Raw genomic sequence first — 72089 nt, 5'->3', positions numbered from 1 at the left:
ACGGATCAAGTATTTAATGGCATTAAATACTCCATCTATGAATATTCGGAACCAACGGATCTTGGTTTCAGTGGGAGCTAAGATCGTCACAGGCAAGAAATGAATACTCCGGAAACGATGATATTGCCGGAAACGGAAATATGGATCGTATCGGAAATATAAATATTATCCAAGTCGTAGATGTTGCCGGAAACGGAAACATGGTACGTATCGGAAAATATTATCGGAAATGGAAATATTGCCAGAATCGGAAATATTGCCGGAAACGGAAATATTGTCAGAATCGGAAATATTACCGGAATCGGAAAATAATTCCGGAAACGGAAATATTAAATATTTGTTCGAAACGGAAATTAATTCCGGAATCGGAAATATTAAATATTGTTCGTATCGGAAATGAATTCCGGAATCGGAAAATTTAATCGGAAGCGCATCGTATGAATAAGCATCGGACGAGGCCTGCCGGACGAGGCCCAGCACGAAGCCAGGCCATCGCCCAGCAAGCCAAGCGCGCCGCACAAACAGCCACGCCAGGCCCAGCGCAAGGCCAGGCCCAGCAGGCTGCGCAGCGCGCACAGCGCGCACAGCACGCGCAGCGCGCAGCGCGCGCGGGCGCTGCGTGGGCTGCTGCTCGCGCGCACGCATGGGGGCCCATCGTGGCTGCCGTGCGTGTGTGTGCAAGTGTTTGTGTTCGTGCACGTTTCCTAAAACATGCAGAGTTCGGTTAATGATTAAATTCCTAATTCTATTTGATAAATTAATTAAATTAGAGTTCTTGTAGGATTCTAGGTTTAATTAATTTGTATCTGAATAGGATTTCGATTCCCTTTCCATACCCCTATAAATATGAGGCTAGGGCTCACAATTTATAACAAGTTTCAAAGTATTCAAAGTGAGTTTTTGAGAGAAAAATTCAGTCACACATTTGCCTATAAAGTGCCGAAAATAATAGTACCTTAAGGGCGATTCTAGTTGGTCAATCTTAAGGCGGATCCGGACGTGCTGTGGACTATCTACGGAGGGACGACACTTGGAGTCCTAAAGACTTGTTCTTGTTCGGTTCGGGCGCAGCTAGGGAAGGCACGCAACAAAGAGTATGCATCTAAACTATGCTAAATGATTATGTGTAAATAATATGTTTTCCTGGCTTTATGGTTTTTCCGCATGATTTATGAATTGTCATATGTATCATAACCTAACAATTTTGTGTAAAACCTAGTTAATGTCCCCACAGACGGCGCCAAACTGTTTATGCCAAATTTCGTCTAGGGGCGACTCTTGGCTAGGGTCGACACTAACTAAGCAATGAATTAATAAAGCAAGTAAAAGAGACACGACACAGAGAGGTGTTGACGCGGAAAACCCAGGAATAAGGTAAAAAAACCGCTGATAGCTATGAGGCTATCAATCCACTAAGTATCCTATGAAATTCGTATGAGTGTTTATGCTTAATCAAAATAACTAATACAAGGAATTCCTTAAAGTACGAGAGTAATTATTGCTTGAGTGTTGAGAGCTTGAGTTAACCTGTCCTCTGATGTGCTGCCGCTAGGCTTTTATACGTAGAAAACAACAGCTTTGTTGGTTGGAAGAATCCCTAGAAGGTAGGGATCTTCTACTGACCATTGCCCATGATCTTATCCCATCTCCAACAACTCCCGTTAGTCTTTGGTCAATCCTTGGACTCATTCCACTCGTATGACGGTGCAGTCTATCTTGGGCTTTGGGCTTGGATCTTGACCTATCTCCGCTTACTTGCCTATCGATCGTCGTTACTCCCTTGTCGCTAGTACTTCGTTGCTGGTCCTGTGTCGCCTGAACCTCGTCGTCTGTCGTCTCACTCGACACGTTCGCCTGGCACGATGTTACCTGCGACATGACAATACCTGGATGACACGACATGATCAAACGTCAAAACAGTTATGTCGTTAGTCCAATAAAGTGGGATAACAACCACCAGGCCCACTTTTAAGCAAGTAGGGAAAGGCTGATCTTTACCTAGGTAACTTGTATTTCTAATTGATAGGAAGTAGAAAGCCAATGTATACCTCCCTAACCAAGGCTTCATCTAAAAAGTTAACTGAAACCATAAATGAAAGCTTAAGCATATTTCATTGTACATTTACAAGTATAGCTAACCATTCTAAAGCAAAAATTAGTTTCATTCAGGGTTTTGTCATCTCAGATTTACCCACAATCGCAATTTTGGGTGGTTTACAGCTGTTGCATCCCAATATCACAGTTTCACTAAGATTAAAATCTCTATATATTTGTTAGGATAGCTCACACCCTCAGCCAGCCATTCTAAAGACATAACTAGTTTCATACAGGGTTTGTCATCTCCGGTCTAGCCTCAATCACAATACCTAACTTTGCAGCTATTGTAGCCTAATATCACATTCATAGTCAGATCAAAACCTTTGCAATTGCAGTCACGATGCGGTAAATCCAATCATGGTGTCAAAATTTACTACACTGGTGAACGGTCACGTACTCTCATTACAGAAAAGTCCAACAAAGAGATCAAGAACAAACTATTGTAAGTATTTTCCAAAGGGAATAAAAAGGTAGCCACAACAAGCAAAGCTACCAGCACTACTACAAAAATAGCCTAAGAGACCAGGCGAAATAAGCCAAGGAGACCGGAGATTGTACGGTGCCTAGGTAGTAGGTCTCTTAGCCTAAGAGACTGGAATTTTGGTACGGTTTCTTAGATATTATGAAGAGACCAGTTTTACAAAATATTCGGTTTCTTTGATGAGTTCTAAACCAATAATATACAGAGGCTAGGAAACCAGATACTTTCGAAGTCCAATTTCTTTGGCATCATGTATGGAACCTCATTTCATAATAACAGGTTTCTTTGCTGGTTTTTATATTAAAACAATTATATCACGGGTTTTTTTTTATTATTAAAACAATTATATCACAATTATATATTGTTTTTCTTTGGCATCACGACATTGTTGTACAATTGTACCCACCATTAGAGCTCAATAATAACTGCTGAAGAAAATGAAATTTAAAAGCAATCAATAAAATGGAAAAATATAATTCATTCATCTGAAAATGATACAAGTATTCCAGTATTATTAAATGAAATTAATTTGAATGATAGAAAAACAAAGAAGCAAATACAAGATGGATCTTTGAACATAATCACGAACAAAACATGATTCTTTCTTTTGAGTTGTGACCTGCAATCATCAATTACAGTGCCAAATTAGTAGAATTCCAATATATGATAAAAATTTATAATAAAAAAAAACTCATAATGATGTTCTGTGATTCGTAAGGGAAAAGATTTGATTAAATACTCAAAACATCTAAAGCAATGTTTAAAACTTGTAGTCATAATCTATATTTATCAATCAATTCCGCAAATTCCAAATTGCAGGATGTTAATATATCAGATATGAAACCATCATTAAATCTAATAAAATCAATCAGAAACTCAATAAAAGAGAGAAATCAACAATTATGAATTACACATATATACTACTCCGTAATTAAATAACTAGCTGCAACAAATCAAAAATAATAATAAAACTTACATTAAGATGAAGCTGATGATGGTACCAAATATAATTTCCCAAAAATGTGAAGCCGACGTCGTCTTTATTTTGATGATACCTCCCTGATTGTTATGGTTGTATTATGTTAGCTTTTTAATTTAATGGTTTTGCATGAAAAAAGAAGAAGTGGATTGTTTAATTATTCTCTGCCGCAGCAAATGAAGCTGATGCAATATAGAGGATTTGGACTTTGGAGATGAACCGAAACCCGATCCAGATCTAAGAGCCGACGACGTGTTGTTCCAGATTCGGATCAAAAGCGGAGCCTCCAACACCCGCATCTGCAGCATCAGGCATCGATGTTTTCTCTATCCTCCTTCCACCACCTTGTCGCCACCAATCACTCAAAATCCAAGCGAGCCTGCTTCTCTTTTCCCATCGCAAGAAATCGAAAAATTTGCAAATTCCTCAACAATTCGCAAAAAAATACATTAAATTGGAGAGATTTAGAAAATAACAATTGAGATAAAAAAAAATAAAGGAGAGAAGATCTTGTGGTTATAGATCGGAATTCACTAATTTTAAATTCCAGATCTAATTAGAACGCATGGGAGGGAGAAAGGAGAAAATTAGAAGTTATCTGTGCATATAGCTTGAAAAATGACTAGAATATGTTGTTGCTTAAGAATTTAGATGTGGACGATAAATTGGCATGGGTTGGTGTTTTTCCGTTAATGGTGTTGTGAATGAACTGATAAACTGTCAAGGTCCGAGAATATATGAATCATAAAGCTTTTTTTTTTTTGAAGGAAATAATATATGAATAATAATAATTAATATCTAGTACTCCCTCCGTCCCGGAATACTTGACATGTTTTCCTTATCGGGCCGTCCCTTAATACTTGACCTGTTTCTAAAAATGGAAATATTCTAACAATATTATATTATTTCTCACTCCACCCCTATTAACCCACCTACCCCCTACTCCATACAAAAAATAATTAAAAATTCAACCCCTACTCTCCCCCAACCCCACCCCTTCACACATTTCCCACTAACTATATTAAAATAATACCCCACTATCAACTACTACCTATTAAATTAAATAAGTCAATTCAAGTCCCTTAAGATAGGAAACCGGGTTTTACCTAAGAAACCAGACATCACTTAGACACGATTTCTTTATCTAAGAAACCGTTGGAATAACTTAATCGGTGCCCTATGAATGGTTCCTTAGGCTATTTTTGTAGTAGTGCAGTAAGACATTGCCCAAGAAAATCAGAAAGGAAAATCAATTCCACAAAAATGCATCTATTGATCAAACTAATATAACAACAGTTTACCTAGGGGAGAAGCCTTTTTAGCCTGTGGAGGTGGAGAACGACCTCTCTTTGCTGGTTTCGTGGAACTGCAGAAACATTTAATACATATTTATTAAGAGAAATATATAGTATAAACCCTTTGTGTACCATGTTCATACGAAAGAAGCTAATTTTTCATACTGATTACTCATCATATAATGCAAGTAAATCAGGCAGTTTTATTAGTGTTAAGTGCTAACAAATCCGTATTTATGGCTGCTATGCTCTCTGCATTAAGAAACTGAATGATTTTAGCTTGAAGAATCAGTTACATCGACGATGAAGAGAAGATGACGCATATTGTGAAAGACTGAAAGTCACTGGTAAGTAATGGCTACTAGTTACTGGTAAGTAATGGCTACTGAAGAGAATATAGGCAATAATAACACAGTTAACAGGGCAAATAAAAATGATTCAGCTTGAAGAATTAGTACATCGACCCAGATTTCTACACCAATTTTAACAAGTAAAACTCAAAATTCAATTCCAAAACAATCAACAGAAAAATCTAAATCGGAAATTATAGCACATTTGATCCTAATTGTTGCAATTTATCGGGAAGTAGAGACCTAATTCATGTAATTTCTCATAAATCTATTCCATAAACAACAAAAATAAAACATAAATCTTTCAAATTAAAATTGGAATATGGAAGGATGTAATTCTTCCTCATCTTAATATTTCATGATGAATCACGAAGGAGACTAACGAGTTCAAGCTAATGTTTCTAGCTATAACTAATTCGTCATTTCCATTAAAAATTCGTCATTACAGTAACAATCTTATAGGAAGTAATTAAATTTAAATTACAAACCTACAAGAGATAAGGAGGAGCGACGCTGCGGTGGGGGAACAACAGCGGCAACTAGGCGATGGGAGACATCAGCGGCGACTCGGCGGTGGGGAACATCTGTGCACCTATGCACTGAGTGTTGTGTGTCTGAATTTCGCGCCCGGAGAAGAACCAAAGAGGGGAAGAGAGATTAGCGGGAAATTGGAATTAGGTTACAATAATCAAAGAAGAGGAAGGAGAAAGAAGCAGGAAATGAATATTTTTGGAAAATATTTTGTGCGGCTCACTTTACAAATGAGCCCGCACTTGAACCCAAGTGCTGCCAATTTTCTAAAATAATCCCGCACTTGTGAAAATGTATTTTTTATTCTGTGTCCTCAAGTGCTGCCAATTTAGTAAATGAGCCGCACTTGAAGGGAAGCACATGACGATTTTTCCTCTAGTGCTCGTGCTTCATGAGCCCCTTTGAATTCGTTCTCCACAATGCTTGTGCCCCTACTACCCAATAGGTAGGAGCGCGCTACACGATCTGGTGCCCGAAAATTTTGGACCGTGACACATAGCATGCTAAACAGTTGGAATTAAATCTTCCCACAAACTACAATTTCTGCTCCTCTAAATGAAATGGACAGCTACAGCCGAACCTGCATACCGGACATGCTTCCTGAACTTTGACCTTCTACTGTGCCGAATACCTCAAATAATTTTCTGCAATGTACGGAGAAGAAGCGAACTTAATCCCTAACCTCTCCTCGAGCTCTTTAAGAAACCTGCTACTGTAAGGACAACAAAAGAATAGATGTTCATGATCTTCCTCATGCTGTCCACACAATAAACAATCTGCTGAACTACAAATTCCCATTCTAGCCATTTTTGTTGTTGTTGGCAGTGTAGATTGAACAACCAACCAACATATGAATATTTGTCTTAGAGTGTTAAGCCTGTTCCACACCATCTTAATTATCCCAATGAATCGGTGATTTAGGACCTGCAAGTTTATCATAAACCATTTTTACATAATAGTGAGGCATAGTAGTAAACTCAACTTGAGTAAACACTTGTTTCAGCTGTTCCTTTGTTGCACAAATTTTTCTCCAATACCAACTAGCGGAAGCTCTAGGCTGATGTAGGTGATTTTGATTCTTAATTGGTTCAAAATTTCAGATACACGTACAATTAACACAAATACTCAGTAGGCCTATGCGTAAATTAATATACAATTAAATATCATAGATAAAACGATATTGACTTAAAATCATAACATAAAATTGTGAAAATAAGTAATTAACAGAAAATATTTGGAACATAAAATGATGCACTTTCTTTTAGCTAATTAAATGTGTGTGTTTTTCCAATAAAATGTACATTAAGTTTTTAACTTAATTTATAAAGTTTCACTGAAGAAATTAATTTCTTAATTACTCCGTACTTCCCCCGTTTCATAATGATGTTCTAGTTTCTTTTTTCATCTTTGCCAATGAACATTTTATATTATTTTTATATCTAATTACACAATATGAAAAATTATAAAATTTGGATATTTTCAAAGTAAGCATTGATACGAATCAAACAACACTGCACATGAATATGTTTTTTTTCTTATCCGTAATATATTGAAAAGAATTTAGAAGATTGCCTTCCATTGTGAATATTGTCGAAATTCTTAATTGAATATCATTATGAAACGGGGGGTTCTAATTAGTTATAACTGAAGTATTACAAAAAATAAACTATGTTTTTATACAAACCGAACGAGCTACTAAAAAAATGTATTTTATTATTGGTTAATATATTTATTTCTCCGTAGCAAACTACATACGCTCTAGGACATCGCCCGGGTCAATAACTAGTTGTTATACCAAAACTTATAACTATTATCCTAAAAACCACAACTTCTTTATGTATTGACCTAAAAACCTCAACAATTAATTGAAAATACATAAATGTTAAATATAACTGTTAAAAATAACTATTTCATCACAAGATGTTGGAAAAACTTGTTATCTATTCTATATTAAAAGGCCGAAAGATGGCAAAAATTTGGCGTAATTTTTGTTCCCATTTTACCCCTTCATCATTTTGTTTATTACAAACTCTTTTAGCTAATTCAATTTATTTTTATTTTCATGATTGTCAAACGTTGATCATGAATCAGGTTAAGTATTTCCCTTTGTTCCTTAAACATTGCATCAGGGTTGACTTTATGTTTTCCAGCACATGACTTTAACTCTTAGCATCTCGAATTATGTGAAATAAAAAATTTAAAAATGGATATTTAGAAAATATATATTGATATTAATCTAATAAGATCGTACATGAATACGATTTTCCATACGCGCGTATTAATCACAAAGATAACCAAAGTTATATTGTGAATAGTAATCCAAATGGTGCTATATTTAGGAAACAAAGGAAGTATGATAGATTGGTAGTAGTTTACACCGTTTAGATAAGAGTTCATCTAGGAAAGCTCATGATATTGTAACTAATTAAGTACTTCCTCTGTATTTTAGAAAGATATACACTTTCCTTAAACGACTGTAGTTTAAAAAGAGATACACTTTCCTTTTTCGATATGTTTTGGTCTCCACTTCCATTATATTAATATTTCTCTCTTTCTTGTGGTCCCCATACTTACTCACATCATCTTTTTAATATAATAAATAATTCACCCACTACCCCACTTTCATCTTATTTTAATAAACTCAACTCACTCTCCTAAAACTATTTGCCAGTCAAAGTGTGTCTCCTTTTAAAATACGGATGGAGTATCAATGTAATGTAAGAATTTCTTATGATAGACTGATAGTTTTTAGGTATTATTTCTAGCATGTTGCCTAACTAGCAAAATTAAATGAACTTACAACTAGATTATTTAGAAATATCCTATTATGCATGCAGTGACACATCCATAAACTTCATATAGAGTATGCATAGTTTGCTCAAAATAAAATTCAAATAATTAATAATACCCACACATGTGATTGAAGCGTACACTAATAAATTTAGCTTGCTATAAGCTACAACTATGTAACTGCATGTAGATTTAATGCCCTCCTATAAATACTACTCCCTCTTTTTCTTTTTAAAAGAATTACTTGTACCGTCATACTTACCATTGCATTATTATGACCATTAATTATCTTTAATTTTCTATTTTAAAAAATTTTAAAAGTTGTTATGATGAAAATAGGAATTGTGACTAATCAAAAAATATTTTTCATAATAACATTTGATTTTTATAAATTAGTAAAATATCCAAGTCAAAGTTATACATAAATACTGTGAAAGTTATAATGATACATTTAAAAAGAAACGGAGAGAATAAATATATAATAATTACTTTTGTTAATGTAAACATCTTCATGCTGCACTTTATAGAGATAGAAATATACACTTCTTAACTTGCAAATAAAAATGATAAACATTTTTTTGATGTAAACCGTTAAGAAGTTGTGTCTTTGATGTTATAGAAAATCTAAACCTTAATTAATTAATACGAGTAGTAAAAGATTATAATTGTAAGTTAAGGCAACACGTGCATGGCACGTGCCTCTTACTAGTTTTCACAAATATGTTAAACGATGTATACCCATTTTATTTTAATTTTTTGGGGAACTATATATATTTATACATCCTTCTACAACAATGGATCCTCAATTTTACAAGGATAAACAATCCAATGCAATTGTCCTTAGAAGAGCAGACAAATGATTTTGCACTATTACACGATTTCTTATACTTGAATGGTGAAAGCATAGACTGAGACTGAATGCAAATATCAATTAAAACGAAACGAATTGAAGTTCATGCAACTCTAAAATCGCATTCGGAACACCTTCCTGAATAATGTACAACAGTAACAGCTACGCTTCCTGTAAGGTTATCCAAATATATAGACTTCATCATATCCGTTCCTGTTACGAAACAGAAGAATAAGAAAATGTTGTGTGATAATTGGAAGTCAAGGTGTATATTGAGATTGGGAGCTTACCCTTGCTTGCCACAATATGTGGGACTGTAATTGTAAATGAGATTGTTCAGCACATCAGGCACAGGTGGCCTATTAGGAGATCTCCTTGCCTCACTGCAAAAAGAAGACGTTAAGACTTACTAAACAATTTCTAATGATCATGTAAGGATAACAACAGGTACTGGAAATTACTGTTGAGGGTAACAATTATTAACCAACTGATAGCAAGTGCTTCAACTATGGAGATGGATAAAAAAACAGACAAGATGGATAAAAAATAACAGACAAGACAATAAATTGACTTCAATGATTTATGTGAGAGCATGCATGTTTATTGAAATACGGTAAATAGAGTCCAAACTCCGTTGTCTCCCTCCATCCCGGAATACTCGAAACGATATGACCGGCATAAAGTTTAATGCATTATAATTGACTTATTATTTAATTAGATGATAGTCGGTAGTGGCCTAGTGGAGTATTTTTTAATATTTTTTTTTAGGGAGTAGGGATATAGGTGGGTCTTTGGGTAAGTGAGAAATTGATATAATATTACTCCGTAATAAAAAATTCCATTTTTGGAAACGTTGCAAGTAATCCGAGACGGTCTTATAAAGAAAGCGTTTCGAGTATTCCGGGACGGAGGGAGTATGTAGAACACTATATATTTCAGAGGATACCCACATCAGTCTCGTGACTGTCATCAGCAATCTCCGGCTGAACGAAAAGCAGCATTGGAGCATATCCTCCCTTTCTTCTTCTGTTTCATAACTTTTTGATAGGGAAAATCTCCTTCTGGATTCTTCCTAATTAGGCCTATTAGGTAAACTCTCCTTCTAAGAGGACAAACAGTCTCATGCTTATCTGTGTACCTAGAGTATTTTTTTTCAAGGAGCTAAATTCCGTGGCTTCTTATCCAGCATGAGATCCTGTTTACTATTACTAAGCAGCCTCATTCACTCCTATGGATGAAGTAGATGCAAACCAAATTGAAGGGTACACAGATAAGAGTCATTACGGATTTATCATTGCTTACTTGCCACACTCATGCACTACTGCAAATAAAGTACTCCGTAGATTGCAAACCAAATTGGAGGCCACATATTAACTCTTCCCTATATTGGTTGACAATAATTTGACCTTGTTAGTAAATAGTGACCACTGACCAACATAAACTGAACATAAAAAGCCTCCGGTAATAGATTCTTGGTGCAGCAAAAATGTGGGAACGTACAAAGATAAGATATTGCACGCTCCTAGTTTCTATAAATATATATGCTGTGAACGTGATTACAAAAGCTAATTAAGTCGACAAGTCGTACGTGTTACGTGTATGTTGTCATAAAATTCATTTGAGAGTAAAATGATATCAACAACTTCTCTAAATTAGAGAACTTTTTTTTATGACGTCGTTGTCTCGTGGGTTAAACGTTAATTGTTTGTTTGTAGCTTTAAGACGTGATTTTGTCCATGTCATACGTGCATGCTATGTTGATCCAATTTGACAAGAGATTAAATAGACATTTTATATTATTAGACCTTAAACATGTCTATCTTAGGAATAAAACTCAAAATTAAATATGATTTTGAATATTATAAGGAAAATTCCCAAAAATTCGATTGACATGAACGAAACAGACGAATACAAATTAAAACACCGCAATAGTTTCTTAAACTAAATTGTCTAAAACAAACTTAACCAAGTTGGAAGAACTACAATGGTCTCTTATTTGACAAAATACTTTGACACACCTCGATGTAGAGAAACACGAACTTCAATGCAAATCATATCCTAAAATAATCGAGGTTAGAGGTTTCATCAAGTCCTTTTTTCATGTTGTAAATAGAATACTCTTTCATCGTGATCTCGCGATATTTTGGAGGATTTTCATCAGATAGTAATTCCTTGATAGGTCCGTATTTTTGTGTTGTCTCTAGATAAAATGTGCTAAAAAAGGATGCAATGGATATTCTTGGTCCTGCATACTTAGCGGGTACTCGATGTTCCACACTTTTAAACTTGTCATTTGATGCAATCTGAAAGAGCAGACATAAATAAATTTAATTTTAAGATGCTTAAAATAAAACATAATTTTACATGTCAAAATATGAAATTAAATTATATGATGTAAGGTACAAATAACAAAACTGTAATCCGATTAGTCACCCTGTAATCGAACACCACTTTTTCCTAAGAGCAAGATTAACGGTAGTGTGAGCAATAGTCTTATTGAGTATTAACTTAAGACCTTCCATTTAAGTGGAAGAATATGACAAAAGTCTGAGCAAGATTCTTGGAATTCCAAGACTCTACTTAAGACGTTTAAACAATACATTCAATTTTAATTATTATTATTTATTCTTTTTTATTTTATTATTTTCATAAGTTTAAGGAGTCTTGAATGAGTACGAAGGGTGAAGTAGAAAAATTAAGTAAGTCTGAAAGGGTCTCAACAAGAATCTGATTAATTGAAAATAAATAAAAATTAATAAAAAAGATGACGTGAAAGTCTTAGCTTATACTGGCGCTAATCTTGCTCTAAGAATGTTAGCGAGCCAACGTGATTCTTGAATATTTGAGCTTGGCTTCAAATTTTCATCGGTTGAGGAGGGTGAGCACAACAAATGTCGATTAAATAGGAAAATTGTTAACATGATCCAAAATATTAATTAATATTTTTAGTGTACTCATTAAAAAATGTACCTTAAGTTTTTAGTAAAAAAATTAAACATTAGTGAGAAATTACATATGATTATTAGTGAGGGTATTTCAGAAGCACAGACCAACACTATAAAAATTTGTATCTTTTATGACAACCTAATAACGACGGGTAAAAATACCGTTGCAAAAGAGCTTTTACAACAGGGATAACAACTCAACAACGACGGGAACAACCGTCGCAAATGTCTTTTACGACGGGTTAACGACGGGATTTTCCATTAACGACGGCCCCCTTTTATGACGGATTCGCGACGGAAAATCCCGTCGTTAATAAAAAATTATTGACCTTTAGCGACGGGAATTTCCGTCGCTAATAGTACAATTTCTTGTAGTGCAAATATATAATACAAAGTATAGAAATTCAAAACAAAATATATGTAGTATTAATTAAAATTAAAAGAAATAAAGAAAAAAGTACCTGTAAAGCATTCCCGATATTAACAACTAATGCCCCAGGAGGAACATCAACCCAATGGTTCTGGTGAAGAACTTGCAGGCCACCAAGTTGGTCTTGCAACAAAATAGTTATATAAGAACCATCGGCATGTTTTGGGGTACCGATAGTCAATTCAGGTTGCGGACAAGCTGGATAATAATGACCTAAGATACTTAGCCCATCAAGACAACCCATATCAAGTAGGTGACATTGTTGCAATCCTAATGCCTCTGATAGTATCTCGAACAACATTTTTCCCAACTTCATTACTTGCTTTGAATATTCTATTAGTATCTCCCTACAATTATTAAAGTAAATCGCAATTTCCTATATATTAGAGGAATTAACGGCAAATAAAAAACATTTCAAACATAGTATAACCAATTGTTTATTGGTAGTTTGCCCTCTAGCTAGACTTGTGCATTAGTACTTTCTTAACAATATGAAAAACTAAATTTAAGAACGGATTATTCTTAGAACTAATTAGATCATAACAAATAATAAAATAAGTTCATATAAGATTATAAAATTCATTTTAGAGATTACTACTATTACAATTAGAAATTTGTTCATTTTATTATTAGTATTATTCTTATTATTAGTGTTACAATAATTATTAATTACTACTACAATTTCCGTTAATAATAATAATAATAATAATAATAATAATAATAATAATAATAATAATACCGCATTGGATCAGACTATATTAGATTGAATAATTTTTTATAGTGATTAGGAAACTAAAACTTTCACCCGGTAATATTAACAAAAAATATTTACTTTGTATGCAAAATATGAAAAGTTAAATCAGGTCATACTAGATCTCATCAGCTCATTAAGGTTGCGTTCTATTCACCTGATTTCCTCTTATTTTTCATGAACTAATTTTATTTGAACTTATCTGAACTTAACTGAACTTATTAGAACTTATCAAAACTTATTTTAGTTATAAATTGTACTTAGTCAACCCTTATTTTTCCCGAACTTATCGGAACATATCTGAACTTATTTTTCCTGAAATAAGTGGAAATGAGGTAAACGGAACAAGACCTAACTTTGACAAAACAAGATTCATTTCAAATCAATCCTTCTCGGTCTAAGTCTTACCATTTTAAAATAAAATTTACATCTTTTTAGTAAATTCACATTAAATGTAGACATTAGTTTTTTATTTCAAACATGAATAAAACCAATTAAATCAGATCGAAGCGCAATTGGATTATACGCTGTTGAACATTTATTGAAAATCTAATGAACATTGAGAATAATTTCAATGTACTCCGTGCATGTACTAGTGAAATATTTAAACTATGTTCCATGAATTTGAAATATATGTTCTTTGCATTTGAACTATGTGTTTATTTAAAAAACAGGGTGCACAGTGAGCATTGTGCACCCCGGTGCACAGGAGATCAAACATCTTGTTGGGTTCTTCAAGTATAGGTTAATTTGATCTTATTTCTCATTTTATTCGTTAATATGAATACATATTTCATGTTGATACATTTAATTTTTTAAGAAATTCATAATGAAATATATTTACCTAGAAAATTCAAGGTCTATTTAATACAAAGTATAGTACTAGTTAAACCCTAACTTTTTAATTTTTTAAATGGTACTGTTAGTATGGATCAGATTACCAAAATATAGTTTATGCATCCGGGTGCACAATGCTCACTGTGCACCCTATTTTTAAATGAACATATAATTCAAATACAAAAAACATATTGTTCATATTCAAAGAACATATAGAAAATGAACATATAGTTCAAATCCAAAGAACATAAAGTTCAAATATTCCACTTGTAAATGTACATTAAAATCATTCTTCATGTTCGTTAGATTCTCAATAAATGTTCATAAGGGTGCACAATAAACACTGTGCACCCGGATGTATAATCCAAATTGCAATGGACCAGATAGAACAAAAAAATTAAAAAATTCTTGAGCATGTAATACCTTTTTTTTTACTCCATTTAGTTGTAATTTTCATTAATTAATAATAATATTAATAATCATTTTATTTTAAATTTAATTTAACATGTCATACTAGATTAGAAAAGGTAAGTGATCAGAAGAAATAAATTCATATTTGATAATATTAGACCAACATAAAAAGGTAAATTAAAAAAGGAACCTAATTCCTAACAGATAAAAAATCAAAATATGGTTTATACACCCGGGTGTACAATGCGCACTGTGCACCCTGTTTTTGAATGAACATATAGTTCAAATACAAAGAACATATAGCCAATGAACATATAGTTTAAATCCATAGAACATACTTGGTATAGTTTAAATACTTCACTAGTACATGTACATCGAAATCATTCTCCATTTTCATTAGATTTTCGATAAATATTCAACAGGGTGCACAATGAGCACTGTGCACCCGGGTATAATCTAAATTGCGATAAACAATATAGAAGGGGATTGAATATGGGGGAAGAGATACAAACCTGCAAACTGGAGGTATTTCATCGGGAGTAGGAGGATTGGGAGCCATATAACAAAGAAAACTATCCCTCCAGTTAACTGCAACTGCACTATAAAGATCAGCATTACAATGATAAGCAAACTTATCATTGGCAAAGTCTCTTGAATAGTAACCTTTCTTCACCTCATTATCTAGCTCAAAAAACCCTTTTACTCCTTTCAATATCTCATCCAAAACGGTGTCTGGAATCCCATGGTTTATCACTTGGAAAAAACCCCATGTCTCTGAAGCTTCTCGAATCTCCTCAACAACCTTCTTCCAGTGGTCTAAACCATTTTCACTAGCGCGAAGATCAATGACTGGAAAATTAAACTGGCCATCACAACCAGTGGAGTTTGGTTTCGGAGGTGGGAGTCGTTTAGAAATTGGGTTAATGAAGATGGAGGGAATGGTTGTAACACCAGCATCAACAATTCCCTTAACTCCTAATTTTGTTTCATCAAATGCTCTTACTTCTGCTTCTCGATCGCTACTCTTTGCGGACATCATTTTGGCCGAGAATTTTGAGAAATAATCGAGAGGATCACAATTGTGAATGAATTTTGGATACCGAGAAGCTGAGGAATGAAAGATTTATGCAAACTGATAATTGTTTTGCGAGATAAACGTGTTCTTTTATAGGAGAGAAGGGTAGGTGAGAGAGAAGATAGAGAGAAAGAAATACGTGTCAAGGTTGCATAAAACCATGAAACAGAAGCGGGAAATAGGGAAACAGAACTTTTCAAAATTTTAGAAAAAGGGGAAATAAACTTTAATTTTTTTAAATTAAATAATTTTAAATTTCCTAAATTTTTACATCAATTAAATGAAAAGCTTTCACATTAAGAATATTTACCTTTTCCTTATAAAAAAGATTTCTTTCCTTTTTAAACCATTATAAAAAGTGGGAAAAAGTACCAGTTACTTGTACGTAATTTGTTTCCTTTCTCAACCAATTTCCTTCCTCTTTAAATATACTCATTCCGTATTTATTTAAGAGATACACTTGGTCGGACACGGGTATTAAGAAAAAGAATTGAATGAAATAAAGTAATAAAACAAGTGGGGTTGAATAGATATTTTAATAAGAAAAACAAGTGGGGACCATGTCATTTTAGGGAGTATGGGTTGGGATGGGGTGTAGATATATTATTTAATTAGATGGTGGGGTTGATAAGTTACTAAAAGTGGCAAGTGTATCTCTTAAATAAATACGGCCGGAAAATGCAAGTGTATCCCTTAAATAAATACAGAGGGAGTATCAAACTAGTTTTTAGCCCCGTGCGATACACAAGTTTCTTAATTTTTTTTTTATAATATATAGTCCCTTCGTTGCTAAACATGTGTCCTATTTGGATGAATGTGCAGGGCAAACGAGTATTAAGAAAAATGAGAATTGTATAAGAAAAACAATGATTAAGAGTGCTTTTTTTGGAGAAAGGATAAATTAGATAATTGTTTAATGATAAAGTACAAATAAAAGTGGATGTAGGGATTGGAAAGTGGAAAAAGTGTAGAATGTTTAAGAATGATTTATAGAAAAGTGTATGGAAAAGTGAGAAAAATGGGTGTTCAAAAATAGAAACATGACACTTATATAAGATAACGCTATTTTTAGAAACGTGACACGTATTTAGGAAAGGAGGGAGTATTTAATAGAGGAGAAGATACATTTTTTTTGTAGCAATAAAGGAAATATGCATTATGAGTATCATCATTAAATTTAATTTAGAATGTGCAACAAATAAAATAAGTATTATATAAGCCAAGAGGGGAGGGTTATTTTCGTAATCTTGCTTTTGGTGTCTCTCAAGGATTTTACTAAACTACCCTCTATGTTATTTAATCATAACTATTAATGAAAATACCCCATAAATATAACCATTAATGTAAATATGTGAGGGTTTGTAATCCTTCATTAGATAGGTGATTAGCCATTACTAAGTTATAGCCTATATATAATTATGTAGATTAGTTTGTATATATGTTGACTTATGTCACTCTCATCAATCAAGGAATATCGTCCAATTAATAATATATATGGTTAAATATGATATAGAGAATAATATACAAAATGTACATATAATCTATATGTCAAATTTAAAATGAAAAGGGTCGGAAGATTAATATTCGAAAAATTAAAGCTTCATGCATGATTTTACACAATATTATTTTAAACAACCTGAAAACTCAAGAGACACTACACAACACACATGTTAGTACTAAAATAGCTCTGAATAGCTCATTTAAGATCGAAAAATACTAAGGGACGGGGGTAAAAACAACACTATAAAATATGAATATATCAAACTCCCCCAAGATAAACTTTTGCTTGTCCCTAAGAAAAGAGCATCAATGAGACATAGACAATCAACTCACCCCAAGTTCGATAGAAAAGACTATGTAATCATAGTGCAGTGGGTTAGTGTGGAGATATTTCTTTCCCTTACCAATTACTATTTTCAAGGTATTTCTTTTCTGCTTTGCTAGCTTTTGCCTCTTTGGAGTTTATCTGATCATTTTACAATTTACCATTCTCACACTTAAATATTCATGACAATACATAATTCAACCAAATCAATCCCCCTTCCTTAATTAACCCAACAAACTTTTCAACCATAATTCACAATTCTCCTTAAATAATTCATACTTCGTACAATACATAATTCATAACAATATGTAATCATAATGCAAGAAAATTAACCCTACCCCCTCAAATAATCGTGCTTAACTAATAATATTTAACAAGAATCAAACTTTCAAAACCTGAAGTAGAGGAAATCGAGGAGCTGATGCAGGTAAAGCAACGAAGTTGGCGTCGGTTGACGGTGCGGTGCTGCAGAGGGCACAATGTTGTAGAGGGAAATTTAACAACTTCTCTTTGAGACGTAGGCTAGGAAGGAGAATAAAATTTAAACGGCGTTAATGAATTATCAGTGAAGTTGGTTAGGACTTGAGAATTGACTATAGTACACATACATTCATTTAGTAAGTTTTATAGATGCTTAACCACAGTTAGTATTAGATTGGCTAATTAGGTCAAAATTAATGAAATAATGTTATGTTAGAGAGAATTTAGATTGCTAATGTTATTTTAGAGAAAGTAGCAGAAATTTGTTACCAATGAGGATTTACAAAAGTATAATGCTACCATAGATAATTTCCAATAAAATTATGTACTAGCATTATTACAACAACACATAGCAGCAACGAGGTAACGCGAAACAACATTAACATCACGATTTAACTACCACTAGTGGCAGAAGCAGCAGCGGACCAACGACAGCAACCACCACAGAAGAAGAAGAAGAAGATCAACTAGCCAGCGGCGGCAGCTGAAAGAATATGACCGTCATTGATGAATCTGATGGCGAGCAGCACCGAGCAACGCAAGCCCGAGCACCGCAACTCCAGCATCAGGCGGCGACTTCAAGGCGAGAAGTTTCACACCTCATCCCTAACCGCCTCACCTCCCTTTCCTCGCCGCCATCTTGAACTAGCATTCCCTGACACGATTCTCCAGCCGCACTTCCATGGTCGCGGAGGATCTCGCGGTGGCCTAACGCTGCGAGATAACATCGATTGTTCCTCCTATCTACAAAAGGAGAAGATCGTCGCCTGTTTACAAAAATCAAAATCCTTCAATCTCAACTGATTATTTATACAATTTGTTCACAAAATTGAAGAGAAAATTGATTAACTTACTGCGCATAAGAATCGTCAAAACCAGAAGGAGGAGATCCTATTTTGACCAATCCTGAATCGCCGAAATAAAAGGAGGAGATCCAACTACCACCACCGCTACCGCCTGATTGATCTGCCTCGTTCGACGAACATCGACCAACCAAAATCCACCGCTCTCCTTAGCAGCCCCAGCCGCACTTCCACCACCCCCACCGATCCTTTAGCTTAGTTATGGAGGAGAGAGGAGCAGTTCTGAGTTTAGGGGGGGGGGGAGAGATGGGGCGGAGAATTTAGGAGAGAGAAAGAAATGAATTAGGTTTATGAAAATGAAAATGAAAACGCGTATGTATATATTTTTCGAAAATAGTACAAATAAATGTTGATGTCAACATCTTAGGTGGCATTTTGGGCGACAACAAGAGGATCTTTTGTAAAAGACCGTCTTATATAAAAGTTTGTATTTTTCTAAATAGTTTAATCGTTCAGGATTCTTTGGCTTTTAACATCTTAAGAAAAAAATTAATTTTGTTTTTTAAAAACCTTAGGGCTCGTTGGATATCACTGCCAGTTTTTCAGTTTTTGGTTTTTTTGTTTTGTAAGTTATAGGAGCTGATTATTTATGGTTATTGATTTATTTTCCCTTACACAAAAGTTGTTACAAGTTAGTTAGTCCTAGTCAGCAAGTTGTTAGGCTAAGCTTGTAGTATTGTTGTATTTAAGCTGCTGCTTTCTTATTTCTTCCTCTTTATGAGATTCAGTTAATGAAAACTGACAATTCTCTCCAAAATATCTTCATACTCACGCTCAGTTTCTATATGGTATCAGAGCTTAATCTCTGGTAAGAGATTGAGGTTGCTTGATCTTGAGGTTTTCTCATACTATTAACAAATTAAAGATCTGTTTTCGATCATCTTATCTGAAAATTTGTTGCGAAAATTTCTGCGATTGCGAAATTTTCTTGCGCAAAGTTATAGAATCAGATTGATTGATTACCTAAGATTGTGATGGCGTTTGAGAATTCAGAAGAAAATCAATCACACACTCAAAACAACAACATGAATCAAGGAGGTAATAGTGATAATCTTGATCCTTATTTCATTGCAAATTCTGATAATCCGACTTCTGCATTAGTTGCTGTAGTATTTTCTGGTACAAATTTTGTGCGATGGAGCAGAAATGTTAAACGAGCCTTAATTGCTAAGAACAAGGAGGGTTTCATCAATGGTGAGATAGCTAAACCTGCAATTAATCATAAGGATTACTTAAAATGGAAGCGTGCTGATTTTATGGTAATTAGCTGGATCTTAAGCTCAATGAATCATGATTTAGCTGATGATTTTGGATACATTGACACTGCTGTGGAATTATGGAGAGAATTGACTGAAAGATTTGGTCAATCCAATGGACCATTGATCTATCAGCTGAAAAAGGAGATTGAGAATTTGACTCAGCAAAACATGACTATTGTCAGTTATTATGGAAAACTGAAGAAACTTTGGGATGAAATGCAGAATTTGAGGGCGTTTCCTACCTGTTCTTGTGGTGCTTTGTTACAATGCAGTTGTAACTTCATGAAGAAGGTAGCTGAATTTGAAGAAGAAGACAAAATGATGAAATTCCTACTTGGTTTGAATGGTGGATTTGAAAACACTGTGACTAATGTTCTGTCAATGGATCCACTACCTAGCATAAACAGAGTATTTTCTATTACTCAACAGATTGAAAAACAGAAAGAAGTGTGTCATGCTGCAGTGGAAAGCAATGCTATGAATAGCAGTGCAATGGCTGCACAGGCTTACAGAAGTGTTGGATCAACACAAGGGAAGAAAGATTGGAAAGATCTGAAGAAAGATAAAATGAACAGGCAGTGTACACATTGCAAAGGAAAGGGTCATACTGTTGACCAGTGTTTCAAGATCATTGGATATCCTGATTGGTACAATACAATCAAAGCTTCCAAGGGAAACAGTTCACAAGGTGGCAGAATTGCTGCAAATGCTCATACTAACATTGACTTTGCAGACTGTCCTCTGGATGATACTGGAGCTGGATACAACAGTCAACAATGAAATGCTGAATGCTATTTGTCAAGAGGTCATGAAGGCCATGAAAGGCAAGCAGTCACAAAACAACACCAGCAATGGAATGGCTTGTTCCTATGCAAACTATGCAGGTATAATATCTCATTCCCTCAACTGTTCTGTGAATGAAATGCTTGATGATTGCTTGTGGATTGTGGATTCTGGTGCATGTAATCACATGACTTATAATGAACATATGTTAATCAACATAAGAACACTTAAAAATCCTATTAAGGTTGGATTACCTGATGGATCTCAGTTAACTGTTGAAATCATGGGTGATGTTGTTTTGAGTGATGATCTGGTTCTGCACAATGTTCTGCTGGTTAAAGGTTTCAAACACAACTTGTTATCTGTTGGTAGATTGATAGAACACACTGGCATTCAAGTTGAATTCACCACTGTTGGGTATACTTTCCAGGACCCATCTAAATCTGTCTTGATTGGCACTGGAAAGAGGACAAATGGCCTTTACTATTTTGTTGCAAATTCTGGAAATAAGCAGTCAAGTATTGGCATACAACAAGGAGAGGCTACCCAACATACAAGTTGTAATACTGTGGGAAACCTAGTTGATGTGAACCAGTTGGTTTTACCAAATAAAACTAGTACTAGTATCTCTGTAAATAAGGAACAACATAGAGTTGATCTTGATTTACTGCATGCTAGGCTAGGACATGCTTCTTTGTCCAAGATGAAATATGTTAATGCTGATTTTTGCAAAGGAATAACTGAATACAATTGTGGTGTATGTTTTAGTTCAAAACAACACAAGTTTCCTTTTGGTGTGAGTGAAAACAGATCCCTTGCATGTTTTGACTTAATACACATGGATCTATGGGGCCCTTATAAAGTCAAAAGTTTGGATGGGGCATCCTATTTTCTTACTATCCTTGATGATCACAGTAGAACTACATGGACATTCCTGTTGCATAACAAAATGCAAACTGAAAAAGTCATATCTGAATTCTTATCCATGGTTGAAACTCAATTTACCACCAAGGTTAAGAAAATCAGATCTGATAATGGGACTGAAATAGTCAATGAGTCATGTAGATCCTTGTTTGCTGCTAAGGGTATCCTACATGAGAAAAGTGTGCCATACACACCTCAGCAAAATGGCAGAGTTGAGAGAAAACATAGGAGTCTTCTTGAAATAGCTAGGGCTTTGAGATTTCATGCCAATCTTCCTAAGAAATTATGGGGAGAATGTATTCTGACAGCAACTTCTTTGATTAACAAGATTCCTTGCAAAGTGTTAAATTGGAAAACTCCTTTTGAGATCATGTTCCAAGTTCCACCAGTTTATGACAAGCTCAGGGTGTTTGGTTCTCTTTGTTTTGCTCACAATGGTCACATTCACAGAGATAAATTTGATCCTAGAACTAGAAGATGTCTTTTCATTGGATATCCTGGTGGGTATAAAGCTTTTAAGCTCTATGATTTGGACACTCATACCACATTTGTCTCAAGGGATGTTATTTTCTTTGAAAATATATTCCCATACAAACTGTCTTCTCAGTCCAAGTTATCTCCCACTCCTCAATTGGTTCATTTTGGATCTGCTGGTGATTCTGGAACTGCTAGAGCACAAGACAACAATGACTTGTTTACTGAGTCTGATACTTCTATTTCTCTTGATTCTTTTCAAAATGTCAATACTGAAAATGACATTTTATCTCCACACAATTCCCCAAACACACCTATTGAATCTCTTTCTTCTCACAATTCTCTTTCTACTTCTGATTCCACCATTTCCCCTCTTTCTGAACATGTTCCTATTCTAAACCCAAACACAGATTCTATACATGTTTTAAGGAAATCTACCAGACCAATTAAACCTCCATCCACCTTTAAAGACTTTGTGGGTGGCTATGTACCTCACAGAGATAGAACACTTCCACCAAATAGTGCTGACAGTGAATCTCTTTCATTCAATGTCAGCAATACATTTCCTAACATTGATTCTACTTCTACCATGGAACCTGATGATCTCTGGTTACTTTCTCTAGCATTGAATGACTATGACACTTGGGAATCCCTTGCTTTTTCTGTGTGTGTTTCTTCTTCTGATCCAAAGCATTACAACCAAGCCAAAAATAATGAAAATTGGGTACTAGCTATGGAAAAGGAAATTCAGGCTCTTGAAAGTAATGACACTTGGGATTTAACTGAGCTACCTGAGAACAAGAAAGCTATTGGTTCTAAATGGATTTTTAGAACAAAGCTCAATCCAGATTACACAATTGATAAGCATAAGGCAAGACTTGTTGCTATTGGTTATCAACAGATAGAAGGCAAAGATTTCAACCAAACTTTCTCTCCTGTGGCTAAACTTGCTACTGTGAGAATAGTTATTGCTCTTGCAGCCATGAAAAATTGGACACTGTATCAGCTTGATGTCAACAATGCTTTTCTGCATGGTTTTCTTGATGAGGAAGTTTACATGACTCCTCCTGCTGGTTACACTAAGGCAAAACCAGGAGAGGTTTGTAAACTCAAAAGGTCCCTATATGGTTTGAAACAGGCATCAAGACAATGGAATAAAGAGCTTAGAAAATTTCTTAAAACACTGAATTTTCAACAGTCAATACACGATTACTCTTTGTTCACTAGGAATCTTGATGGTGAATTTCTGGTGTTATTGGTCTATGTTGATGATATACTCCTCACTGGAACTTCTAAATGTCAAATTGATGAGGTCAAAACTGCTTTGGATCAAGCTTTCACCATTAAAGATCTTGGCCAACTAACCTATTTTCTTGGGATAGAGGTACACAGAAATGACAATGGCATCTTCCTTTCTCAAAGGAAGTACATCAATGATATTTTGGTTGATGCTGGCATGGAGGACTGTGATCCTACTTCTACTCCATTGTCATGTGGATTAAAGTTGTCTACTGATGTTGGTGATCTAATTGCTGAACCTGAGGTATACAGAAGATTGGTAGGAAGACTTTTGTATTTGAGCATCACCAGACCTGATCTGTCTTACTGTGTTCAACACCTCAGTCAATTTGTTCATTCACCAAGAACACCTCATTTGCGTGCTGCCCTGCATGTTCTTAAGTATTTGAAAGGCACTTTAGATGATGGCTTATGGTACTCATCAAGTTCTGATATGCAATTGTCAGCATACAGTGATGCTGATTGGAGCTCCTGTCAATACAGCAGTAGATCTCTCAGTGCTTATGTTGTGTTTCTTGGTCCTAACTTAATTTCATGGAAAACAAACAAACAGAGAAGTGTCAGCAAATCATCAGCTGAGGCTGAATACAGAAGTATGTCAGCAACAGCTAGTGAACTTGTTTGGATACAAGGCTTACTTGAAGATCTTCAGGTCAACATTCCTCTTCCCATCACCTTGTACTGTGACAATACTTCAGCTGAACACTTAGCTAAGAATCCCATGTTCCATGACAAAACCAAACATCTCAAAAGGGATATGCATTATGTTCGTGAACAGGTAGAAGCTGGCTTCATACACACTAGTCATGTATCAAGCTCTCAACAACTTGCAGATTTGCTCATAAAGCCTTTGGCTTCTTCTCAACATCACTCTTTGTCTGCCAAGCTTGGACTTTTATCTAAAGTCCAGCTTGAAGGGGGAGTATAGGAGCTGATTATTTATGGTTATTGATTTATTTTCCCTTACACAAAAGTTGTTACAAGTTAGTTAGTCCTAGTCAGCAAGTTGTTAGGCTAAGCTTGTAGTATTGTTGTATTTAAGCTGCTGCTTTCTTATTTCTTCCTCTTTATGAGATTCAGTTAATGAAAACTGACAATTCTCTCCAAAATATCTTCTTACTCACGCTCAGTTTCTATATAAGTCATATGATTTATATTGAATCATGATTTTACAAACAATCATACTTATAGTATTCTTGTGGATTTTGAAAACTGGCACAAAAAAACTGGAAACAAAAAACAATAGCAAACGAGCCCTTAGTTAAATTTTATTTTATTTTAGCACCTTCAAAATTTTGAAGTAAAATTCGATTTTGAAACCAGCTTAGGGATTCGGTCTGGAAATCTGTTAGCTAAGCCTGGATATTCTTTCACCTCCCTTTCCCACAATTTCCTTCTTTCTCTACCTCCATTCTTCATCTTCTAATACCTCCATTAATTCATCAAAGCTCTCCCAAGTTTAAAATTTTTTATGGAGCTTTTCGGAAATTATTAATTAATGGAAGTAGGATTATAGGAGAAGATGAAGAATGGGGGTAGAAGAAAAATATGAATAGTAGCTCCATAGAGTAATTTGAAAATAGACACGTAATCACACAATAATTTTCTTATGAAGGGTCTAAAACAAACATAACAAGCTGGTACCGAAATGGCCCCCTTATTTACCCAAAATATTTAACATTAATTGTAAACCTCCATTCAATAACTTAAATACAATTCAAATCTTGAAATGTTGGAGGGTAGAGGTGCCGTCAAGTCCTTTTTTAAGGGAGTAGACACCATACTCTTTCATTGTCATCTCACGATATTTTGGAGGATTCACATCGGATAGTAATTTTTTGATAGGTCCAAACTTTTTAGATGTCTCTTGATAAAATGTAGTGAAAAATGATCCAATAGATATTCTTGGTCCTTTGTAGTTAGCAAGTACTCTGTGTTCCACGCTTTTGAATTTGTCATTCGTTATCAACTGAAAAAATAGGCATCAAATTAAATATTAGTTGTTGTGCCAAATTATGAAATTCAAATTATATGAAGTTATGTAAAGTAACACAATCATGAAATGTACATAACAAAGCTACTATGCTATTTGCCACCCAAAAATCGAGTACACGAGAACCACCCTATATTAAGAATGTCAATAAACCATTATTATTTGTGTTGATTCCTGAGTTTTGATGATGACAAGCTTACACTCTACTAATTGTCGAATTAAGGATTGACAGGAGCAAGTCACTATAAGCTAGGACAAGTACGCAACAAGACAAGAAGTGAAGCAGCATGAAGATTAAGTCCAACCTCGTGGAGAATGCAAGTCTAAAGAGTATGGACGAATTAAATCATGGGCCGAAAAGAATGAAGCCCAGCAAGTCAATTAGGGTCCAGAAAGGTATAAGATCAGTAGAAGCAAATATTGCTTAGTATGGGAACAAAGTATTTTAAAGAGTCCTAATTAAATCCTGAATCTAAAGAAAATCGGTTTTTGTTTTTCAAAAGATAAACATCAAAGATTAAACCTGATTTTACTATCCTACTTAAAGATATACTCTTAAAGGTTTTTAAGTTGATTTGCAACTCTCAGATTAATAAAGATAGAATTTATCTAGGACGCGTTTTTAGAAACTGTTTGCGAAAAACTATCTTTCGAAAAGAGTCCTAACTAGTGTAGGATTAGAATCTAGGGTAAAAGCCTGGATTCTTATAAATAGACCTTAAGATCTTTACGAAACTTTTATCAGACTTATTTACATCAACCGGAAGCTTTCAGGTATTACCTTTAAAGTTTTAATCTTTAAAAAGAAGTCTGTTCCTGTTCCCATATAAGAGCAGTATTTGTTACGTGGTCTTGTATCTAGTATTTAGTGTTAAGTTTAATATTCTTTGATTTCAGTTAAGTGTTGAGTTTTTGTATGATAAGGCTGAGTCAGGCTTACTTGAGCAAGAGATAAGATCTCATAAGAGATTGGTGAGGAGAAGCAGTTGAGGGACTGCTTCTGTAAGGGAAGGAACAACGAGGGGTTGTTCCTGGTCATCTGTAGTCAGAGGCGACTAACAGATTGTGGCCCGAGTAGATTAGGCTTGTAAAGAAACTGAGTTGTTTTGCCTAATTAGTGAATGTGTTTAAGTCCCCAAAAGGGGCCGTGGTTTTTTCCTCTCTATTGGGCCTAGAGAGTTTTCCACGCTAAATCTCGCTTGCATATTTTATTGTTTCTGTTCCTAGTAGTTTAATTTTTGTAAAATCATAAAATATCAATTCACCCCCCCTCTTGAGGATCTCTGTAAAACTAACAATTGGTATCAGAGCCAGAACCCTTTAACTACAGGTAATTCTGTCGGGAAAAACGATTCTGAAGCTATGAACACAACTGAGAAACTCGAAGAGGGATACTCAACACAAAGACCTCCAATGTTTAGTGGCAAATACTATTCATACTGGAGAAACAGGATGGAGATCTTTATCAAAGCTGAGAACTATCAAGTATGGAGAGTCATTGAAGTTGGAGACTTCCAAGTCACCAAGCTAAACACCTCTGGTGAAACCGTTCCTAAACCGATTGCTGAATTTGACAAAGCCGACTATGAAAAGCTCGAACTTAATGCCATGGCTGTCAAAATTCTTCACTGTGGACTAGGACCTAATGAGCACAATAGAGTAATGGGATGCAAAAATGCGAAGCAAATATGGGATCTGCTCCAAGTCACTCATGAAGGAACAAATGAAGTCAAAAGATCAAAGATTGATCTTTTAATGCACCAATATGAACTGTTCACCATGAAACCTTCTGAAACAATTCAAGACATGATCACCCGCTTCACTAACATCATCAATGAATTGAACTCTCTGGGAAAAATCATAACCCCTGAGGAACAAGTTAGAAAAGTTCTAAGAAGTCTTCCTCAAGATCCCTGGATGGCCAAGGTAACTACCCTGCAGGAAACTAAAGACTTTACCAAGTTTAACCTGGAACAACTAGCTGGATCCCTCCTGACTCATGAACTGCAACTAAATGCACGACCTTCAGAGAACAACAAAAATAGGGCTCTTGCTCTAAAAACTGAGAATGATGAAAACTCTGAAGAAGATGAGGAAACTGCTCTATTTGCCAGAAGATTCAGAAGAATGTTCAGGAACTATAAAGATGGAGATTACCGAGGGAAACCTAACCGGAATTCTCCAAAACTGATACTGGATGCCATAAGTGTGGAAACTTGGAACATCGCATCAGGGAATGCCCTCTCTGGGATCAAGAACGAGGAAAAGGAAAGGAAACAACCAAAGACAGATTCAAAGAGAACAGAAACTCATTCTCCAAAACTGACGTAAGAAAGGCCATGATTGCCGCATGGGGAGACACTTCTTCGGATGAGGAACAGGAACAACCCAACGAAGAAACAGCTCACCTATGCCTTGTAGCTGAACATGAAGAAGATGGATCTGACTCAGAATCTGAAAAATTCCAGGCAAGTCTCACTCAAATTAAAATTAAACTTGAATCTCTTTCAAAATTAGAATTGTTTGATCTACTTTCCTGTCTCACTAGTGATTATGAGGATCTACTGAAAGAAAAGTTAGACTCTGATAAAGAACACCAGACCACCATAAAAGAACTTAGGAATGAGCTAGAATGGACAAAAAATACTAACATAGATATAGACAAACGGTTCTTTAACCTCTTTGATCAGAACCTCTACATAAAAGAAATCTGTGAAGCCTTACGATGTGAAAACATCTGGCTAAAACAAGAACTAATTGATCTAGAAGTGACCAAGACTAAAAACCTTTACAAAGATGAACTAGAAAGAACTCAACTGGAACTAGTTAAGATTCACCAAGAAAAGACCAAACTAGAAGATGAACTAGCTAGAAAGACTAGACACAAAATAGAAGGAACACCTAAATGGATAGAAGAAGCTAGAACCAAACGCACAGAAGGACTAGGTTTCAACCATAAGAAACGTCAATCTAGAAAGACTAGAGTAGATCTCTATAGTGACATAATATGCTCCTTCTGTGGCCTAATTGGTCATTACAGAAACACTTGTCCCAAAAACCAACGAAGCTTGGAAAAGAACATAGAACACACCAGGACTAAATGGGTAAAGAGAAGCGATTTGATTCCAAGCAAGGAACCCAAGCTATGCTGGGTTCCTAAAAACTCTAACTAAAAATCGAATGCAGGTCGAAGTGAGGGGGAACAACACATGGTACCTAGACAGCGGTTGTTCCAAGCACATGACAGGAGACAGAAACAGATTTCTCTCACTCACGACCTATGAAGGTGGAACTGTGACTTTTGGCGATAACAAAAAAGGTAACATCATTGGGATTGGTAAGGTCGGTAAGTCAAAGTCTCACTCCATCGATAATGTATTTTTAGTTGAAGGTCTAGGACATAGCTTATTAAGCATTTCTCAATTTTGTGACAAAGGAAATTATGCAAAATTCTTCTCGAATAAATGTCTGATTATCAACAGTAACACTGATACAGTGATCTTAGAGGGACAGAGGAAAGGGAACACCTATGTGGTTAACCTTAACTCCGTTCCTCACTCCAATCTGACCTGTCTCAGTGTTATTGAAGATGATGCATTGTTGTGGCATAAAAGACTTGGTCATGCTAGTTTCTCTCTAATGAACAAGTTAAATTCAAAAAATTTAGTCACAGGTCTTCCAAATACCAAGTTAGCAAAAATATCAGTATGTGACGCCTGTATCAAAGGAAAACAAGTGAGAACCTCTTTCAAGTCAAAGGGAATGATCAGTACAACAAGACCACTGGAGTGTAACACCCCGACAATTCTCTCTTTTCTAAAATAATCTTTTAATATAAAACGTAGAAAATTATCAAGGCATTATCGCCCGTGTGAAAACGTAACGGCTTATTCAGAGTTTTGCAGCGGAAAACATAAAACTAATTTTAGGTTTATAAATAATCGATTACAGGTTTAATCCCAAAAACCAATAAACAAAAAAATAAGGAAATATAAATAGTACGACCAGTTTAAAGTCCAATTAAACAAACCCAAGTCAACTTAGCAAATCAAAACTAAATACAAGCTCTCTATTCCCGATCCCAATGATGCAACATCTTCAAACCTGCAGATGGACAATGCTTATTGATCCTTAGAGACTGCTCACCAAAGATTGGGTCATCACAGGATCAATAAGGCATAGCCATGATCAACATGCACAAGCAAAAGCACGTAATCAGCAAAGCTGAGTACTACATACTAAATCAATAATAATCCTAACATGATTCTATTAAACGAGCAACCCTAACATGATACTAATGAACACAAACAAGGGCAGATAAAACATGATAGTTTGACGACCATACTTGACCAGACTAGACTAGGCTAGACTTTTAGCAATAATATTATTTTAGTTGAAATAGACAATGGACCGAGTTGACCATCCAGAAGTCTTCACTAAGGAAGACGAGGTACGGGCGCGACTCCGTAACCTCAGTGACCTGCGATATCGAGGAACGTTTAAATAAAAATAGGACACGGTGATCAATCCGGTCCCAGAAAAGGCCATGGGCTACCACCATGAACCCCAACTCCTGTTTGTCCGTCACTTCAGACGTGCACAGTCTAAAGCTATTGCTATTCAGTTTCACTTTACATGATTTACAAATTGAGATTCCGTTATGACTCAACCATTACATAAGACAGACAATTCACCTTTGTTCACAACTGTTTTTATCTTGGAATTAAGTAAGTGATCATAAAAGCATAAATCAAGACTCATTCCAACTTAACCAACCTTTCCTTTAACCATGAGCAACCCTGTATATGGGCATAGAGTTTCAACTTACTAAACAAGGTCCTCCGCCCTTATAAAGTAGTGAAAAGATAGAAAGGGAACAACAACCAATCGATCCAACCCAATCATATAGAATAATCTAGTGTTCCCAACCAACATGTTTGTATCAAACATCCATACTAACATGTTACAGTTCTTATAGTGCAAAATAAGTTCAATAAGTTTGTCCAACAGTATTAAACATGCACATTCCATATAACCAAGTTTGTCTATAATATCAACATCACCAAGTTCAACAATAATATCAACATGATTTCAACAATTAGCACACATTCCAAGCACGCAGGTATGTACGTACCTTGTGTAAACAAACTGCAAGACCACTTTAATAATTCAAAAGTCGCCTACGGAGAATTCTCCACCTAACAACAACCAATATAGACTCATATCAATTCATATTGAATTTTCAACAACATTAGGGAGCTTCAAACCCTTCCTAAACATAATTAGAACATTTTTCAATATCGAAACTTGAATATTTGGTTTCCTAGCATCATAATTATTATATTAATTATTGAAATTCGTTGAAAACTTTCAAAGCATCATACTTTAAATTTACAGCAATCTAAAATAATTAAAAGCTTACTCAAAATATATTCGACATCTTTAAAATCATAAAAATAATAACTTTAATAATATATAATCTTTCTATTATGATTTAAAGCCTTTAAAACCTCAAAAGTCACACTTTACTACTTAAAAGCACTAATTTAACCAATATAATATAATCTGAAAATTAGTAACTTTATTATATAATTCGTATAATCTGAAATCTATAATTTAAATCATAAAACTATAACTTTAATTCAAGAAAATATAATTCGAATTAATAAAACATGATTAAACCCTAACTTATATTTTAATCAAAAACTGAAAATTAATTCGTTTATAATCTCAACCCAAATCTGAAAATCATGTTCAAACCATAAAAATTATAAATTTAATATCAAGAACATAATTTAAATTAACAACTATATTTAATTAAAATAATTAGTTACTTAGGGTTTAAGAAATAACCAAGAATTAAAGAGGAGAGAGGAGGCTGGCCGGCGGAGCACAGGCGGCGCGGCACAGGGCGGTGGTCGCGGGGAACGGGCGACGCGGCTGGAGCCTGGTGGTGGTGACTACGGTGGTCGCACTTAGTCGTGCTTGGCTGCTGTCGTGAAAATGAAGAAACAAGAAAGAGGATGATGGAAAACGTTGGTTGGCGAGTTGGGCGGTGCAGCAACAGTGCACGGTGGCGGCGTTTGAAGCTGCGGTGAGGGACAACGGTGGTCTCCGACGACTGGTTTGGCGGCGTGGCGGAAGCAACAATGAGGTTGAGGGTTGAGGGTCCTGGTTCACGTGAAAGTGAAGGAGAAGGGAAGGGGTTTTGGGTTTTGGGTTTTCACGTGAAATAGAAAGAGGAGGGAGTAAAGAATTTGAGTTTTTGTTATTTGGGCTTTATCATTTTGGGCTAGAACTAGGATTGAGTTTAAGTGTTTGAATCCAAAACCCATTAGGATTGTTTTCCAAATTCAAACGGTTTTTGTAATTCGATTTCTTTTCAACAAAAAGTTCTAAAATAATTTTAATTTCATAAATCGTTGAAATATTTAAAACGTATAAAAATAAATATTCGTTACTTAAATATTTATTTCAAAATTCGTAAATTCTATTTTAATATAATTACTTATACGTTAAAATATATTAATAAAATGTATAAAATTACGGGGGATTACAATCTACCCCTCTTAAAAGAAGTTTCGTCCCGAAACTTGACACGAAAATTCACACATTTTTCAAAAGTTTTCAACTTATTCTTACTGTAGAAGTACTTTGTGACACTCTTGTGCACTCATTTGCCAACTCAAAGATGTTTGTGTTACTCAAGAACACCTTTTTCTTATGCGGAGAATTTATTTACTTTGCACCAACATGTTTAAGTTGCTAAAAATGAGCATAAAATGCATAAAATACCATAAAAATAGGTAAAAAGCGCGAATTTATATCGCATTCTAACCCTCTTAAAGAAAACGAGTTACGCCCTCGTAACTCATCTCAGGGAATAACTTTGGGTATTTCTTCCTCAACGAATTATGTCCTCAATACAATATTCTCACTAAACTCATTCCAACAAGTAAGACTCCTATAATTCTTTCCATACAATGCCTCAACATGTGACATCGTAATGCTTGCATGGTAACTATTGATGCACGAAAATTCAATCGAACCTGGGTGGCTTTCCCAATTACCCTTAGAGTCAATAACACAGGTTTTCAACATAAATTCCGTTAGTAATCTCAATCTGTCTATCGGTTGCAGGGTGGAAAGAAATATTCATTTTCAATGTTGTCCCCAAGATTCAACTGGACCTTATTGCCAAAATTTCAGACTTTTGTTCTCGGTAAGGATCTTATATGTTGCCCTATAAAGGTAATGTCTCCAAATATTCGTAGATAACACCATAACAGCTAACTCTAGGTCATGGGTTTGGTAATTAGCCTTATAAGGTTTAAATTGACGCGACAACAGCTAAATCTAGAAAGCTTCCTCACATTTCTCACTTCACTTGAATTTCGATTCCTTTTTCAACAAGTTGGTCATTGGTTTTGCTTTCTTCCAAAAGTCTTTCACAACCTCCTATAATGGTCATCTAGGCCTATAAAACTTCAAGTATCGGACACGTTTTTTGGAGTAGGTCACTCACTCACAGCTTGAATCTTAGCATGATCTACAGAAACTCCTTCTGTTCAACTTTTCCTTGATACCGAACCTCATTACACTTTTCATGGGTGTATAACTTTTGGGCTTAACTCTTAGCTCTTGCACCAATTCATGTATTTCTTTTCATCTTTTCCAGCCAACAATGATTTCCAACGATCCTGGACCACTCAAATCTTCTCTTAAATTTATTCCCTTACGTAACATAGTTCTCAATCAATTTAGTCCTTCACTTTTCTGTCGGTGTCACTTATACACATATGACTTCAAGATTTGTATACTTCATTTAATAAAACTAGATTCTTCCTAAGCGTCTCCAAGTAATCCTCAAGTGTTTGTCATGCTCTTTCTCATTCCTTGCATAAATAGGGATATCATTAATAACATCATAACGAACTTAATTCGGAATTCGTAGAAAATCTCATTCATCAAATCTATAATTAATGCAGGTGCATTGGTTAACCCAAAAGACGTTACTCTAAAACCCATAATGACAATGACGAATCCTAATGAGGTCTTAGACCCTTATCAGCTATTCCCAATTGGTGGTACTTCAAACGCAAATCAGTCTTCGAGAACACACTCGCCCAATTCAATTGATCCAATATGTCATCTATCCTAGGCAAGGGATACTTGTTATTGATGGTGTTTAGCTCCCTAAAATCGATGCATAGTTCCATACTCTTATCTTTCTCCTTAACAAACAACACAGGAGCTCCCCACGGTGATGCACTAGGCCTAATATATTCCTTGACCAAACAACTCTTACAACTGTGTCCTAATTAGTTCATTTCAGGAGGTGTCATGCTATAAGGTTCCTTGGATATAGGTGTCGTTTCAGGATTTAATTCTATAATGAACTCAAAGGCTTTAGCAGGTGACATACTCGCAATTTCACTCGGAAACACATCAATGAATCCATTCACAAAGGTAACATCCTCGATTTTCACTCCAACTTCTTTACTCCCATCTAGCACCCTACAGAAAAATAGTTCACGCTCCCTATTCATCAATTTCCTCACTCGCATTACAGAAATAACCAAAGGTTCTTGGACTACCCAAAACATCTATACGAGGTCAATCTTCCAATATGGTTCCTTACATTTACTTTCTGAATTTCACAGTACGTCTATCTTAGACTTGTACAAACTTAGTCAATTCCATCCTAAGGTTTATGAATTCTTGTGCCTTTTGCTTTCTCATAAAAGGTAGGGTAAAACTTTCCCTTAAGGCAGTAAAAAAAACGAATCCCAATTGAATCTCTCAACAGCGCTAAGTCTAACCCCATTTTCTCTCCACCATAAATCAGCTTCATCTTCCAAGTACAGTACAACTTGACCCACTCTCATGTTCTCAAGACAATTCAAATCCCCAAACAGTTTCTCGAACTCTCTAACCTAGTTCTCTAAAAAGTAAGATCAGTTTGCTTCTTAAAGTATGGTGGCTTAACTTTGGTTAGTCTCTCAAACATGTCCCCAGTAGAATCAGGACGCTCAGTTCTCTCTTCAGCCAGTCTTCCCGCCAAAAGGCGAATAGTAGCAACTAACTCACTATTGCTTGACATTCTAGTGTGCGACCTAAAATTAATTACTCTACGATACATAACTCATATGTCCCCTCTACGAAAGAAATTTAGATTTGATCATAGAGATCGCATCAACAAACACTTATTCAAGAATGTACACCAATAATAGAGCAATCATCGTCACTCATTCAAGAAAATATCCCTATCAAGGACATACAATTTGAAAACCAATGAATGGAAGTTCAATCACAACAAATAAGTAATAATATTCCCATTCGCGTGCCCAAAATAAACTTTTGATCATTGACCACTTGGATAATTAAATATTTAACTTTAATTCCTCAAAAGAAACTTGTATTTCCTAAAAGAAACTTTTATTCCTCAAAACAATATTAATAACAATTTCTAAACCATAATAACGCACTTGTCCTCAAATTAACATAAAGGTTCTACGACACAAACATAAACTATTGTTGTTGAATAACGAAACTCTCAAACTGGAAATGAATACTTTAACTTCTATTGCTAACTCTATAAAGGCTTATTATATCCTTGAAGAGAATAAAGAATAACTCAAACTCTTATTGCTTTAACTTTAAACCGTTGCTGATATGCCACTTATTCTTTAAAACATAAAAGAACTAACTAACTATTACAACTTCAAATGTTTAAGGCATCTTGCCTACCTATTCTTTCCTTGGAAACTTGTGGAGTAAGATCTAGATCTTCAATATTCGTCGAATTCTTCTTCCGAGTATGAGTCTTCTTTCATGTCTTTATCTTGATGAGACTCACTTGCCACCTCACCATCACCTTTAGGTTCCACATCCGACTCACTAGGAATCTCAATGGTAGGCTCATGGGCCACTGGGTTAGGGTTATTTGCCTCAACCACTACATTCTCATTCTCCACGGTTACATCATTTCCCTCTAGATATTTACAACTCTAATAGGTTCATCTATAACTGCATCCCAAGCATGACTCCATGAGTTTCTACCCTCCTTGAACCCATTTTCTACGACCTCAATAATGGTGGTCAGGATCTCTACGTCATATCTCTACCTACCATCCCTAGTCCCATACTTAATCAACTTTGGTGTTCCATCATCAGAATGCATGTCTTTAAACCTATATTTGAGTTCTAGGTATGGCATTTTTGGTTAGGTAAACAATTAATGATAGTGGCTGCTATGATATCCTTTCTCATTAAGATAGGTTGCCCTTGAATTTTAGCATAATATTCACATCCAAACACAATTTTCTTCACGTAAATATCAGGGGTTTCTATATCAAGTTTCTCGAAGGATCCTATGTTGGTATACTTGGAAAGAAACATTTTATTCCTGAAATAAACAATTCAAGGTCTCACTAACGATTTTCCAGCCAAATCATAAACAAAGTTCAATAATGCAATAAGTTTGGTGGAAGCAAACAATTCTTTATGCACATTTAAATGTAACATTAAACAATTAGCATACGCACGTACATAACAATCAATTTCTTATGCTAGCATTGACTAGCTACTAATGCACATATAATTCTATCTTATATGCCCTTCTTATACTACCCATCTCTCATAAACTAAAGCATTGAAATAGTTTAAATAACAAATTAAAAGGACGATAATATAATAAAATTATAACATAGAATAAAAATATAAAATAAATAAAGTAAAATAAATTAAGGAAATGCGTAGCGAATAAATTCGAAAATAAAGTTATTAATTCGAAGAAGATTTATATATATATATTTTTTTTTAAATAACGAATTCTAACTCTTGAAACAATTTAAAAAAAAATTGAACTTCTAAAAAAAATTGTACTCCTTTTTTTTGAATAATAATTAATAAGAAAAAGAATAAAAATTTCGAAAGTCAATTTAATTCGAATAAATAATTTGATTTCGAACTTAAATAAGAAATATTATATACTTTCAAACAAGATAAAAGGAGACCTGCCCCCCCCAAAAAAAAGTACCAATTTTGAACACTATAATACGTAGAATCTCGATTTTTAAGAAATTTATTTTAAATAACTAGATAGTTAGGCGCCTAAAAATTTATTAAAGTAAAACCTGGCTCTGATACCACTTTGTAACACCCCGACAATTCTCTCTTTTCTAAAATAATCTTTTAATATAAAACGTAGAAAATTATCAAGGCATTATCGCCCGTGTGAAAACGTAACGGCTTATTCAGAGTTTTGCAGCGGAAAACATAAAACTAATTTTAGGTTTATAAATAATCGATTACAGGTTTAATCCCAAAAACCAATAAACAAAAAAATAAGGAAATATAAATAGTACGACCAGTTTAAAGTCCAATTAAACAAACCCAAGTCAACTTAGCAAATCAAAACTAAATACAAGCTCTCTATTCCCGATCCCAATGATGCAACATCTTCAAACCTGCAGATGGACAATGCTTATTGATCCTTAGAGACTGCTCACCAAAGATTGGGTCATCACAGGATCAATAAGGCATAGCCATGATCAACATGCACAAGCAAAAGCACGTAATCAGCAAAGCTGAGTACTACATACTAAATCAATAATAATCCTAACATGATTCTATTAAACGAGCAACCCTAACATGATACTAATGAACACAAACAAGGGCAGATAAAACATGATAGTTTGACGACCATACTTGACCAGACTAGACTAGGCTAGACTTTTAGCAATAATATTATTTTAGTTGAAATAGACAATGGACCGAGTTGACCATCCAGAAGTCTTCACTAAGGAAGACGAGGTACGGGCGCGACTCCGTAACCTCAGTGACCTGCGATATCGAGGAACGTTTAAATAAAAATAGGACACGGTGATCAATCCGGTCCCAGAAAAGGCCATGGGCTACCACCATGAACCCCAACTCCTGTTTGTCCGTCACTTCAGACGTGCACAGTCTAAAGCTATTGCTATTCAGTTTCACTTTACATGATTTACAAATTGAGATTCCGTTATGACTCAACCATTACATAAGACAGACAATTCACCTTTGTTCACAACTGTTTTTATCTTGGAATTAAGTAAGTGATCATAAAAGCATAAATCAAGACTCATTCCAACTTAACCAACCTTTCCTTTAACCATGAGCAACCCTGTATATGGGCATAGAGTTTCAACTTACTAAACAAGGTCCTCCGCCCTTATAAAGTAGTGAAAAGATAGAAAGGGAACAACAACCAATCGATCCAACCCAATCATATAGAATAATCTAGTGTTCCCAACCAACATGTTTGTATCAAACATCCATACTAACATGTTACAGTTCTTATAGTGCAAAATAAGTTCAATAAGTTTGTCCAACAGTATTAAACATGCACATTCCATATAACCAAGTTTGTCTATAATATCAACATCACCAAGTTCAACAATAATATCAACATGATTTCAACAATTAGCACACATTCCAAGCACGCAGGTATGTACGTACCTTGTGTAAACAAACTGCAAGACCACTTTAATAATTCAAAAGTCGCCTACGGAGAATTCTCCACCTAACAACAACCAATATAGACTCATATCAATTCATATTGAATTTTCAACAACATTAGGGAGCTTCAAACCCTTCCTAAACATAATTAGAACATTTTTCAATATCGAAACTTGAATATTTGGTTTCCTAGCATCATAATTATTATATTAATTATTGAAATTCGTTGAAAACTTTCAAAGCATCATACTTTAAATTTACAGCAATCTAAAATAATTAAAAGCTTACTCAAAATATATTCGACATCTTTAAAATCATAAAAATAATAACTTTAATAATATATAATCTTTCTATTATGATTTAAAGCCTTTAAAACCTCAAAAGTCACACTTTACTACTTAAAAGCACTAATTTAACCAATATAATATAATCTGAAAATTAGTAACTTTATTATATAATTCGTATAATCTGAAATCTATAATTTAAATCATAAAACTATAACTTTAATTCAAGAAAATATAATTCGAATTAATAAAACATGATTAAACCCTAACTTATATTTTAATCAAAAACTGAAAATTAATTCGTTTATAATCTCAACCCAAATCTGAAAATCATGTTCAAACCATAAAAATTATAAATTTAATATCAAGAACATAATTTAAATTAACAACTATATTTAATTAAAATAATTAGTTACTTAGGGTTTAAGAAATAACCAAGAATTAAAGAGGAGAGAGGAGGCTGGCCGGCGGAGCACAGGCGGCGCGGCACAGGGCGGTGGTCGCGGGGAACGGGCGACGCGGCTGGAGCCTGGTGGTGGTGACTACGGTGGTCGCACTTAGTCGTGCTTGGCTGCTGTCGTGAAAATGAAGAAACAAGAAAGAGGATGATGGAAAACGTTGGTTGGCGAGTTGGGCGGTGCAGCAACAGTGCACGGTGGCGGCGTTTGAAGCTGCGGTGAGGGACAACGGTGGTCTCCGACGACTGGTTTGGCGGCGTGGCGGAAGCAACAATGAGGTTGAGGGTTGAGGGTCCTGGTTCACGTGAAAGTGAAGGAGAAGGGAAGGGGTTTTGGGTTTTGGGTTTTCACGTGAAATAGAAAGAGGAGGGAGTAAAGAATTTGAGTTTTTGTTATTTGGGCTTTATCATTTTGGGCTAGAACTAGGATTGAGTTTAAGTGTTTGAATCCAAAACCCATTAGGATTGTTTTCCAAATTCAAACGGTTTTTGTAATTCGATTTCTTTTCAACAAAAAGTTCTAAAATAATTTTAATTTCATAAATCGTTGAAATATTTAAAACGTATAAAAATAAATATTCGTTACTTAAATATTTATTTCAAAATTCGTAAATTCTATTTTAATATAATTACTTATACGTTAAAATATATTAATAAAATGTATAAAATTACGGGGGATTACATGGAGCTGATCCACATGGACTTATGTGGACCAATGAGAACTCAAAGCAGAAGTGGAAAAAGATATGTGCTTGTAATTGTAGATGATTTCTCAAGATACACATGGGTAATCTTCCTAACCAGCAAGGAAGAAACATTTGAAGAATTCATGGCATTTGCCTCTAGAGTCCAACGACAAAGCAATCACAAACTGGTCCACATCAGATCAGATCATGGTACTGATTTCCAAAACAAAAAATTTGATGACCTATGCAAAGAATCAGGAATAAGTCATAACTTCTCTGCACCTAGAACCCCTCAACAGAATGGTGTGGTAGAAAGAAAGAATCGAACTCTTGAAGATATGACAAGAACAATGCTGATTGCTAGTGGACTTCCAAAAAGTTTCTGGGCCGAAGCTCTAAACACAGCATGCTATGTACTAAATCGAGTACTGGTTAGAGCAATCAAAAACAAAACCCCATATGAATTATATAGAGGAAGAAAACCCTCCATAACTCATCTCAGAATCTTTGGATGCAAGTGTTTCGTCCACAACAATGGAAAAGACCAACTGGGAAAATTTGATGCACGAAATGATGAAGCTATATTCTTGGGATATGCTTCGAACAGCAAAGCATATCGAGTATTCAACAAAAGGACCATGTGCATGGAAGAAAGCATACATATTATATTTGATGAAACTGACTCCCAAAACTCTGTTGCAGGTACAGCTCCTGAAGGAAATTTCGAACTAGGACTCACAAGAAAAACTGAAGACGAGGAAGTAAAGAGGACTTCTCAGATAGAAGAACAGACACGGGTTGTTGAAACACCAGAAGGAGGAACAGTTGAAGTAGAACAAACGCAAAACGAAGATCATACAGAACAAAATGCTCAAACAGAACAGCGTGCGGAAGAAGCCTCTACATCATTCCAACCCAGACCTTGGAAACATCAAAGCTCACATCCTCTTGACCAAATAATTAGTGATCTTGGACGAGGAACAACAACGAGATCACAACTTAAAAACTTTTGTGCTTTTTATGCTTATTTGTCAATGATTGAACCAAAAAAATTATAAAGAAGCACTAACTGACTCTGATTGGATCATGGCCATGCAGGAAGAACTCAATGAATTTGAAAGAAACAAGGTATGGCATCTTGAGCCCACACCTTTAGCCAACAGAGTAATAGGTCTAAAGTGGGTATTCAGAAACAAACAAGACGAGCATGCAACCATCACTAGGAACAAAGCCAGACTGGTGGTTAAAGGATACAATCAGCAAGAAGGGATAGATTTTGAAGAGACATTCGCTCCAGTTGCAAGAATGGAAGCAATACGTATACTTATAGCGTTCGCCTCATACATGGGATTCAAACTCTATCAAATGGATGTAAAATGTGCGTTCCTAAACGGACATCTGAAGGAAGAAGTCTACGTGGAACAACCACCAGGGTTTGAAGATCCAGAATATCCCTCACATGTATATAAACTGGACAAAGCACTATATGGATTAAAACAAGCTCCAAGAGCATGGTATGAACGACTTTCTCACTTCCTACTAGACAATAAATTCAATCGAGGTAAGGTTGATAGAACTCTGTTCCTTAAGTCAAGAAATACAGATATACTAATAGTTCAAATTTATGTTGATGATATTATATTCGGTGCTACTAACGAAGATCTTTGCAAGGAATTCTCTGACCTAATGCAGCAAGAATTTCAAATGAGCATGATGGGAGAACTTAACTTCTTCCTAGGTCTTCAAATCAAACAAACGGAACAAGGCATCATGATACATCAACAGAAATACATAAAGGACCTCATCAAGAAATATGGAATGGAGTCGGCTAAAAGCAACCACACACCAATGGGAACAACTACAAGACTTGATGAGGATCAAGAAGGTAAGAGTGTTGATCAAACAAGATACAGAGGTATGATAGGCTCTTTACTTTATCTTACAGCAAGCAGACCAGACATTGCATTTAGTGTAGGTGTCTGTGCCCGCTTCCAATCTAATCCAAAGGAATCCCATCTCACAGCAGTCAAAAGAATTCTAAGATACCTAAAAGGAACAGATGACTTATGTCTATGGTACCCTAACTATGATCACTTTGATCTCAAAGGATATACAGATGCTGACTATGCAGGTGATTTAGTGAACAGAAAGAGTACATCAGGGACGGTGCAGTTCCTAGGAGCATGTGCAGTCTCCTGGGCTTCCAAGAAACAAAACACCGTGGCATTATCCACAACAAAAGCTGAATATGTAGCTGCAGCTTCATGTTGTTCCCAAATGCTGTGGATCAAGCAACAACTTAGAGACTTTGGTATGAAATTATAATGCGTTCCTATCATGTGTGACAACACCAGTGCTATCTGCATATCAAAAGATCCAGTCCATCACTCAAGAGTCAAACACATTCACATTCGTCATCACTTTCTAAAAGACTATGTGGAAAAGGAACTGGTCAAACTTGAATTCTGTCCCACAGAAGATCAGATAGCTGACATCTTGACCAAACCGCTTAACAGGGACAGACACGACAAGCTAAGGTTAGAACTTGGTATGATACGAATACAATGATTACTGTTGCCCTTACTTACTTTCTAACTTCACTGGATATCAAAAAAAAAAAAAAAAAATGTTTTATTTATATTTTAGTTACGTTGTTTTTTCTTGTTTTTATTTAAAATCTTCTCTTCATGAATGGACTAACCATCAGACTCAGATTGCAAAATCCAGCTGTGTGCATTACCACAGCCACGTCTACACACTATTAAGGTAATCGCACTTGTTTCCAATACATGCTTTCAATTCGAGGTCTAAGTGGGAAAACTAAAAATGAATGGAAAGCATTTAATTTGATTCGGTGAATCTTACGAACACGGTGCATGCATGACTATTCATTTTTGTTCACTCAAACACGCTTCCCACAAATCAATTCCCAACAAAACCTCTTCAGCTCCCAAATCATTCTCCCTATAAACTTCGCCGATTATTCGCCAAACCCCAGAATTTAAAATTCAAAAACCCTCTCTCTCTCATTATCCACTCGCCACCCACCTCTCCTATAAATAATCATGACTCTCTACAAACTTCAATTCCCAAACCCTAGAAACTCTTCCTCTCCTTCGGAACCGATAATCACAATTATCCCTCTCCAAACAGTATACCCAGAATCCATGGCTCCAAAGCAACCCACACCAAAACCATCGGCCGCCAAGTCCACCGCCAAGCTGACCACAAAAAGGAAACTCGTTCTACATAAGGAGGTAGCTGCACCAACTCAGGGGGAACCAAACCTTCCAATGGAGAAAAAGGTAAAACTTGAATCCTCAAAATTTCATTATTTTCCCCCCGATCGCATGCTCCCTGGGTTGAGTATTGATTTTGGTTGGTGTCGTGAAGTTGGTTTTGTTGAGTTACTAGAATCTATTGAGTCACAGGGGTGGACATATCTGTTTGAGGTATGCTCAAAATCTTGCATGTACCCTGAGGCTATGGGAGAATTCTGTTCAAATTTTTCAAACAAAGGGGGGGTTTGTCAGTCGGAGGTAAATGGGAAGTCATTTAGTTTTGATGCTGAAAAATTGGGGAATTGGTTCAAGGTTCCTGTGCTGGGTGAGGAGGTTTACCATAAGGGGAAAGGTCCAATTGAATTGGGGGGTGCTACCATGGAAGACGTCTACTCTTATTTTGGGGGACAGGGCAAACACCCAAAAGCCCTAAATCAATCTCTTCTCACTCCCTTTCAGAAAGTCTTATTCAATGTGGTACGTCAAGGACTTGTTCCGCGTCACGATAAAAGAGCCCTAGCCAGTCGTTTAGACCTCATTTACATCTTTCTTCTTGAGTCTCAACGCCAAATCAACTTTCCCATGGTCTTCATTGCTCACCTAACCCACAGCATTTCTCAAAACAACATGATTGGATACGGCTCCCTCTTGACCTTTGTCATGCGCAAAGTGGGGGTTGATCTCACAAAATATACATCTGAACCACATACTCCAGCCCACATTCTAAACAAAGCCTGTCTACATGGTGTAAGTCTGAGTGTTGTTGATGGGGTTGTCTGCGTTGGGAAGCTGTTGGTTGGAGACACAGCCCAACAGGAGGAGGATGATTTAGAAGGGGTAGAAGAAGAGCTTGATGAGGGAGATGAACTGTCAGATGCGGAAGAGGAGGCACCATTTCCTTGCCAGGAGACAGAGGGTCAGACAGAGGGTGTTCCTGTTGACCTATGTCCAAAGGAGACAAGTCCAATCAAAGCCACCTCCTCTCCCAAGAACATTCCAACCACATCATCTTATCAGCCTATCCGTCGCAGTAGCCGTCTAGCTAGATCTTCCAAAGGAATTCCTCCGGTCTACAGGGTCGAGGATTCAGATTCAGACAAAGATGGTGAAACCCAATCTGCTGCTCCCTCACCAGACGGTTCAGTGCAGCTCTTGATGGCTAAAGTGGATCAACTGCAGCTGGACAATGTGGTTCTGTTGTCAGCTGTTACTTCTTTGCAGGAGCTCATTCACAAGATGCAGCAGGACCAGGCAGAGTTCTTCAATGACATGACAGAACGTCTTGCTGACATGATCATAGAGGAGGTGGCAAATGATGATAATGCTGCTCCTGGATCACCCCATGCCTGACCTGCTTCTTATGCTACCTTACCCCACCCCATATATTTTGCTCTCTGATAAACAATTTCTTTCTTTTGGTCCTTTGAACATTTTTTTTGGATATTTTGGATGCGCCAGGTTTATGACTAATGCTCATTAGTGCGCTTTTCCTACGTTCTGATAGTTGACCCACATTGACTTGTAGAATTGGTTGTTTGTATTGTGTTCTTTGTTGCATTTTCCTTGTTTTGCTTGCAGGGGTGCGGTCAAACTCGTTGACCGACTTGAGCTGCATGATGACACTCTGCTTGGAAGGGTAATATAATTCACATATGTTCTTTCCTCTTCTTCAAGAAATCGTTTTTCCTAGCCCTTTTTGATAATTCCAAAGGGGGAAGATATTAAGAGGGGCAACATGTGAAAACTGTTGGTGTCTATACATAGGTTCGACACCTCAGTAACTCTTCTGTACCTGGCTAAGATCTTGGTACTCGACTGTCAGGTTACATGTTCCATTCCTCAGTCATTCTTATATTTTTTAAATGTTATTAATCTGTAAGGTTGTCATCATCAAAAAGGGGGAAATTGTTGATTCCTGAGTTTTGATGATGACAAGCTTACACTCTACTAATTGTCGAATTAAGGATTGACAGGAGCAAGTCACTATAAGCTAGGACAAGTACGCAACAAGACAAGAAGTGAAGCAACATGAAGATTAAGTCCAACCTCGTGGAGAATGCAAGTCTAAAGAGTATGGACGAATTAAATCATGGGCCGAAAAGAATGAAGCCCAGCAAGTCAATTAGGGTCCAGAAAGGTATAAGATCAGTAGAAGCAAATATTGCTTAGTATGGGAACAAAGTATTTTAAAGAGTCCTAATTAAATCCTGAATCTAAAGAAAATCGGTTTTTGTTTTTCAAAAGATAAACATCAAAGATTAAACCTGATTTTACTATCCTACTTAAAGATATACTCTTAAAGGTTTTTAAGTTGATTTGCAACTCTCAGATTAATAAAGATAGAATTTATCTAGGACGCGTTTTTAGAAACTGTTTGCGAAAAACTATCTTTCGAAAAGAGTCCTAACTAGTGTAGGATTAGAATCTAGGGTAAAAGCCTGGATTCTTATAAATAGACCTTAAGATCTTTACGAAACTTTTATCAGACTTATTTACATCAACCGGAAGCTTTCAGGTATTACCTTTAAAGTTTTAATCTTTAAAAAGAAGTCTGTTCCTGTTCCCATATAAGAGCAGTATTTGTTACGTGGTCTTGTATCTAGTATTTAGTGTTAAGTTTAATATTCTTTGATTTCAGTTAAGTGTTGAGTTTTTGTATGATAAGGCTGAGTCAGGCTTACTTGAGCAAGAGATAAGATCTCATAAGAGATTGGTGAGGAGAAGCAGTTGAGGGACTGCTTCTGTAAGGGAAGGAACAACGAGGGGTTGTTCCTGGTCATCTGTAGTCAGAGGCGACTAACAGATTGTGGCCCGAGTAGATTAGGCTTGTAAAGAAACTGAGTTGTTTTGCCTAATTAGTGAATGTGTTTAAGTCCCCAAAAGGGGCCGTGGTTTTTTCCTCTCTATTGGGCCTAGAGAGTTTTCCACGCTAAATCTCGCTTGCATATTTTATTGTTTCTGTTCCTAGTAGTTTAAAAATATCAATTCACCCCCCCTCTTGAGGATCTCTGTAAAACTAACAATTTGCCACCCTGTTTTGTATGTGGATTATTATTTTTTTGAATTTCGCCCTGAAATGCGTACAAAAGTCTACTTTAAGAAGCTTGTGAGTCGTGAACAAGATTATAAAAGAGATTTTTTTAATATTGTATCTCTATATTCCTATAATTTTACGGTGTATTATGTAATTGTAAAATAAAGTCAATCTTATCCTTCTTGTTAATAATTCAACGTTTAAAAATTCCGTTACTTTTTAAACAAATTAATGTTTTTCTATAATATAATAAACCTTATATGTGTTTGTTGTTAATTCAACGTTGATGTAGAAAAATCCTGATTTTTAGAAAATATAACGAAACTTGTTAACATTGGATTGGCAGCAAAGATAAAAATAATTAACTTGCATCTACAATGGTATAATGTGTAAATTTAAAACATTAGGATAAAACGTAGAAATTAATAAACTAGAAAGATATAATGTAGAAAAACCCAAATATTTATTTCCACTTTATATTTTATATATAACGCGTGTTATCTAACTTCTACTAACTTCTTTTCAAAATTATCTTTACGGTTACTATTTGCACAAATATTAAGACAATATAGAAAAAATATTTAAGAAGGTGGGTAGATGTAATAAAATATGGATAAAATATGGTAGATGGGTAAAAGCCGATGGTTGGGTGTAAGAAAAAAAAAATGAATAAAGTAAGAGAGAGTGAGTGAAAAGTTGTAAGTGTTAGGGTAAGAAAGATAAGATAATAAATTTTCATTTCTAAAATAGAATAAAGCAAAATGTAAAAAACATTATGAAATGGACTAGAACAGACAATGTAGAATCATTTTAAAGCAGACGTAGTAATAGTAAAGAACAAACTTAACAAATTTGGTGAGAACATAGTTACTCACTTACTCCGTATAACATAGAACTATAGAGGAAATTACAATTTTTAAATTTTTTATGGTAATTAAGTGAGCTTGAGTAATTTATTTTTGTTGGTGTTAGCACCCGGTTCATCCTTATGGCTAATTCAGATTCGGAGCGAGTTCTGGGTGGATAGGTTCTAGTCCCCTCCCAATTGTTGTTGTGGGGATCGAACACGAGTTCTCCCTACCAAGTTCAGCCCCAATCACCACTGAACCAACAGGAAATTGGTAATGAGCTTGAGTAATTAAGTTCGAGTGATCTCGAGACCCGACTCGAATGCAAGGGTATGAAGTCGAGATTTAGCAACTTGAAGTTCGATTTTACCAATTAAAAAGGTTTATTTTTCAACAAAATAAAAAATAAAAAATAAAAAATTACATACCTGTAAAGCATCCCCAACATTGATGACTAAAGCTCCAGGTGTATAAGGAACATCAACCCAATGGTTCTGGTGAAGAATTTGGAGACCACCAATTTGGTCTTGCAACAAAATAGTTAAAAAGCAACCATCGGCGTGTTTTGATGTACCCAGTGTCAATTCAGGTTGTGGACAAGCTGGATAATAATGGCCTAAAATGTTTAGCCCTTCAAGACAACCCATTTCATATAAGTGGGATTGTGGCAATCCTAGTGCCTCCGATAGTAGCGCAAACAACGTTTTTCCCAAGTTCATCATTTGCTTTGAATACTCTATTAGTATCTCCCTGTAATTTTATAAATAAGTAATTAAGAACAAATTATCATACGGAGTCATTATTAATATGTTAAGTAACTCACCACACTTATGTATTAATTAGTACTTCCTTAACAATGTGACAAACTAATAATAATCAATTCCTAACAAGATTAGAATCCTTGAAGGTAGACCTGATCAAGACGAGCCCGGCCCGGTCCGGAATTTTTGCGGGGTTGGACAGAATTTTCCGGCCCGACCCTGCCCGTTTTTTTGGCGGGTTTGGGAAACACAAAAATACATTTTTTAGTTATAAATTTGGCCCGGTCTGAATGGCCCGAAGAACCCGGTATTTTAGGCCCGAAAATAGCGGAGTTGTGCACAAATTCTGGCCCAAAACTTGGCCCGGCCCGACATAACGGGCTGATTTTTTATGCCCAAACCCGGCCCGCCGTTTGATCAGGTCTACTTGAAGGGGATAAAAGATGGGGAAGAAAAAGGATGGACCTGCAAGGGGGAGGCAATGCATCAGAACTAGGAGGATTAGGAGCCATCATACAAACAAAAGTGTCTCTCCAGTTAGCTGCAATTGAAGTATAGAGATCAGCATTGCTATGATACGTGAACTTGCCACTACCATAATCCCTTGAATAATAACCTTTCTTCACATCATTATCTAGCTCAAAAAACCCTCTTACACCTTTGAACATCTCTTCCAAAATCATGTCTGAAATCCCATGGTTTACCACTTGGAAAAAACCCCATGTCTCTGACGCTTCTCGAATCTCCTCAACAACCTTCTTCCTATGATCTATACAATTTTCGCCACCGTGAAGATCAATAATGGGAACATCAAACCGGACATCTTTATCGACAGCGTTGTTTTTTTGAGAAGTCGGGTTAATGAAGATAGAAGGAATGGTCGAAATACCAGCATCAACAATTCCCTTAACTCCTAATTTCGTTTCGTCAAAGGCTCTTAACTCTGCTTCCCGATCACTATTACTAGTGAACATCTTTTATGTTTTTAGCTTCTAAGTTTTGTTGAGTTATTGCCTAAGATTTCCTGATCAACTATTTAAATAGAAATGGAATTCACGAGATTTGCAGTGATTTAGTGTTGTACGTATATTTCGCTTTGTGTAGTCATTTGTTTGATTCCGACACTTTATTCTTCAACATCGCAACACGTGAATCTTGTCCCTACCTTGAGCCTAGCTAACTCTTAATTTGATTGCAAATTTTAGGATTGATCGTGATATTTCTAGACATATAATTTGTTATTGGCTTAATTAGGTGATGTCCTGATCATAGTTTCATGTACAATGAAATTGTACGTTTTTCGTTCTTATAAAATTGTTGAATTAGGTTGTATATAAGATAAGTTGGCTTAGGTAATGTCCTGATCATAGTTTCATGTAGAATGAAATTGTACGTTTTTCGTTCTTGCTTACTAAATTGTTGAATTTGGTTGTATGGGATAAGTTGGTATAGGTGATGTCCTGATCATAGTTTCATGAAGAATGAAATTGTACGCTTTTCGTTCTTACTTATAAAATTGTTGAATTTGGTTGTATGGGATAAGTTGGCTTAGGCGATGTCCTGATCTTAGTTTCATGTAGAATGAGACTGTACGTTTTTTGTTCTTGTCCAATCGTTGAATTTGGTTGCATGGGATATACTATAGGTTTTGCTGGGTAATAAATATAATTGATGATTGGATATAAATGCGATGAAACGATAATGGTTGGGTGATCGTTCCTCGCACGCAATGCAATTAACCGTGTGGTTGTTTTGATTTGACTACGTATATTTGCCATTTTATCAATTTCTTTTCTTTTTTTTTACGAGAAGAGAAGATACAAGAAGAAACATCAAAATGTAACTATAAAACCAAACGAAAAATAAAATAAGATAAACTAATCTAATCTGGCTCCCATGCAAAAGAAGCACATGCAAAATTTTGTTGAATTACGATCCTAGCAAGGTTATGCGCCTTTTGAACTTGGTCACGAGTTGCCTTGTAGACCACACATGCATCGATCAAAGCACTTTCCCAGACGCCGTATTCTTGCCATTGTCCATTCCTGATGGATATCATGTGACTTCGTCCTTGTAGATCTGTAACAAGTTTGGCCGAGTCAGTTAGAATTAAAAGCGAATCAATCATTTGATCCTTAGCCCATTGCAATGCATGTAAACAAGTCGAAGCTTCAGCTTGACTAGCTGAATGAGTCATCCCCCAAGCGCATCCTTCTGTTGGTTGAATGTGATGGGCTGAATTTGCCAACAAAGACCATCCCATTCCCGCCCGTTTATTCTCTTTTCTCATTTTATCAATTTCATTGTTCGATCTCAGTGGTCCTTTTTTACAAGAAAGAGAGAATATACAAAAATAAAGCCATACGACAATTATAACTAAAATTTTCAGATGAAGAAAAAGACTAATTAAGGGGTTAATAAACAACTCAAACTGATTCCATAATTGACTAGAACTTAAAGGATCGATGAACAAAAATGAAGAGTGAGTAGAATACTAATTCTTAGTTGTCACAATTTAATTTTTGACACTATTTACTATCAATTGTAAAAAATATATATAGTCACGTTGTTAAAATTTATGCTCAAAATTAGTGTGTTAGTGGTCCTTAATTTAAGGAACATGATTAGTTATGATTATGAATATTCACTACAAGAAAATCGTGTTTTAGCGACTGAAAAAGTAGTCGCAAAATTAAGGAAATCCGTCGCTAAAATGGAATTGCTACTGAAGCGACCAAAATGGTTTTTGCGTGGAATTAGCGCAATGAAGTGTAAAAATAATCGACAACATTATCATTTTTTAAAAAAAATTAAAAAATAATAGTTGCGACGGCTTGTTCAGTCGCAAAAAACAGTCGCAATTTTTTTCGATTCAAATTCAGTCGCAAAAATTAAAGGTAGTCGCAATTTTGCGACTACGGAGCGACTACCACAAAAGTAGTCGAAAATTTTTGTCTCCTAATATTTTTCAGTCGCAAAATTTATTTTTTCGACTGAAAGTTTTGGTAGCCGCAAAAACAGGTTTTTCTTGTAGTGATTATTAGTGGGCAGTAATGTGTTAGTGGATTATTCCACATTTTAGTAATGTAGTATGTCTTATGAGCACTATAAAAGATATTTTGATGTAACTTAATTAATTGGATTCAATGAAATATAATAGTATAATTTCAACACATAAGGGGTTTTGTGATAATCGTCTTAGTATAAACTTTTTTTAATTTTAACCCATTAATTGATAATTAAAGATATTATTGATTGAATTATTGCACTGGAAAATTTGTATAAAAGAATTTCGACTAGAAAAGAAAAAAAAAACCGATTAAGTATAAGATACCAAAGGAAAATACATAGTAGTTTATACTTTAATTAACCACATCTAATACACGAATTTTCTAGGAACTTAAACACATGCATAATTTTTTTTCTTCTCTTAAGTAATTTATTAATAGGAAGTTATACAACATCTTCTTATTACACTCTTAGATCGATACTTGTAAATTATTAATGTACGTACAATAATATTGTAGGAAAGACACCTAAAAGAAAATTGTAGGTGTTTGGGCTCCCAATTGATTCTCAATTGGGCCACTAAGTCCAAAGCCCAATGGCTCTAAACAAACAGCATCAAACCTACCAATGGCTAGTCAGCCATCCATCAAGGCCCAAGGCCCAAAAGCAATAAATGACCTATGGGCATTTATTATGCAAACATTATAAATAGGCCGCCAAGGCTCACACCTCAAGGTACGTCCAATTTATCGCCTTAAGACTACTCTTCTAGAGAACTTCTCTCTAGAATCCGAGCATCGTTCTTACTTAGGCATCGGAGGGGCTTTCCTCGGAAACACCCCCGAGGCTAGTGACTTTGCTCTTGTGCAGGTGAATTCGGACTCTACTCATTCAAACAAGCAAGATCTTCAACACATACGAAAGGGCCTTCATTCGAAGCCCATTGTTTCCATCTTTACAACACCGGAACAATTTGGCGCCGTCTGTGGGGAAGAACTCTCCAAAGCCTTTTGAAAGACATTAACCACCTCTCTCTGCAAAATGGTTAATGATGTTATCAACAACGATGATGACGATATGATAGTGCGGTCAGATTCGGAATCTGACGAAGAGGAGCACCCTCAATCGATGGCGAGGTCACAGCCAAGCAGAGCTACGACCGCCACAAACGCAGGACCTCCGATTCCAACTAGGGAAGAGCTCACTGCGGCCATGACCATCATGCAAAACTTCCTCTTCAATGAGAAGCAGCAAGGATTGGCAAAAGACCGCAGAGAGGAGAGGAGGACCAGGCGAAGGCTGAACGAGCAGCCCAGTGTAGAAGTGTCCAGACCCGAAAGAGAGCTCCTCCCCTTGACAGGAACACACCTGACGTCGAGATGGATGGAAAGCACGTGGGACACCCAAAAAAGGGTACAACAACAACCAGATTGGTTTGCAAAACCATCACCTACTCCAACAGCTCTCCAAAGCGAATCGACTACTCGTAACACCCGGATCCGAAGCTCGGTGCTCAGCAGGTTGAGGCCTTCGGTCCACTCAAGGTTAAGACCCTCGATCCATACGAGACTCGGGGTAGGCGAATCAAGCAGATCTGGCGAACGACCCGAGGTCAGTAGCCGAGAAAGAAGAAGAGACAGGAGGCATGATCGAACCCCTAGCCCCCATCGTACGCCCGAACGTTCTAACCACAGAACCTCGGCGAACGAGGGCATCAGGGCTAGACTCGGGAAAAGAATCATGACTCCCACGTCATCCCCTTTCTCGGACGAACTGATCAGGGAAGAGATACCAAAGGTGAGACTACCAGCACACCTGACGTATAGCGGAATCACGGATCCAAGGGATCATGTCATCTCCTACGAGCAGCAAATGTTCTTGAGTCCCTACTCCGAAGCATGTTGGTGTAAATATTTCCCAACCACGCTAACCGGAGTGGCAGGAGAATGGTTTAGGTCGCTGCCGAAGGGATCGATCAAAAGCTGGAAGAAGCTGAAAAAGAGATTCTGCACACAGTTCGTGAGCAACAATCGCCCCGAGCGAACCACGGCAGAACTGACCTCGATCCAACAAGAGAAAGACGAAAGTCTAAGAGAGTTCATGGCCAGATTCATGAAGGAATCAACAAACATACCAAACTTACAACCAGATGTGGCCATCTTCGCCTTGAAACACGCGCTCCAGGAAGGGAAATTCCGTGATAAGATCTCGATGAAAAACCCCTCCAAAATAGCCGACGTGCTCCAAATGGCTGATGCGTTCATCAGAACCGAAGAGTTCAACAAAGCCGCTGCAAGATTGAAAGGATCGTCGGATCCGAGAGAAACAAAGAATACCCAGAGCAAGCCCGAGGGCGGCTCAAGGAAAGGGAAGGAGAAAGTGGGAGCTAGAGAGATGAGCCCGAAGAAAGACGGGAGAAGGGGTGAACTTCAACCCAGATACACTAACTACACTCCACTGACTCTGCCCCGAAAAGAAATCTTTAGCCTCAACAGAAATGATGAAAAGTGGAAACTACCTGGGAAGCTCAAGTCCAACCCAGCTCGGAGAAACAAGAACAAATGGTGCGAGTTTCATGATGACTTCGGTCACCACACCGAAGAATGCAACTCGCTGAAAGACAACATTGAGGACCTCGTTCGCCGAGGCTACCTGAAACAGTACTTGTTAGACCGAAGAGAGGAAAAAGAAAAGGCCGCCAATGGCAAACAACATGAGCAACCCCAGAAGAGGGTCTACGAAGCAACATGACACAAGAAAAACGACATCCTAGTGGTGTTCGGAGGGCAAAAGTCTGGCCAGGCCAGCAAGAAACACCTAAGAGCCCTCTCCCATCGGGTCAACTTCAGCGCGGTGGGAGACAACCAGCCACACCCCCCGAACATGACCTTCACTGCTGATGATTGCTTCGGAGTCCAGTACAAGCATGACGATCCTCTGGTCATTTCCATGGACCTCAATAACCACAACGTACATCGAGTGTTAGTCGACGGAGGAAGTGCCGTCAATATCATCTTCAGAAACTGCTTCGAGCAGCTGATCCTCGAAGAGCCAGAGGAAGCACTGACGAAAGTCAGTTATCCTCTGATCGGATTCAACGGATCCGCAGCTATCCCTCGAGGAAAGATCACCCTGCCAGTCACAGTGGGAGAAGGCCAAGCAGCAAAAACCCTTCGGGACAAATTTTTGGTGATGGATTGCGATTCCGTATACAACGTAATCATGGGAAGAACCATGATCCACAAGATGCAAGCAGTCCCCTCCACATACCATCAGCTGATGATATACGTCTCGGACGCAGGGTTCGCCGAGCGAATTAGAGGCGATCAAGAGGTCACAAGAAGAACCTGCCACACTGCTGTCCGAAAGCCCAAACTAGGGGACGGCCCCGAGGAAGAAAAAGGAGCTACAGGAGAGGAAAGCGAGGCAAAAAGGAGAAGAGCAAGCACGAGCAGCCTATCTCCCGCAGAAGTTGATGCCCGCCCCGAAACCCTATCTCCTGAACCAGATCAAGAAATGGAGGATATCTTCCTCGAAGATAATTCAGACAGGAGCGTCCGAATAGGCAAGGGCCTAAGCTCGGGGCTCCGAATCGATTTGATCCGACTACTCAGGGACCACAAAGACATCTTTGCATGGTCAGCAGCAGATATGCCAGGGATAAATCCGAAGCTGATTTGTCACAAGCTGGACGTCAACGCTGAAGCTCGGCCAGTCAAGCAAAAAAAGAGGAACTACTCCTCGGAGAAAAACAAAGCCATCGCCGAGGAGGTGAAAAAGTTGCAAGAGGCCGGATTCATCGAACCATGCATGTATCCGAAATGGCTGGCCAACGTGGTGATGGTCAAAAAAGCGAACGGCTCCTAGCGAATGTGCGTGGATTTCACAGATCTGAACCGAGCCTGCCCCAAAGACTGCTATCCCCTGCCAAGGATAGATCAATTGGTTGACTCCACCAGCGGCCATGCACTGCTCAGCTTCATGGATGCCTTTTCAGGCTACCACCAAGTGTTCATGCACCCCGACGACAGGGCAAAGACAGCATTCATCACAAGCGCAGGAGTGTTCAACTACAAAATGATGCCTTTCGGCTTGAAAAATGCCGGAGCCACCTACCAGAGGCTAGTTGATCACGTCTTCGCCGACCAGAAAGGGAGGAATGTGGAGGTCTATGTGGATGACTCCATCGTAAAAAGCATCAAGGAGGAAGACCATGTCAAAGACTTAGCAGAGACCTTCGAAAATCTGAGGAAATACAGCATGAAGCTGAACCCAAAAAAATGCGTCTTCGGGGTGAAGTCAGGGAAGTTCCTTGGATTCATGGTGAGCGAAAGAGGAATTGACGCGAATCCAGACAAAGTCCAAGCGGCATTGGATTTACCCGAGCCGAAGACCAAAAGAGATGTGCAGAGGCTAACCGGCAGGTTAGCCGCACTAACAAGGTTCATATCAAAAGCCTCGGACAAGGGAGCCCCCTTCTTCAAAGCACTGAAACCAAAGAACCTCCCCGGAGGAGAAGCAGAACCAGTCAAGAAAAAGGGGGTCCCGAGGAAGGTGGATCCCGAACTGATATGGGAACAGGAGCAAAAAGAAGCTTTTCAGCAACTCAGAGCCCACCTAGCTCAACTGCCGACACTGGCCAGACCAAAGGAGGGGGAAACCCTGTACCTATATGTCGCAGTCAGCCCTGGAACCGTCAGCGCAGTGCTTCTTCGGGAAGAAGAGAAGAAGCAACAGACAATCTACTTCACCAGCCGAACACTCACAGGGGCCGAAACTCGGTACCCGCTCATCGAGAAAGTCGCATATGCAGTAATGGTAGCTGCACGAAAACTGAGGCCATACTTCGACTCCCACCAGATCACAGTACTAACTGACCAACCGCTCGAGAAAGTACTCGACAAAATAGAGAGGTCAGGAAGATTGGCTGCCTGGGCCTTCGAACTATCAGAGTTCGGCATCAAATATCAGCCGAGGACAGCAATCAAAGCACAAGCGTTGGCAGACTTCTTGGCCGAGTGCTCATACCAGGAAATGCTGGATGATACGAAAAGCACTTGGGAGGTCTTCACTGACGGATCTTCCACAATAAACGGCTCAGGAGCAGGAGTTGTACTAATCCCCCCGACGGGGAAAAGCATAGAGTATGCATTAAAGTTCGGCTTCAAAGCAACTAACAACGAGGCCGAATATGAGGCCGCAATCGCAGGGATAGAGCTTTGCTTATCCCTGGAGGCCGAGCATGTTTGCCTCAAAACTGATTCCCAGCTTGTAGCCAACCAGATCCGAGGGGAGTATGAGGCCAAGTGGCCCAGCATGACAGCTTACTTAGCAAAAATTAAATCCTTAACGTCAAAGTTAAGATCCTTTGAAGTCATTCTCATCCCCCGAGGACAAAACACGCAAGCAGACGCACTGTCAAAACTCGCGAGCTCAACACTCATCGACCTAAACAGGTCGGTCCACGTGGAAGTTCACCAAGAGAGAAGCATTGACTTGCTACCCACCACAGTATGCAGTCTACGTACCGAACCCAGCTGGATGGACGCAGTAGTTGCATACAAAGAAAGGGGAGAACTTCCCGAGGATAAGCTGCAGGCGAGAAAACTGAAAAGATTCAACAAGTGGTTCATCATCAGCGCCGAAGGAGAGCTCATGAGGAAATCATTCTCCGCTCCGCTGCTAAAATGTGTGGGTCCAACAGACGCTGACTACATCCTAAGAGAAATCCACCTCGGGATATGCGGAAACCACATCGGAGGCAGGACATTGGCACATAAAGCCCTTCGGGCCGGATACTGGTGGCCCACTATGGTTTCCGAGGCAAAGCAGATGGCAAGGAAATGCGAGAAATGCCAAAAGTTCGCACCAGCCATCCATCAACCAGCTCAAACCCTACAATCAACACTGTATCCCTTACCATTCGCACAGTGGGGGTTAGACATCATTGGTCCCTTCCCCTCAGCTACGAACCAGAAGAAGTGGTTGATTGTAGGAGTCGACTATTTTAGCAAATGGATCGAAGCTGAAGCTGTCTCCTCCATCACCGAACCTCAGGTCCGCAAGTTCATATGGCAGAACATCATCACAAGGTTCGACATACCAAGACTGATGGTCTTCGACCACGGGAAACAGTTCGACAACACCCCGTTGCAAAAATGGTGCAAACAGTTCGGCATACACCTAGCTTACTCGGCAGTTTGCCACCCACAAAGCAACGGGCAAGCCGAAGCTGCTAACAAACTCATCCTCAATGCACTCAAGAAAAGAGTCGAGGATGACAAAAACAAATGGTTAGAAGAGCTACCCGGAACGCTATGGTCCCTTCGGACCACTGAGAAAGAAGCTACCGGGCAAACACCGTTCCACCTTGTATATGGATCCGAAGCTGTCATCCCTGTGGAAATCGGAACAGAAAGCCTGAGGATCCAGGCATACAACAGATATGATGGGCTCCAAGGAGAAAGCAACAACCAACTTCTGTCCGAAGCTCTCGATCTACTGGACGAAGCTCGGAACGATGCAAGGACACTCAACGCAGCCTATTTGCAGAGGGTCAACAAGCATTACAACCGAAGAGTCAACGCCAGACCCCTAAAAGTCGGTGATCTAGTACTCAGAAACGCCGCCTCGGTTCAGAAAGGACGGATCCATGGCAAACTCTCAGCCACTTGGGAAGGACCATACATCATCCATTCCGAAAAAAGGCCAGGCACGTTTATGCTGAAACAGTTAGATGGAACAAATTTGAAGAACCATTGGAATACCGATGTTCTCAAGAAATATTATGTATGATCTCTGTCTGTAAACCAAGTAAGTTGTTTAATGAGAAGAGGAAAGCCATCGGCACCATGTGTTTCATTAAACTTATCTCTATATTTATTGTCCCTTTATATATATATATGCAGCCTCGGATCTGATCAATCCGAGACTAAAAACAGGTTGATTTTGCCCATTCCTTGATAAAATGCAAGAAATGACCAAATCATACACTTCAGGGAATCGTCCAGAATCCTCGGATTCGCGATACCCAGATAAAACTTGTTCGCCACAAACAGTCGCTCGAATCAAGTTATAAAACTTCGGCTCAGATCCACGGGTCGCCGAAGACATAACTAAGAGGCAGACTAGCGATCTCTTGCCCAGGTTTCCGAACCACAAGAGGTCGGAAGAACAATCCAGACCTCTGAGCAGATCGACGGATTTGAAGAGTCTGGAAACTAAAGAGTCTCTTAGCAGATCTACGGATTTGAAGAACTCGCAAAATTAAAGAGTCTCTTAGCAGATCTACGGATTTGAAGAACTCGCAAAATTAAAGAGTCTCTTAGCAGATCTACGGATTTGAAGAACTCGCAAAATTAAAGAGTCTCTTAGCAGATCTACGGATTTGAAGAACTCGCAAAGTTAAAGAGTCTCTTAGCAGATCTACGGATTTGAAGAACTCGCAAAATTAAAAAGTCTCTTAACAGATCTACGGATTTAAAGAGCTCGCAAGATCAAATGGTTTTTAGCAAGTCTACAGAAAGAAGAGCTCGAAAAGTCTACGGATTCAAAGACTTAAAATTGCGAAAGTACAAAATTGAAAAGAAGCAGCCAAGTAACAAACATTCATTTTTCATTCAATATTTGGGGGAAGTACAAATACATTGAAAACCTCAAAAATTGAAAACAAAATGAAACAGTTAAAATCGGCAGCCATCAACAGACAATACCGGCCTACCGAAGTACTAAGAAAACAAAAAGAAATGAGTACAACGCAGCGCCGAGGCAAAAGGGGGAAAGGCAAGCACATATTCGGAAGTCCTCAACTGGAACCGACCGACTCTGAAGAAGACGACTGCCCGAATCCCTAACTCTTGGGAGTCTTAGGAGCAGCCCCTAGGGGAGCATCCTTCGAAGAACCCCCAGCAGTAGTATCACCTTCGGAAGTCGCCTTCTGGGCCCGAGCCTCTGCAAGAGCAGCTTGGCGTTCATCTTCAGCTTCGTCTCGATCGGCCTGGCACTCCACCAAGTGATCCTGGGCCCTCATCCAGAGTGGAACCTTCTCATTCCAAGGGAAATGAGGCATATGCTTCGCAAACATGCGCCGAGCACCCAGGATGCCATTCCAATATTGCTCTCTACACTGATCAGCAGTGTAGAGGTCAACTCGCTCTTGCTCCAACTTCCGAATGGCCGCATCCTTCTCTCGGATCTTCAGCTGGAGAACGGGCACCTTGTCAACTTGATTCTGAATAATCTCCCGATGCTTGACAAACTGCTGAAGCCTCGCCTCCGCTTCCTGGCTCTGCTTAATGGCCGCCTCAAATTTAGACGTCATCTCCTTGAGAAGACTGTCTTTTTCTTCAAGTTCGCTCGCAAACTTGGCGGCCATTTCTTTCCTCTCCTTGTCGAAGGAAGCTATCTTTTCAGCATCCTCTTCGACTTGGAAAGTGAGCTTCCCAACCTCGGCCCCGATCTGTTCAGCCGATTCCCTAGCCTCACGACTGTACTGAAGGTACAGTTGCTTGACCTCCACCAGCTCGGTGAAGAGCTGCCCAGCCTTCTGGTCCAAAATAGGGATATCACGAGCATAAGCCTCCTGATATCTCCTCAGTTGCCTCTCCTCAACCGAGCTACACTCGGAAGCGAACGAGGACCAGAAAACAGCCTGGGAAAGAAGGAAGGATGAGGAAAAGTAGAAAAAAAAAAAACATAAAACAAAAACGGAACTCAAAAGAGAAAATCCAACACTTACCTCATTCAGATAATATTGGGCCATCATAGCTGGGTTCCTCTCTTCAGCTCCAGGAACCCTCCACTGCGGGTTGGCCCGAAGAAGATTCTCCCGAGCAGCTTCGGGACCCACCAAAGATCCCACATGAGCCATGGGGTTCTCCCCCAAAACCGGAGCCCTAGCATAGCGAGCCATCGCCTCCCTTACCTCCTCGGGGATCCGTTTCAGCGGAACATCCGAGCAAGGGTCAGCGTGGATCAGTCTATCCAAGGACGAAGACGAGGTAGAGCCCAAGGTCGAGTGGCGCCTCTTCCTCGTCAGACCCTGTTCGGGCTGATCCTCCTCAGCAGAAGGGACCTCCTTCTCAGCTTCGGGAACCTCAATGTGTGCTTCGGTGAGGTCCACCATCTCCTTATCTGGACTTTTCTCTCTTTCGAGAGAAACGTCAGCAGATTCCCTCTTCTGCTCCGCCACAATAGGGACATCCGAGCCAGGAACAAGGTCGGCTTTAATCGCCTCCATCACCTTGGTGATATCCTGAATCTCGATCCCTAAAGCAGCAGACGGCTTCAGCGGAGAGGGGATGGTATCTTCCTCAGCCAATGGTTGATCCACGGGCGGCGGTTCCGCAACCACCACACTCTTCAACTTCTGCCCTGGCAAGGGCATGAAGTGAAGGAGATTCTTGGGAGGAGGCATGTCTTCCGAAACCGTTTCCTACAAAACAGGCGTTCAGAGATCAGCTTCAAGGAAAAAGAAGAAGAAAGGAAAAACGGACTACAAAAATGAGCCCAGTTAGAGCAAATACCTTCTCCGAGGACTGAGAAGCCTTCGCTTTCTTCGGATGCGCGGAAGGCCTCAAAAGAGTGCTACCCTTCCTTTTGCGTTGATCCTAAAAAGGGGAGACCAAGGGTCAATAAATGTAAAAGAAGACAAAGGAAGAAATAAAGAAAAAACCGTGAAGTACCCGGTTCCTAGATAAAGAGATATCTATCCGAGCCGGAGATGAAACCGAAGGAACGGCACGCGGCACAGCGTCAGTCCCAGGACCCTAAAAAGATGGTCCAGGACCAAGACGTTAGCCGACGGCCAACCAGAAAGAAAGACAAACAAAAGACTTCGGGATATAGAAACACTCACCGGATCTGAGGTTGTCCTCAAATCAGGAAGAACGACCTTCACTGGAACAGCTTCGGGAGAGGAGGCAGAATCCCACGGATCAGCTCGAACTTCAGATATCCGAGCGACACCCGAAGGAGACAGCACGTAATCCTTCAAGCGAGGATTACGAGGATTCTCTTTCCCGAACTTGTAATCAGGAGCCGAGTCGTGAATAGTCTTCAGATCCAAAGAGATGCCCAAAACCACAGGATCAATGCAGCTAAAGCCGTACTCTGCAGAAACAAAGCACAAAACAAAATCAATAAAACGAGACAAAAAGGAGGAGGACAAACTTACTAAAGCACGGTCCCAGCCGAAAGACACCTACCCCTGTCAAAAATCCTGTTGAGACCGGCAACAGCAAGAATGTCCTCCCGCAAGATATAGTTGAGGTTCGGGAGCCAGCTAGACGGCAGTTTGTAGTTGTCCTCCCGAGCCAAAAACCACTGGAGGAGATCCACGTAGTGGTGATGGTTCCGATCCGGAGCAGCCACGCTTCGCATATCAGGATCAGGAGTCACAAACCACTTCGGAGGGCGATAAAAATTGGGATGCTTCGGATCTGTCGGCACACGAACGAACAACCACTCCGTCTTCCAATTATGGTCAGAGCTAAGGTAAGGGTAGGCCGTAATGTAGTTCGGCTCCCCCTTCCTTCGGGACTTTTTGTTGATGATGGTCCACCAACCATACCCATCCCCCTTGGAAGCGTGATTAAAAGACAGATCGTGGAGATCCCGAAACACGGCGACAGAGCAGGGAAAGTTAACAAAATCGCACACCCATCTAAATCCGATGATGTGCCTCATAGATTTGGGGGTAAGTTGGGCCAAACTGATGTTGTACGACACCAGGAGCTCGGAAATGAATGGATCCAAGGGAAAGCGGAGACCGTTCTCCAAGTGATGAGTATACACAGAGATGAACCCCCTCGGCGGATGAGTCACCCGAGGACGCTCCTGGTCGGGAAGCTCGCACCAGTACCCCAAGGCGTGCTGGATTCCGTATAACTCCTCGGCCCTCCGATGGTAGTTCCCCAGCTTCGCCTCCACCAACCAGTCACCACTGACCGATTTCTCCAACGGACCATCGATCTTAGTGGTCTCATGCAAGATCGGGGCATACTTGCCCTGCGGATCAGCTTCAGTCCAATGAACTGGAAACTCAGGGTAAGGACGGCGCACACCCGAAGAGCCAGCTTTCTTACCAGAAGTTGCGCGTTCAGACACGCTAGACCCGCCAACAACATCATCTTTGGAAGCATCCCAACCAGTCGAACGCCTCTCCACCGGCCTCTCCGAGGGCCGACCCCTCGAAGTTTTCTGTAACCTTCCCGAAGGCACATTCTCCCTCTTACTAGAGGAGCCAACGACGAACTTGCTTTTGCCCCTATTCTTTGCCATGGTCGCGAATTCTCGGTCTAGGGTTTAGATTGAGGAGTAGAAGGAAGAACGAAGAAGTAAGGAGAATTCAGAAACAAATTACCTTTTTCCGAAGCGGAATTCGCCGATAAAACGAACAACACAAGTTCCCGAAGTCTAAAGCTGGCCGAATTTCGTAGATCTGAAGAAACTCGAAAACCACGATCGCCGGGAAAAGAAAAGAAGTTTGTTTAAAAGAGAGAGAAAGTAAAGTTTGAAGGAAGTTTAGCGCCTGGTATTTATAGAAAAGGGAAGCGTATCAACTTCCTTTCGACCCACGATCTCCACGACACAATACAACTCCCAACACTTGTCATCAATGCAAATCATCCCTTTTCAAAAAAAGAGAGGGAACTTTTGGTCTTCTGACAACTGGAAACCCACCCATTTAATTCTAAATGGACCGGGTCTGGGGGGCATGTTGTTTGGGCTCCCAATTGATTCTCAATTGGGCCACTAAGTCCAAAGCCCAATGGCTCTAAACAAACAGCATCAAACCTACCAATGGCTAGTCAGCCATCCATCAAGGCCCAAGGCCCAAAAGCAATAAATGACCTATGGGAATTTATTATGCAAACATTATAAATAGGCCGCCAAGGCTCACACCTCAAGGTACGTCCAATTTATCGCCTTAAGACTACTCTTCTAGAGAACTTCTCTCTAGAATCCGAGCATCGTTCTTACTTAGGCATCGGAGGGGCTTTCCTCGGAAACACCCCCGAGGCTAGTGACTTTGCTCTTGTGCAGGTGAATTCGGACTCTACTCATTCAAACAAGCAAGATCTTCAACACATACATAAGGGCCTTCATTCGAAGCCCATTGTTTCCATCTTTACAACACCGGAACAGTAGGAAAGACACGTACGTGCAAAAGTACGTTCTCCCTCACTAGTACATCTAGTAAAATAGAGCAATATGCTATTTTCATATATTTTCAATTTGAAAATGATGACACCTAATTGCTAATAAATAAATAAATTCCCAAAAATCCTATAATTTTATAACTGTTGATTAGTGTGGGAGTCTAGGAGATATGACTAACAGTAGAAGAAATTAGAATGACTTATTTGAAATTATGTCGTGGCGTGACACCAATCACTGCCCTAAAGTTGAATTTGCTCCCGCTACACATACAGACTTATGGCAATCGACCCCCAGCGTTACAAGACTCTTCATTTCCAGTGTGGACGGAGATGAAGATTGAGAACACCCTTAAGCAATGCCCAGAACAATGGTCGATTTTGTGTTTGTATTTGCGTAGAAGATGAAGAAGGCTTTCTTTCTTGTCTTTGGAAGAAGAATCAATTGCTTTTACATAGGCCGAAAAGATCAACCTGAATAGAAGGTTATTAATTGGTTCAAATGGAGGAAGCAATAAAGGAAATTTAACTTATAACGGTCAACAAATCAATTAGTTGAATTTACACAATCACTCCACTTACGCTCCAAAAAATGATGATTGGTAGAAAGAAAGACAATATTTTATCTACGTACACTTTAATTCTTTCGAAACAAACATAATTTGGAGTTTTTAACATAGATCGAAGGGGGTAAATTAACCTCCAACAATTAATAGGTCCAAATCAATAATATCCTATCCAGGAGTAGGAGAGACTATGACCATATACAAGTCAAGAGGATAGAATATCGCGTAGTACGTGATAGAGTTATAGTATATCTTAGCTACGTATTATAAGATAAAAGTCCCTACGACGTTTTATCCTTCAGGGCAACTACATTATCCTCACAAAGTCCAACAATATTTCTTCACAAAACTAATCTAATATATATATATAAAGGGGAGTTTTTTCAAGAGTAATGAGAGCGTCCACATAGGATTGCCACGTCATCACATATTATTAAATTATTAACTAATTAAATAAATAATATGAGAGTCTTGCGATGATTGATTACTTAATACGATAAAGATAGATTAATAAATAATATGGGAGTCTTACCATGATTGACTACTTAATACGATAAAGATAAATTTCACAAACTTTTTTTTATCTTTGTGTATATATATACATATTAAAAATCTCAACCCTCACATTAAAAATCTCAACCCTCACCAAATTGTACGGAGGCTTCATTGTATGTGCTTCATTCCATCGCAAGAATATGATGTTGCATGGCGTTGGGTGAGGATGAGGTTGATGATCAATCTTCATCCTTTTCTTTACAGTTGGATTCCAATTTTTTTTATTTTGTTGTCATAATTTTACTTTGATTTTTATTGTTTATTTGTCGTCAATTACTCCGTACATTTATTCTTTATTTCGTTCCAGAAATACGGGACACCCGATGGTCACGGACTCACGGTGTACCGCATAATTGTTTATGTTGCATAGAAAATAATTTTTACGTGGTTCATTGGTTATTCATTGTTTATGTTAATTTTGTACAAGCATAATTGTTTTTGTTCTATCGGTTTATGTGTGTTCATTTAATACTACTTCGTATACCTACTGGATATTGATATATATATATATATATATATATATATATATATATATATATATATATATATATATATATATATATATATATATATATATATATATATCTTTGTATTCCAAATCATACCTCATCAACACAGTTTAATTTAGAGCTAAATAGTGATTAATAAAATAAATAAATTAAGTGTTATCTCGGGCATAATTTATGCTTCTTATACGGCACAACGAACTACAATTTAGATGTCAAAATTAAACCTAACATAGAATATACAACGATAAACGTTAACACAATCGGGGTTGCAAGCCCACGTTTTATTTGGTTGAATTAAACTAAACTTAATGTACTACTTGAAATTGAAATAAAGTCCAAAAAACCTTACTCCGTACCAAAAATAGGAAAAAAGAAAGTAAAGAAAAACAAAGTAATTCACAAGACTAGCTATTTTAAAGTAATGATCACTATCGTAGTTTGAAGAGTATTAGCAATGAATACCACGTTATAGAATTTTAGATAAAGAAATCTTTTTCGGTTTATAATAGAGTTTTATTTTCTTTAAACCTATGATATTTGGATTAATTCATATCATAATAAAATTCTACTTGCATTAAACCTATATTTTTTCTGGTTATAAATATACGAGAGTATTATAAAACTATGCTCCTCTTTTATAAATAAGTGCTATATTATATTTGTTTTTCCTTTCACCCATAGTTATTATGATTTGATTACTCCGTACGTTTATGTTTCAGAAATATTTCGTTGATTCGAGCCATTAATTCAAGCAGAAACGATTGAAAAATAAAAGTACGTGTTTCAAGAAAAATAAAAAGAGATAATTAAAGACTTGATAAAAGATAATAAGAGATAAATTTTGATTAAGTTTCAGAAATATTTCGTTGATTCGAGCCATTAATTCAAGCAGAAACGATTGAAAAATAAAAGTACGTGTTTCAAGAAAAATAAAAAGAGATAATTAAAGACTTGATAAAAGATAATAAGAGATAAATTTTGAAAATTTTTAATAGATAAACAAAGACCCGTTAAAACTGTCATACTAATTGATTATTAAAAAAAAAAAAAATCAATATTCTAACTATCATTTAAAGGTGAAAAAAAAAATCTCATAAAAAAATGAATTTAACCCGTGCATCGCACGGGCTTTAAATCTAGTTGGTAATATATGGATGAGTCCACCGGACTTTATATAGATATTGAAATAACTGGTCGCAAATCATGAGTAGGTTATCCTTAACGATCTTAAGCTCTGTTTGATAGGGCGTAAAACGTTTTCATGAAAAACGATTATACCCTTTTCAATTATTTTACGTTGTTTGGTTGGGTAAGGGATGGAAAACAATTTTTCATGACTCCCTCAAATGTGGAAAACCCTTTTCCATTTGAAAGGGAGGGAAACCACTTTTCCTTCTTTCCTCCTTACCCCCCTCTCCTTTCTTCCCCTCAATCTTCACCATCTTCTCTCATTTTCCTTTAAGGTACCGAACAAAGGAAAACTAGTTTGGAATTGTATTTTCCCTTGAAAAATATTTTCCATGGAAAACCGTTTAACAATGAAAATGTTTTACGCCTTACGAAAAGGAGCCTTAAACTAACTTCGTACTGATCATAAAAGTTGTGTCCTCAACGATCCGATCATAAAACTAAACTTTGATATCTTAAAAGTTATCCAGTTGCGCGCGCGTCCAAATTTATCCTCCAATCTATCATGTGTGATATAAGTATATAACTAGTTATTGCCCCGGACGATGCCCCAGATAGTACATTGTGTGTTGATATTAATTTTTTTTTCATTTAAAATGAATTTAGCGCAATTTTTATTAACATACATAAATATTGATTAACAAATTTATAATTAGTTACCTAAAATTTGTTAGATTCAAGTTACTTTTGTAGATGTTGTATGACTTTTTATTAAGATTTAGTTTACTTGATTGGTATAAAACTTTAATTTTTCTAGTAGGTTACTTGATTGGTACTCCGTATAAAATTTTATTTTTTTAAATTTACTTATGAACATAAGAAATTTCTTAATGTATCAATTATTACAAATTGAGACACAAAAAAGATATATTTTTGAAAAAACACAGAACTGGCTAATTAGCTAAAGAAGTAGTGTAACAAATAATTTTTTTAACGTATGACCTGAGTAATTAAGAAAAAATAAGTATAAACTTTATACTGCGTAATAGGTTGTTATTCAAATATATATTGGCATTAAAGTTTTAATATTTATAAGAATGATTTTTGTCCTTTTTCAATACTTAATTTAGAGTCATATGTTATATCATTGTAGAGATGGTTAAAACTTTACATTATGAATGAGAGGTCATGAGTTCGAACATTGATAACATTTTTTTGATAATAAAATTGAGTATTACATGTGTGCGCATGACATGGCACATCGTCATTTCACTTGCCAAATCACAATGACACTTGGCAACGTGACATTCCTTGCCTTAGAGATTTAATAATAGTATAGATTAGCACAAATTCTTATTTACAAAGGGTGTACAATAAATATTGTACACCGGAGTAAAAGTTAACTCAAAATGTTTAAAGTTAAGCTTATATATGTAAATGTTATCTAATTTTTGGTGATAAATTTTTTCATTTCAATAAAAACATATTTCTTCGAAACCACTAATAATGTATAAAATTAATAATTTAATCATTTCTATCAACATTTTTTTACTAATATGAAAGTTAATCAAAACTAGGTTAAAGTTACGAAAAAATGGGTAAAAGTTATCTTGGTTTACAATAAATTTATTGTACACCTTGTGCGCGCAAGACCTTTTGTACACAAATTCTTATTTACAATGGGTGTACAATAAATATTGTACACCGGAGTAAAAGTTAACTCAAAATGCTTAAAAGTTAAGCATATATATGTAAAAGTTATCTATTTTTAAGTGATAAATTTTTTCATTTTAGTAAAACTTATTTCTTCAAAATCACTAATAATGTATAAAATTAATAATTTAACCTTTTAAAATATTAATCTATCAATTTTTTTTTTACTAATATAAAAGTTAAGCAAAACTAAGTTAAAGTTACAAAAAAAATAGTTAAAGTTATCTTGGTGTACAATAAATTTATTGTACACCTTGTGCGCGCAAGACCTTTTGATAGATTAGTACTTGGGTTAATAATTGTCCGTAAACAATTAATAGTCACGTATCAAACAATTGTTGTGGCAATTCATAATACTCAAATATCATTTCTATCTATTATAGTGGGGCTTAATATTTACCGTCCAATATTACACAAAATCCCCCTATTTATTTACTCATATACATTTTTATATGTATCTTTTTCGTTTACTTTCTTTGACCTCTAACCTTCCCACCATATTTCCAACTACCACCACCTCCGGCCGCCACCTCCGTGCCACCGCATATTGTTACATATACGAGTCTACCGGCGGAATCTCGACGACTTCACAAGAAGGTTTTTTTTACCGGAAAAAAATTCAAAGACTTATGCATTTTAAGTTTGTAACATGGTACAGACTTATAAATTTTAAGCTTGTACCATGATACAAACTTATGAATTTTGACCTTCGACTATGGTATATACTTATGAATTTTAAGCTCATACCATGGCATGAGCTTAAACTTCATAAGTTTATACCATGGTCGAAGCACAAAATTCATAAGTCTCAAAAAAAAAAAATTCGGGAAATTAATTCAAATTCAACAACAAATTAAACTCTTAAATAACATCGACTTATGCATATTAAGGTCACACCATGGTGTAGACTTAGGCTTCGTTCTATTCGACTTATTTTTAATGAACTTATATTACCTGAACTTATCTAAACTTAACTGAACTTATCTGAATTTATTTTATCTGAAATCAACTTAATTTTGTGTGAAAATGTTTGAAAAAACTTATTTGTGTGTGAAAATGTCTGAAAAAAACTTATTTTTTTCTGAACTTTTATGAACTTATTTTATCTGAAACAAGTCAAAATAAGTCTAATAGAACAGAGCCTAATGCATTTAAAGCTCCTGCTGTTGTACACATTTTAATACCGACCCTTAACAAGGGTATGCGGTAGGTCAAAAGTCCTAAAATAACAAAGTGTCCGTGATTAAGTCAAGCCCAGTCAAGGTATAAACCCAAGAGCAAGAGTGAAGTGGCCCAACAAGAAAAGGCCCAATAGAAAAGCGAAGCCCAGAAGCGGCAAAAGTCAACGCCAGTTACATGAAGATTTGAATTTAGGAAAGGGCCAAGGTTAACGTACGTTCCACGATCGCTCTCTCTCTCTCTCTCTCTCTCTCTCTCTCTCTCTCTCTCTCTCTCTCTCTCTCTCTCTCTGTTCAAGCAGTTATGGGTTTAAACCCTCGTTCTCTTGCAAATCGCCACTAGCCGTCTTCATAAAGGGTATAAATACATTTAGAAACAACAATCAAAAAACAATCATCAACACACAAACAAAGCATTTTTTAATTTCTTAGCTATCCGTAACTTTTAGCCTTAGCGCTTAGTGTAGCCCTAGGCTTCGTAGCCTAGTAGTAGCGTAGCAATAATTCGTTGAGGTTCCTCTCATGTATTGAAGCATTTCCGACGATTTAAGTTGTGAATTTTCTAAGCATTCAACCATGGAGGTACATCTCTTCATGAATTAATGTTTGTCCAATTTTTCATTACATATCAATCAATGATATTTACTTAAACTTTGCGTGCTATTTCATTTATGCCTTTCATTTCCCATTCACTTTATCATAAAAAGTTCTTGCATTTAGTAATTTCCTATAAATTACTCGTCCACGAGCAAGACCTCTATATAATAAGGTCGGTCGTAATTTAAGGGTAGTACCCGACCCCTAGACACCTTTATTCGCCCTACATGATAAGGTGTTATTGCTTGTTTGCGTACAACGTCAATACTTGTCATGGTACGAGCTTAAAATTCATAAGTCTATAACATGGTCGAACCTCAAAATTCATAAGTGTGTATCATGATACACACTTAAAATTCATAAGTTTGTACCATGGTATAAGCATAAATTTCATAAGTCTGTGAATTATTTTCCGGACAAACAAAAAAACAAACAGATGGAGGTCTTTTCTCCGGACAAATGTGTGGCAATTGGTGGTGGTTGGTTGGTGAAGCGTCGGTGGAAGTCTTTTCACCAATAATGGGAGAGGTGAAAGTGGGGGGAGAGAGAAATAGAAAGTTGGGATAAGGGTATTAACGTAAAATAATGAGGCGGCTTTAGCGCTCCACATTTTATATTGTAATCTAATATATATAATTAATTCGGGCATATTTGTTGAATTACAAGAGCGTACTCACCTAGTAAATTATTTGAATTCGACCAATGAGAAAAGAGATTTTCAGTTTATTTTAGAATTAAAAAGTTCGGCCGCCATGCACACAAGTAAAAATGTTTACAAGTTAGATAGATGATTTTGAATAAATTTAAAATGTACGTAATATTTATCTTTTTTGATATGCGATAACTTTAGTTAAATATAAATTTCGAGTAACATGAATATATTTATTATTTATACTTTTATTAAAAGTATAAATGACTTTTTGTTAGAAAGGATCTTTCATAAGAGTGTTTTTGTAAGAAATGACCTTTTATAAGCAAAGTGGTGATTTGGGACCTTAAATGTAATTTTCTTTGTTGACTAGGACCTTTGGCCGGATTATGGGAGCTGACCCAACTTTCAGGCGTTGACTCTGACACGTAACCACCGGCAACTGACTCAAATATTAAGGGTAAAAAAAAGGAAATTCAATTTCCCTCCAAAACACTAACTGGCTTCATTAACCAAAAAAATATCCAATTTATTTTCTCTCTCCTCTGGCTTCATTAGCAAAAGAAGCTTAACCTCCATATTCTCCCCACCACCACCATTGGATCCTTCACACAGACGGTGGAGCTTAGAAGGGTGCGCACAATAGGGTTAACACGATTTAGGGAGAGAGAAAAAAATATTGTGTTTTTTTTTTTTTGAGGTTCAAAATGGACTCAGTTAGTGTTTCGGAGGGAAATTGGGAATATATAATTTTTTTCATCCTTAATAGTGCTACGTGTTAGTTGCCGGTGGCTACGTGGCAAAGTCAATGCCTGAAAGTTGGGTCAACTCCCATAATCCGGCCAAAGGTCCTAGTTAACAAAAAATATTTACATTTAAGGTCCCAAGTCACCACTTTGCTTATAAAATGTCCTTTCTCACAAAAACACTCTTATAAAAGGCCCTTTCTAACAAAAAGTCCATGTATTTTCTTTCATATAAGGTTATAGTTCTTTAGCTAGTATTTGTGTTCTTTGGATGCATAATGCACATTGTATATCTTTGTCCACCCTCTAAATTGCTATAGTTCTATAATCCGACATTTGGTAATGTACAGGGGCGGAACCAGAAACTATATATAGGGGGGCCGAAACTTAACTTATAATTCTTTTAACAATGAAAAACACAAATAAAATTAAAAAAACAAGTATAAAAGTGAGGGAGTCAAGATTCGAAACTTATACCTCCAACAACCTCTATTTTTCAAGGTGAAACAACCACTTGACTTATATGAGACATGTGCTATTCTAGTACATATTTAATATTTAAACATATCATGGAGGCCATAGCCCCACCAACCCCCCTAATTTCGCCCCTGGTAATGTGATTTCCTTAAATATCTACTTTGTATATGTTTTGATATAGGTTATTTATTAACAAGAAGATTGGAATAATATAAAAGTAAACAAAACAAATTAAGTGCAATCATCAAGTGTGCCTTTTCAACTCTTTCTTGTCCTTTTTTCTTCAAATAAAATACAATTTGTTATAGGTTACAAAGTATAATTTGTCTATGTCAAAAAAAAAAAAGTATAGTTAGTCCTAGTTATTCGATACATCAGATTACATACATGAGATTGTACATAACTTGTTAGCAACATATTAGTTTTTTTTGAACCTTGTATTGCTAATTAAACAATTAAAATAATAGTGATCCAAGATAACACTTTGACATGTATTCGTATCCCACACGAGCAAGGAGTAACCAAGTCCGGGTAAATAAAGAGTAGTAATTATTGTATTTTGCAATTACAAAACAACCATCATATTTTATATTAAGTGGACTCAAAGTCAATTTACTAATTTCCCTCAAAATAGTTAATTAGAATAACTAAATACAAACTTTTGTAAAAGACGGTCTTACAGGAAAGACCGCCTTGTTGTCAACTAGACTGCCACACAAGCTGCCATGTAAATTGCTGACGTCAGCATCAATAAAAATATATATATAACATTTTTATGATTTATTTTCATTTTCACTTTCATTTCTTTCAAAGATTTTCTCTCTCTTCCTCCTTCATTAGATTAGGGTTTTGCAGCAGATTAGGGTTTTCCATTTTCTCTTCGCCGCTGTCGTTTATCATTTGCCACCAGCAACTTCTCTTCGTCGTCGTTGAGCATTCGCCGCCATAAACTTCTCACTGCCGTCGTTGCTCTCCTCTGGTACTCATCTCCTCTGAATATCTTCACTTTCTTCATTTTTTTCGGTAAACCTAAGTTGTTGATGATTTCGAAACCGTAAAAGTGGTGGCGGTGGCGGTCATAGAGAAAAGTTAGGCTTGACGGCGGCGACAGGAGAACATCGGTGAAGGAAGGAGGAGAGCCGCGGGGATTAGGGGCGGCGATTTACATCGTAATTTGATGTTTGAGCAGCGACAAGTTTTGGTGGTGGAGCCGCTGCCGCTGGCGAAGAG

The 72089-nt window shown here is 37.2% G+C and overlaps 3 protein-coding genes and 2 long non-coding RNA genes across 6 annotated transcripts; 1 reads left to right on the top strand and 4 right to left on the bottom strand.

The window, feature by feature from the left end:
- Nucleotides 1-3036: 3036 nt before the first annotated feature.
- On the bottom strand, nt 3037-4589 carry LOC110801453 (uncharacterized). Its single transcript, XR_002536917.2, has 2 exons — nt 3555-4589; nt 3037-3197 (listed from the first exon to the last, which is right to left on the bottom strand). It is a non-coding gene; the product is annotated as an uncharacterized lncRNA (long non-coding RNA).
- A 6618-nt stretch (nt 4590-11207) lies between these two features.
- On the bottom strand, nt 11208-15937 carry LOC110801451 (1-aminocyclopropane-1-carboxylate oxidase homolog 1). The gene is made up of 3 exons (XM_022006817.2): nt 15260-15937; nt 12780-13095; nt 11208-11676 (listed from the first exon to the last, which is right to left on the bottom strand). Exons 1-3 carry the CDS (start codon nt 15784-15786, stop codon nt 11425-11427), a joined length of 1095 nt encoding a protein of 364 aa, XP_021862509.2. The 5' UTR covers nt 15787-15937; the 3' UTR covers nt 11208-11424.
- A 4027-nt stretch (nt 15938-19964) lies between these two features.
- Nucleotides 19965-21029, top strand: LOC130469490 (uncharacterized). Its single transcript, XM_056838831.1, has one exon. The coding sequence runs from the start codon at nt 19965-19967 to the stop codon at nt 21027-21029; it is 1065 nt and encodes a 354-aa protein (XP_056694809.1).
- Nucleotides 21030-25301: 4272 nt separating this feature from the next.
- Nucleotides 25302-48634, bottom strand: LOC110801472 (1-aminocyclopropane-1-carboxylate oxidase homolog 1). Of its 2 annotated transcripts, XM_056838758.1 has the most exons (4): nt 48040-48634; nt 47242-47563; nt 38224-38287; nt 37004-37227 (listed from the first exon to the last, which is right to left on the bottom strand). In XM_056838758.1, exons 1-3 carry the CDS (start codon nt 48546-48548, stop codon nt 38270-38272), a joined length of 849 nt encoding a protein of 282 aa, XP_056694736.1. In that variant the 5' UTR covers nt 48549-48634; the 3' UTR covers nt 37004-37227; nt 38224-38269. The 2 variants fall into 2 exon arrangements, with proteins under 2 accessions (XP_021862530.2, XP_056694736.1); XM_022006838.2 differs by lacking the exons at nt 37004-37227; nt 38224-38287 and adding an exon at nt 25302-25698 and having other exon boundaries at nt 48040-48631.
- Nucleotides 29637-32278, bottom strand: LOC130469437 (uncharacterized). Its single transcript, XR_008929973.1, has 3 exons — nt 31576-32278; nt 30857-30920; nt 29637-29860 (listed from the first exon to the last, which is right to left on the bottom strand). It is a non-coding gene; the product is annotated as an uncharacterized lncRNA (long non-coding RNA).
- Nucleotides 48635-72089: the final 23455 nt, after the last annotated feature.

The sequence above is a fragment of the Spinacia oleracea genome, chromosome 3 (genome assembly GCF_020520425.1).
Source record: "Spinacia oleracea cultivar Varoflay chromosome 3, BTI_SOV_V1, whole genome shotgun sequence".
NCBI lineage: Eukaryota > Viridiplantae > Streptophyta > Magnoliopsida > Caryophyllales > Amaranthaceae > Spinacia > Spinacia oleracea.
This window is presented reverse-complemented; position numbering and strand designations above follow the sequence as displayed.

Excerpts from the sequence above, each read along its gene's own strand:
- LOC110801451 (XM_022006817.2), bottom strand. The coding sequence starts at position 15,786 with ATGATGTCCGCAAAGAGTAGCGATCGAGAAGCAGAAGTAAGAGCATTT. Across the intron at positions 13,096-15,259 it reads GAAATACCTCCAGTTTGCAG|GGAGATACTAATAGAATATT; the intron begins GTTTGTATCTCT and ends TAATAATTGTAG. Across the intron at positions 11,677-12,779 it reads ATATCGGGAATGCTTTACAG|ATTGCATCAAATGACAAGTT; the intron begins GTACTTTTTTCT and ends CTGCTCTTTCAG.
- LOC130469490 (XM_056838831.1), top strand. The coding sequence starts at position 19,965 with ATGGCGTTTGAGAATTCAGAAGAAAATCAATCACACACTCAAAACAAC.
- LOC110801472 (XM_022006838.2), bottom strand. The coding sequence starts at position 48,548 with ATGTTCACTAGTAATAGTGATCGGGAAGCAGAGTTAAGAGCCTTTGAC. Across the intron at positions 47,564-48,039 it reads GCATTGCCTCCCCCTTGCAG|GGAGATACTAATAGAGTATT; the intron begins GTCCATCCTTTT and ends ATAAAATTACAG. Across the intron at positions 25,699-47,241 it reads ATGTTGGGGATGCTTTACAG|TTGATAACGAATGACAAATT; the intron begins GTATGTAATTTT and ends CTATTTTTTCAG.